This window comes from Malania oleifera, chromosome 3 (assembly GCF_029873635.1).
Source record: "Malania oleifera isolate guangnan ecotype guangnan chromosome 3, ASM2987363v1, whole genome shotgun sequence".
In the NCBI taxonomy this organism is placed as follows: domain Eukaryota; kingdom Viridiplantae; phylum Streptophyta; class Magnoliopsida; order Santalales; family Ximeniaceae; genus Malania; species Malania oleifera.
In genome coordinates, this window is record NC_080419.1 from 92,558,753 (window position 1) to 92,630,841 (window position 72,089).

Genomic DNA, 72,089 nt, shown 5'->3' on the forward strand with positions numbered 1-72,089 from the left:
TGCAACCCTCCAACACTTCATCCCTAGCTGCCTACACCGATGCCAACTGGGTAGGGTGTCCCGATGACAGAAAGTCAACTGGAGGTTACTGTGTCTTCTACGATGGCAACCTAGTTTCATGGAGCTCAAAGAAGCAATCCACCATTGCCAGATCCAGCACAGAGGCTAAGTACAAAGCCCTGGCTCATGCCACTCGTGAACTACTGTGGTTACAATCCCTTCCATCTGAATTGGGTGTTTTCATGTCCAAATCTCCAACTCTTTTTTGTGATAACTTGGGAGCAACTTACTTGTCTATGAATCCGGTTATGCATTCTCGAACTAAACATGTTGATGTTGACTATCACTTTGTTCGTTATCGAATTCAAGTAGGAACTCTTGGTGTCTTTTCTTTCAAGCAAGCATCAACTCACAAATATCTTCACAAAACCCTTATCTGCTTCCAGATTTGCCTCTCTCCATTCGAGCCTCACTGTTTTTCCTCACATGTTTGGCTCGCAGGGGCGTATCAGCACTACTCAACCACCCTCAGTTCAGGAATAATCTTCAGTTCAAACTATTTTTATCTGTTACTGATATTTTATCCTTTTCTTTATTATTTTGTTTAGTTTGTTACTTAGAATATTCTGCTCTCTTTCTCCTTCTGTATATATACACACACTGTGCTGAGTTTATCAATACAATATAGAAAAAGCAGCCTTCGGTGATTTTATCTTTTGTCCTCTATTTCTTCTTTATTTTCTTTATTTTCTTCCTTTCATCATGGCTAAGCTCTAAAGCCGCCGCTTGACTACTCCTTTGTTTGGAACAACAGTTCTTTGGGAATCAAGAGGTCGGCTATCTCTAGTCGCTGATGCCACATACCGATTACTTAACTATCAGTTTTGTCATCACCGCCTTGCCGCAGAAGCCTCCCATTATTCATCCCCTCAAATCTCGCCTCTCCTAATCACCATCATTATCAGCACCTTCGACATATTCGAGTTTAAAGTCCCATGCACCCTCGCCGCAAGTTCCCCTGCATCTACACTACCGAACCCCTCAATTCCATCGCCTAGAACTAGCCCAAAACCCATTAGTCCTCCCTCGCAAACTATGGCCAACCATTCTTATGGATCCTGCGGCCAAACGTTGTGATAAGGGGGATGCCGATGCTGCCTTAGAACATCCCAAAGGAGATGAAGGATAACGGCTGATAGTGAAGTGGTGTGCAAAAGAAGGTGAGTTGGCACCTGCCAATGGGGGCATTATTGACACATAAAGGGATGGAACTTGCTGTTGGAGAGCTTGGGGTGGGGTGTCGCTGTTGTTGTTGTCGGTGCACAGCAAATAGCAGATTAACAGCATGTATGTCTGTGAGCGAGCATCCTTGATTTTTGAAGGGCAAATTTGTCTTATTAATTTTTTAAACGGTGCTAAGCATTAGTTATTGGAAGAGAGTGCGAGTATCAACAGAACCAGGGAAGCTTATAACATTTTTCAAACCTCAGGAAAGATCCTTATCTTTTTGGAAAACGTCAGGAGAGGTGAGTATCTTTTGCCTTTAATAAAAAGGCAATCGTCGCAAAGTCTCGAAGAAAGGGTCTACAATGGCGAGAGGTGATAATAATATTAATGGTTCGATGGAATCGTCATTAACTTGTTATTTTTCTAGGTGTGGTTAGTTCACCTAATTACTACTCGTTGATTGGTTTCTAAACTAATCCTAAGGTCAAGGAATTAGTTTTCTCATACTGATTTTACTAGAGCTAGGATTGGAGTATAGTTATGTGAGGAAAAGTTATTACCACCCTCTACACACTCATTCTACTAGCAATATACTAAATATTGAAATTTCAAAATAGAATGCAAAATCAAGTGTAATTTAGGAATGTATAATGAGACCTCCAAAGAAAATAATCTTATTAGATAAAACCCCAAAACTGTTATAGGTGAAGTCAGTGAAACCTTTTTACCTTTTGTTTTATCATAAGGACGTACACATGCACATGCACCTAAAACATATAATATATATATATATATATATATATATATATATATATACAAATATTAAACGTATAAAATGATCACAAATACTCTAAATTCAAGTAGAAAGGATTTTCGAAACATTCTCAAATTTTCAAAAAAAAAAAAAATTATAGAATTTTCTGAAATTTTCCAAATATTTTCCTCCAATTTTCTACGATTTTTAAGGATTTTTATCCAATTTTATGCATTTTTGGTATTTTTTTTATTTTCATTTTTTTGGTCCCTTGAGTCAAAGATGACTCAAAGTTTTTTTTTTCTGATTTTTTTTCTAATTTTTCCTGATTTTTTACTATTTTTTCCAACATTTTTTGAATTAAAAATAAATTAATATTAAACAAAAACAAACAAACAAACACAGGGCAATCTAGGGGAGTTAGACTAGTCCAATAAGTTTGAACTAGCTTTTTGACTCAATTCAGGAAAAAGGTAGAGGCAGGAGAGCGCCTAGGGCTACCACACGTCAGCCCGCAAGGTGACATGTGGCAACAACTAGGTGATTCAAATTTTTTATTTTTTATTTTTTATTATTATTTTTTGAAATTAGGAGGTGACACATGCCTAGTGACATCAACGTGACCTCACCTATCATATGGAAAAATGATATTGACCTCACCTACAGATTACTGACGTAACAGCAATCCGGCGATTCAGAGAAAATACACATAGGACAATCAAGATCACGTCATGTCGCTTCCAAATGTATGGTCATGGTAGTGTCATGTGTCACAGTCCATACGATGACACATGTCCCCTTTTTTCTATGTTGATTTTGGCTCTATTTGGGCCTTTATGAATTTTAGGGTGCTAATTAGGAACTAAGGGAATTTGAAATGAAATTGGGGCAACCTATTAATCTAGTCAAATATTAATTCAAATTTAGAGAAATTGAGAACAAGTATTACCTTCGGTATGTCCCTTTTTTCTCCTAGTTTATTGCTTCAGCCCAATCTCTTCTTCTTTAAACTCCTTACTCTGTCTTTCTCGTCTACAACTTCCTTACTACTTCTCCTTCTCTTCTTCTTAGCAAAGCCCGTCTTCCAATTTCTCTTACTTTTATCTCTCTTTTCTCAATAACAATTTTTCCTCCTCCTCCATTTATCTGAAGAACTCTATTTATAAGTTAGGGGGAGAACCACCAATAAATTTTGATTGATCAATCAATTTCAAAATAAATTGGTTTATTTTTATTTTTATTTGTTTACATATTCACCCATTACTAGCCCCTTTTTATGTGTACGAGTCACTTTGAAGCTATTTTTTTTTATTTTTTTCATGCATATTTTTTTATTTTATATTATCTATTATTATTTTTTGATTTTTTTATTGTACTAATGAAGAAAAAAAATATAATGTTTTGCTATATAAAATCCTAGACAAAATGAGATGTCCGTAACAATTATCCATTGTTGCTCCTTTTGAGCATAGTAAAGGCCATGGTGGTTTAGAAAGGGCTACTTTCAAGATTAAAGCTTTGATTTTTTTTTATTTTTTTTTTTTAAGAGGACAAGGATTAATAAAAAGACAATTATCCATTATTGCTCCTATTGAGCATAGTAAAGGTCATGGTGATTTAGGAAGGGCTACATTCAAGGTTGAAATGAAACCTACCAACTAAGTTGTGATGATTCCGACCTACCCATTACGTCTTGACAACAAAATAGACTAAGACTTGACAAAAAAAACACACACACACACTTTCTTGAGATTTCACAAAAATTCTATAGACCTCATTTGACATTTGATTTTTAAGACACTTGCACCCCTCAAAAGATTTATATATATATATATGGGGAGCCCTTTTAGCAAATCTCATAAGAGATCTATGGAATCTTTAAAATATTAGGAGAAGTTCTTGAAATTTTTGAAATCTAAAAAAAGAATAAGTGTATTTTAGTCAAACTTCATGAGAGATCTATATCTTTTGTTCTAACAAAATTTAAGTAAGAAAATTTACGAGCAAACTTATTTAAGCAAAGCAATCAAAACAAAGCTAAAACAGAAAAAAAAAAACAAAAACAAAACAAAAACAAAAACAAAAACAGAAAAAAAAACAAGACAAAACAAAAAAAAAACAAACAAAAAAACAAAACAAAAAACAAAACAAAACAAAAAAAAAACAAAACAAATATACTTTCCCTCACTTATTTATTGGAATAAAGGAAAATGGAAAGAAAAAACACATTAACAGGGTAGAGTTTAATTTGGTGAGTTAGAATAAAGAAAAGTGGCAAATCCTTCTTATTCCTTTATTTGGAAGGATTTGCTTTGAGAAGGAGAGGAAAAGAGAAAAAAAAATCCCTTTCCTTCCCTAATTTTTTACAGAGAAAAAAAAAAAAAAAACTTTTCACTCACTTTAACCTTTCGCCTTTTCTTCCTTCCTATTTCCTTCACGCCAATCAAAATACAAAATAGTTAAGAAAAGGATCAAGGAAAATAGGATTGCAAATGAATCAAATTGCTCACAAGTAGTTTGAAAGCTCGACTCAATAAGATCTCGTTCAGACTTGTTCATTATATAAATGAATGATTTTTAAGCCCAATTTTGTGTTGTGTAAAATCGAATGCACAGTGCAACAACACAAGCATATAACGCAGCACTGAACGGTGAAAATAGAACAACACAATCACGCAAATTATATGAAAGTAATAACAAAAGACACAAAGGATTACGTGGTTTGGCAATGTCTACATCCACGGGAGCAATTGGCAGTATTTTCTTGCTATCTTGTGTCAAAGACACCAACAACCATACAAATACATCATAAACAACGTATAAATAAAGTTCCCGAAGGCTTCCCCTCCAAACCCCAACCAACTTAGCATCCCTATTCAAAATTTGAAAATCTACGTTGAGTTTCCGAACCAAACCGTCAACAATTTGTAGACATACTGTCGATGATTTCAAACAAATAGCGAAATCTCTCTGAAACTAGGCCAAATTGTCGATGGTTAGAGGGTAACCGTTGACAGTTTCCCCTGCTAACGCCAACATCTTGATTTCTACCATGTTTTCTCTTTGTACATGCCTTCCGCTCAGTATATAAGCCCTATATCACAACATTTTGCATTTATAAAATGAACCGAGTTTGAACACAAATTAAATTGTCGTTTCGAAGCGAATAAATTATAGGTTTGATTTAAACTCATTTAGGCTTGAATTATAATCATTTATAGGCTAGTTTAATAAGGTTAAAAAGTGGGCTTGGCATATTGTAGTAAGTTTAAAAGTAGACATTGTTTGTTCATAGGAATATTTAGCTTAAACTCCATAACCTAAATCTAATGACAAACCTAATGTTCAAGGGTAATAAGCTAGCTTAGCGAGGCAAAAAAAACTTTAAGACAATATTGGTAAGAGTCTTTTTCACCTTTTTGCCCAACAAAACCTCTCATCTTTTAAAATGAGAGGTTCCAAAAGAATCAAACTATTAGTGAGCAGCTCAACTCGGTAAGAGCTCATAAAGCTCATTCATCTGCATAATAAATAAGTTTGAGTAAGTATATTAAAGTTTTATCTGAGTTTGGATCAAATTCAAACTCAATTAAAAATCTAATGAATAAGTTTGAGCATTACAAAGCTCAAAAGCTCAGCTTGGCTCAGCTCGTCTTGTTTGTGGCCCTAAATGAAAGCACCTAAAGGTGATACATCGTATGACCTAATAAAGTCATATACTAAAAACAATAGATGAGACAAAAGGGCCTAAAAGCAATTCTCCTAAAGCCCTCGTGCTTTGAATCTCTCTCTAACTCGCACCGCACACTAGAAAGCTCCTTAGACTTGAATAGTGAATAAAATGCTAGTCCACCATAAAAACTTGCAATTAAACTAGGTGATATTTAGACTCTAAGATTATGTTTAGTACACGGAATAATCATTCTTAAGAACAAAATGAAATACAAAAATATAAAAACCAAGAATAAACTAATAATTATTTCTTGAATATCCTTTATTACTCCATCAAAATATGTAATAGAAAAAGAATAAACATTCACATGATAAAATTTGAAAATAATTATTTATTTTTTATTTTTTATTATTTATTCATAAAAAAATCACATTACTAGTTGCTTTATGGTAACAATATGTATTTTTTATAATCCATCAAATTATTCTACTGTAATTATTCTATTTCCAAAAATAAATATTTAACAAATCAAAGATAACTTGAAGGTTTTTGGTCATATTGAGTCTCTAACCATATTAAAATTTAAATGAAGCAATTCAATTAACATAGTATTTATCAACATAGCTTTAGATTTGTATAGATCTAAAAAAAATTAATAAAATTTATATTATATTTTATTTAAATTCACAAAGCCATATTCATCCCCACAACCGCATGGTACAAAGTTTGAGCTTGGTTGTTTGTTTCCCTTTCCCCCTAACTAGCCAGTCTGCTTCAATGGGTCGGGAAGTCCTTAATGGCGCAAGAAATACTTCCTTCTCTACTTTCCTCACTAGTAAAAAAGCTACGCTCGGAATTTTTGTCAGAGCAAGCCCTTTGAATTCATCCAAAGACTTTTAAATCGGAGGATGAAAATTTATCGTTCATCTTGATAATTTAGTAGGAAAATTATAAATAAAAAATTAAATTTAGAAATTAAGGCCGTCAAGATCACTTTGCCCGTATCATTTAAACAAATCTATCAGTGCATAAAGAGTAGGTTGGTTACCTGGGCCTGCTCTATACTCCTGCTTGTATTCTACCAAAACGTGATGTGCATAATGAATATCTAATGCATTTATTTCATGGAAAAGTACCTAACCATAAAGAGAGAGAGAGAGAGAGAGAGAGAGACAAAAAATAGCATCCAATTGAATGCATATGGTGATATGTTGAATGCATGCAACTGTTGGGTTTACCGATCGACTAATTAATGAAATAAACAAGCACACACAAAAAAATATTGACACTGGAGTTATGTGATTCAGCCAAATTTCGGCCTACGTCCACGGGAGAGAGAAATTACTATATGTACTAAGAAAAATACAAAGGTGGAGGAGGATACAATAACCACTCAACTCTTACAACTCTCTTTGCCGACTCACAACACACACTAATTTACAAAAGAATTTCTGGTGTTCCCTCTGCCTTGCCTTGTGTTGTGTTGTCTTCTCTCTTATTTTTTTTTCATCTCACACACTCACACACACACACACACATACACACACATATATATATAGGGAAGGGGAGGATCAAAAATCAAAGTTGGTAGGCTGCCTAATTTTGTCATTCTGGACAGCCGGTGCCGACAAGGTTGAAACGGAGTAGCCACCGGTGTAGCAAAGATTGACGGAGGAGCAGCCAGCACCGAAAATGTTGAAGGAGCAGCAGCCGGCTACTCTTGACTGGGTATGGATCCATCAATTCTCCCCCTCCATACCCATAGAAGGAGAATAATATGTCAATCTTCAATTGACGTCCATCCCAGCTATATCTCTACATAGCTAGAGCTTCTCATAAGTCACCACCTTTGTCAACATGTCTGTTGGATTCTCTTTCGTATGAATTTTGACTAACTTCAACAGTTGTTGTTTCATCACTTCGAGTATCCAATGATAGCGAATGTCAATATGTTTTGCCCGGGAATGGTACATTGAATTCTTGCTCAAGTCCAGAGCACTCTAACTATCACAATGTACCTTGTATTCTTCCTATTTGACCCCTAACTTTTGAAGAAACCGCTTTAACCACAACATCTCCTTCCCAGCTTCCACTATGGCCATATATTCTACTTTTATTGTAGATAGGGCAACACACTTTTGCAATTTTGACTGTCATGATACAGCTCCCCCTGCAAAGGTGAATAAAAAACCTGATGTGGACTTTTTCCCGTCAAGATCACCAGCCATGTCTGCATTAGTGTAACCCTCCAAGGTTGGTTCAATTTCCCAAAAACATAAGCATAGTCCCGATGTACCTTTCAAGTACCTGAGAATCCATTTCACAGCTTCACAATGGTCTTTCACTGGATTGAAAAGAAACCTGCTCACAACGCCTACAGCGTGGGCAATGTCTAGTCTCGTATACACCATTGCGTACATCAAGCTTCCAACTGCTAACGAGTATGGAATTGTTGACATTTCTTCCCTTGATGAGTGAGACAACTTCTTGCTTAGCTTGAAATAATTAGCCAGTGGAGTACTGATTGGCTTAGCACTTGTTGAACTTTTTGATCACCCGTTCAACATATTTCTTTTATGATAACCATAATTTTCTGGCTTTCTATCACGACTGATCCTCATGCCTAGGATCAGCTGAGTTGGGCCTAAGTCCTTCATTTCAAACGACTTAAACAACTCCATCTTTAACTTGTTGATCTTGCTTGCATCCGGACCAATGATCAACATGTCATCAACATAGAGCAGTAGTATGACAAAACTACCATCAGGGAATATCTGAACATATGCACATTGATTTGCTGCAGTCCTCTTGTATCTATGACTCACCATGAAAGAGACAAATTTTTTATACCATTGTCTCAGTACTTTCTTAAGGCCATAAAAACTTTTCTTCAACCTGCAGACTAGGTGTTCCTTCCCTAGAACTTCAAACCCTTCTGGTTGCTCCATGTAGATTTCTTCTTCCAAGTCTCCATGTAGGAAAGCTGTCTTCACATCCATTTGTTCAAGCTCTAGATTTAACTTGGCTACCAATCCAAGTATGACTCAAATTGTTGTCATTTTCACTACTAACCAAAATATCTCATCAAAGTCAATGTCTTTCTTCTGTTCAAAACCTTTGACAACCAACCTGGCTTTATGCGTCACTATCTATCTACTACCATCTTTCTTCAACTTGAACACTCATTTGTTCCTCAGTGCTCTCTTCCCTTTGGGAAGTTTTACCAGCTCATACGTTTGATTCTTATGTAAAGAATTCATCTCTGCTTTCATAGCTTCCACCCATTTGGTTTGGTTTTGTCAGTATGAGACTTGACCTCTTGGAAACTTTCTGGCTCCCCCTCATCAGTGAGTAAAAGATATTCTAATTCTAGATATCTTCTCGAGGGAATCAAAACACGACCTCTTCCAGATCTTCCGAGCTCAACATCTTCTGGAGGAGGAGATGCTTCATCATTTGACTGATGTGATGATTTTGCAATTTCTAGTGAAGGAAGTTGTTGCTAACCCTACTCAACACCGTCTACATTTGTTTCCAGAGGATCATCCTGCAGCTCTCCATAATTTGTGAGAGAATATGATGGTGCAAGATCCGACAGAATTTCTAGAGCACTGGAACTAGGTTGCTTAGACTTTGTTTGTGGTTCAAAGTCCTCAAAGACCTGGTTTTCATGGAAACCACATCTCTCGATCTGATAACCTACTTCCTCTCTGGATCCCATAATTTGTAGCTGAATTCATCATCTCCATACCCAATGAAGATGCATGGAATGGACCTCACGTCGAGCTTTTGTCTTTACTCATTAGATATATATGCAAAAGCTTTGCACCCAAACACTCTTAGATGAGTGTAAGAAACTTTTCTTCTAGTTGATACTTTCTCTAGAATTCCAAAATTAAGTGGTGCTGATGGTGATCTATTGATAAGGTAACATGCGGCACGAACAGCTTCCCCTCAGAATGGCTTAAGTAATTTAGTCATACCGAGCATACTTCTAACTCTCTCTATAATGGTCTAATTCATCCTTTTAGCTACATCATTATGTTGTGGGGTACGTGGGACCTTCCTTTCATGTCTAATACTACGTTCAGCACAGTATGCTATAAACTCGTTGAAAGTATACTTGCCTCCATTGTCTGTCCGGAGGCACTTCAATTTCTTCCCTGTTTGCCTCTCCACCATAGCATAAAATTCCTTTAAATATTTAAGTACCTGGTCCTTTGTTTTTAGAAAATATACCCACACTTTCCTTGAAATGTCATCAGTAAAGGTAACAAAATACCTATTGCTGCCGATTGATTCTACTTTTATGGGTCCGCATATGTCAAAGTGTACCAAACTCAATGGTTTTGACCTTCTCTTCATGGAGGAACTAAATGAAACCATGTGTTGCTTCCCAAATAAGCAATGATCACATTGGTTCAAGGTAATACCTTTTGTCATTTTGATAAATATCTTCTTCGCCAATGTAAAAAGTCATTTCTCACCCATATGTCCGAGTCTCTTGTGCCATAAGTTTGGTGATGCTTCATCTTCCACTGCATTGATGGCATCAGTACAAATCTTCATTTATGTCTTGTACAGTGCAGCAAATACGTCCTCGTGTTATTGTCAATGCACATTTCGACAATTTCCAAGCGTCTTTCTCAAAGTAGCTTTCATAACCCTGTTTATCGAGAGCTGCCCCACAAATAAGATTGAGCCGAAGGTCTGGGCATGTCAAACGTCCTTCAGTGTTATCGTGTAACTAATATTGATCATGATCTGCACGTCTCCAATTCCCACGATTTGAGAAGAATTGGTGCTCCCCATCTTTACTATACCAAAGTCTCCAAATTTATACACCATGAAGAACTCTTTGTGGGGAGTGGCATGGTAGGAGGCTGCTGTGTCTACCACCTATTTAGTGTTGTGGTTCCCAATATGACAACATGTATCTTCATCAATCGAAAATACCAATATATCTTGGGTTAAGGTGACCAAGCTCTCACCTTCATCCTTTTTTTGTTGCTGGCTACTTTGACCATGATCCAGCCAAAATTTTCGACAATCTTTCTTCACGTGACCTTCAATGCCACAATAGTAATAAGAGATTTTTCCTCTCTGCCAATTTCTTCCATCACTGGATCTACCACGATCATGGGACCTTCCTTTAGATTTGTTTTTACCTCTGCCTCTGCCTCTGGTACTAGTACCTCCTTGAGGTCGGCCTCTGATTTAGCAACAAAGGCTTATGATTGATCTACACCCGTCTCTTTCTCCTAACCTTCTCGTTGAATAAGGCATCTTTTACCATCATCATGGTAAGTTTTGTATAAGGATCTGAATTTCTGAGAGTGATAACTAATGTCTCCCAGCTGTCTGGTAAGGAGTTAAGGAGCAGTTATGCTTCTGCTTCATCGCCAAGATCCATCTTTACAGATGAAAGCTGATTCACTAGGTTTTGGAACTCACTAGTGTGTTCAGCTACAGAGGTCCCGCTCTTTAATTTTAGATTAACAAGTCGTCTCATTAACATGGCTTTGTTGCAAGCAGTCTTGGTCTGGTACATGTTTTTCAGCTTCTCCCAAAGTTTATAAGCATCAATCTCTTGTGCAACATGATAATATACCTTATGGTCAATTCATTGTCTGATTTGACCAATGGTCTTCTTATTTATTTTTCTTTAATCATCGTCTTTGACAAAATTTGGTTTCACACCTTTAAAATCCAAAAGATCTATCAGATCCTTACAATTGAGAAGATCTTGCATCCGAGACCTCCATAAAGTATAATTAGAGGTCGTGAGTTTGATCATAATACCCAAGTCTGACTTCTCCATTGATTTTAAGTAATTATTAAGCACTAACCTGCTTGTACAAAAAAAATCAGGACAAAATCTCGAAAAACCGAATGCATGGTTACGTCCGGAACAATCGATTTTGTTGGAAACTAGTCCAACCTTACAAAAATGGACTCAAAATTGACTTGGTTCAGCCCAAAAACAAATCTAGACTGGTCTAGTTCAACTTAATGGAACATTCCCCTAGCTGATGGAACATTCTAACGCCGTTTGCTAGCTTGGCGAGTGGGGCTCGCAATGACGTGGCAGAGTGGGACTTGTAGCTGAGGTGGTAAAGTGGGGCCCGTAGCTAAGGTGGCAGAGTGGGGCCTATGGTGACGTGGCGCATAAGGTCTACTAATGACGTGAAAAGTGGGACTCGCTTTGATGACGTGTCTGGGGGGCCACGCCGATGTGGCACTCTCCTTCTTCACTGCAAATCAGATTTGCAAATTCTGCAAATTTTTAAGAAACAAAGTATAATTTGCAATATTGTGGTGGCCCATGTGACTTCGTTCGGAGTCGATTTTTGACGTCGTTTTCACACTGCGATCGTATTGACAAGAGTTACACGATGGTTTGATCAATTTGAAGTTTCAAGCTACTCGAAAAATCTATCCAAGAGCCACAGATGTCTTCTTTCGTCGGGAAAATTTGCCGAAAACGCTCAACAATGCTCTAATACCACTTTGTTGGGTTTAAAGGTCAACTAATTAATAAAATAAACAAGCACACAGAAAAATATTGACACCGGAGTTGCGTGGCTCGGCCAAATTCCAGCATGCGTCCATGGAAGGGAAAAATTACTATATGTACGAGGAAAAACACAGAGAAGGAGGAGGATACAATAATTACTCAACTCTCACTCAACTCTTACAACTCTCTCTGCCGACTCACAACACACTAATTTACAAAAGAATTTTCGATGTTCCCTCTACCTTGCCTTATGTTATGTTGTCTTCTCTCGTCTTTTTTTTTTTTTTTTTTCATCTCACACATGTACATATAGGGAAGGGGAGGATCAAAAATCAAAGTTGATAGGCTGCCTAATTTTGACATTTTGGATAGCCGATGCCGACAAGGTTGAAACGGAGCAACCACCGATGCAGCAAAGATTGACGGAGGAGCAGCCGGCGTCGAAAATGTTGGAGGAGCAACAGCCAGCTACTCTTGACTGGGTATGGATCCATCAGCAACGGCTCCAAAATTTTGGTAAACTTGTACCTGTACCATTTAAATTTTACACCATGTGGCTTGCAAAAACAAATCTAGATAGGAATGGAATCAAAGTGAAAATTCAATTTTGCAAGAATAAAATAGAATGAGAACTACAAAATTAACATTGAAATGGAATGGTAATTATGTACAAAATTTATTTTATAGAATAAAGTTGTAATAATGAAATTATATTTATATTAACGCTGTATTTAAGAACTTGAATTTTAAGTCTTGAATATGAATTTAGATAAATTTAAATAAAATTTTATATAATTTTATATTATATTCAAATTTAATCCGTCTCCCAAATACAAAATAAATTTATAATAATGTCGTTACACACAAAATTAGTTAACCGAAATCGTTAATTATAAAACTAAAACCCTACCAGGTTATTAAACCTAATAATTCTTCTTACACATTAAAACCATGAATAATACTCTACAAAATTACTATTGTGCCCTCACAAATGGAATTTTATCTTGGAAAGAGAGATTACCCAATAAGTTTTATATTGATAACATAAAATCAATTCAATTTGTTATTATTGAAGAAAAATAAGCGTCAAACCTTCTGCATGAATACCTTCTTAAGATTACACAAAATCTAGCGTGAGTCAAAGTGAGGATGAGAAGAATTTGCTAAGTAACATTTGGATGCATGGATTTGGTTAGATTTGAAATTATAAATACATGAATCTATATTCAAATTCCCAATTCTAGATCCGTGATTTGATTAAACTGCATATAAAGGAAACGAAATTACAGAGCAAATCCAAGTCTATAGTTGGAATCAACTTGAGGACATTACTAATGGCAAAATGAGGGTTATGAAGTTCACTTACTACTCATGTCTTGGAGCCGAAGTCTCATGTTCTATGCCATTCCATAAAAGCACATAAATGAAATACAACACATAATAAATTGGCATGGCCCAATATACTCAATAACCTGTAAACTTGCTCAGGTATAATCTGTACTTTAGCTACCCCACCCAAGAAAACCACAATCAACCATGTCTTCAACAACACTGGTGGAAAGAGGCCTAATAATTCTACAACTAACAGAGAGGAGGGCCCAACATTTCAATTCATGATCCAAATCTCAATTTGAAAACTATGGCCCCAGCACACATGGAGTTTCTAAGGTTGGAATCATCATTAGTCTAACCAAATAATAATAAGTTGGATAGATATAAGTTCAATTTCTATTGTTGATATTATTTTTCTTAAGCACTATAAGATTAAAAATAAAAAAAGAAATCATTTTTATCAAAATTTCTAAGACCATTCCCACTATCAATGGCAATATGAGTAAATAACCATCAATGGAAAATATTATTCATGATCCTCAAAGCACTCCTTGAAGCAAAGTCATCCATTCTTTCTCATGAAAAACCAATTCCTATAGCTTAGAGAAAATTGCACGGTCCATTGCAAGTAGCAACATAGTCTGATAATGCCCCCAACCTAAGGCAGTTTTAAATTTTGACCATGCAAATCATCAAGTTGAAACACTGTTTCACGGTTCTTAACTTAGATACTCAATGAAAACAATGCTATGTGGGCAAATGAAATTTCATATTATCATCGAAGGTGGAACAAACCAAATAGGCAGTCTCTCATGAATAAAACAATACATTCACTGGAACACTAAATAAGCCAATCAGGGAAAAACTGAACAGAATTCACTACGACAATGGGGGAGAGAGAGAGAGAGAGAGAGAAAGAACCTTTATGCACTGTAGAACTTTCAGGTGCAATGCTCGAAATTGGGAACTCTGAAATAAGAGCTAATTCTTTATAAACAACACATCTGGAGGTATCATTTGCTAGCAATTGTTTTTGTCTATTATGGAACCAACTTAGAACAAAATAAGACAGGATAATTATACTTTCCAATAATAACAATTACAGAAGAGTTCACATATAATCAACACAATCATGTTTAGATGATAAAATGAGAACGAAAAAACATGTTCCCAGCTTATTGCAGGTTTTCCATCATGACTAATTGAGCAACTGCAAATACAGGGCAAGGGAAAGAAAATTTTGTGCTTGGCCAAACCCACTTATATTGAGAAAAAGTAGGTATACGAGTCCTAAGGACATGGCATTACACATTCAAGGCCAAGATATGAATTTTACTTGAAACTGGCAGCAACTTTTGGTAAAACTCCTGATCCAGTGATATTTCTCCAACTTGCTCAAATAGGTTCCATTTTCAAAATCTGTTGAGGAACACGGAGCCATCCGAAACAAATAAATTCTGTAATATATAAATGAAATGACAGGTTCAATTTAGAATCAAAATTAACTCAACAAAGACTTCTAACAAGTATTTGGGATCAACAACCTAACGAAAAAATTTGAGCTCATATTCCACAACACAGCAATAAGAAACAAGGATAATGCTAATTAGCCATGAATGCATTTGAAAATTTTCTGGAAATGATATGAAGCCAATAAACATCATCAACCAAAGTGCAACTCAATGCACAAAGCTTTGTTTTTCTTGCTTGGAGTAAATTATTAAATTAAACCTATGCTATCACCACCACCAACATAACATATTACTGAGAAAAATCAACTCAGTGCTCCCAAAATCGATAAAATATGTTTTCAGTATTATCAAATAATAGACAAATAACTAAAATCTAACACCATAATCTATTTTGTTTCTTCTTTGTAAACAAGAAATATTTCAGGTAAAGGCACTCCAAGTGAAATATTTTGATCAGACATTTCAACACTTTGCGGCTTCATGTAGGAGACTATGTTTGCCATAAAGGCAGATGAGCTGATTGCAGTAATAGAGGGACCAGGTCGGGGTCGGGAGAGGCCAACCCAAGCAAAAATATTAGGTTGTAATAAAAGTAGGGCTATCAAAATGTTATATGAACTTGTATGAAGAAAAGGAGATCAAAGCTAACTTACTTCCAATTGAGAGGGTGGAGAGGAGATGACAAGTTAAGCGGCAGCTGCAATGGAGTTGCGGGTGCAAGGACGAAGCAAGGATACGTGTGGAGGTCTGCCAAGGTCTCACGTGGCGGAGTGAACAAGCTTAGCTCGTGACACGGAGGAATGGGAATTGATTAATTTCATCGGGACATCGGTAGGTGTAAGGGCAAGGAGTTGAAGGAGCAAGCTGGGTTAGACTCAAATCCACATGGATTTGGATTTGTAAAATCCAGCCCTGGCCTGGATTTAATTTTGTGGATTTAGGCCCTAAAGAATTTTATTTGGAATCCAAATCCAAACTCAAGATGTGCTTCCAAATAATGGATTGGGAATTGGAGCATTCAAATCCAAATCCAAGCCTCCAAATCCAGGGATCCAAACAGACCCTTTGAATTCTACCAAAATTGAGCTTTAATTTCCAAGATAGCAATTAATCTCACAAAGGGATAATTCAATAAATATACTATTTAAAAAATGAAATGTAACAAAAGGTCAGCCTCCCAAAACATAACTAGCAACAAACCAGTATCTTAAAGTAAAGATGAGAACTTGTATTATTAAATAAATATATATAGTTATTTAAGATTAATAAACCAAACACAATTTTAGAAACACTAGATTAGATCATGCGACAAATGAGACCCTGCAAAGACAAAAGAAAAAATAATAAAACAGTGAATATGTAATAAGCTAAGCGTTGGCCTTACAAGACTTAATATCCTATTTGGATGCTAACAAACAAGTAGAACTTAACATATTTGGTTAAGTGTTGTTATTTTCAGGACTAAATGAAGAATGCAAGGATAAAGAGTTCATGAGAGCTTGTACTTCAGAGAAGGATAATTATATCAAACTTGAGGCATGGATTCAAGAATAAAAAGCCAAAACTCAACATGGAAAGCTCAAAGTTCAAATGAAGCTCAAACTTCAAATGCTATATCTTGAAAGCTCACAAGGATCAAGGAACATGAAAGCCTTATATAAATGCAAGTGATCCAAAATTGAAAGCTTAGAAAGTCTGGGAGATCAGAAGTTCAACAAAGTAGACCTTCGATCCCTATCCTCTATAGAATATAAGAAAGATATATATATTTCTGAATTAGAGGATAAAATAAGAAAATTATCTCTAGAATTAGAGAAATCACAAAAGAAGGTTGATAACAAGAAAGACATTGAAATAAGTGATCTCAAAAATCAAATTGAAGATAAAGAAAAGATCATCTATAACTTTACAAAAGGAAAAGCAAACTTTGACAAGATGATAGGCTCACAAAGGATGACTCTAAACAAAGAAGGCATTGGTTTTAATGGAATTAAAAATAAAAGGAAAAAGAATCTTTATATGAGTTATTTTTCAAAAGAATCCAAAGACTATGCTACCACATCTAGTAATGCCTACACTAATACAATATGCTATCAATGTAAGAAAAAGAGACACATCAAGTTTGAATGTCCATTCAAGAGAAAGAATGTGAAAACGAAACAAATATGGAGAATTAAGGAAACATCTCTTGTGAAACCTACAGGACCAAAAAAGGTATGGGTACCTAGATAAAAAGCATTGAAAAACTCGTAGTGTTTATTGAAATACATAAATAATTAAATAACATTGTTGGCCAAAATCATAAAAAGATTCATACAAACTCACGATAAAGAGTTTTTGAAAGAAAAGGTCATATGAAAGCAAAAATCAAGCATATTACAAGTGAATTAAGAGAGAAGAGAATAGTTGTTCAGGGCAGACGACGTCTTCTCTTCTCTAAATCAACTCCTCTTCACTCTCTTCCAAGTTCTTTCTCTCCTAAACTTCTCCCAACGATCATTCATCATAACCCTAATCCATACACATCTAGGGTTTCTGAACTTCAACTAGTTTAAAATGGTTCGTACCAAAACCGTAGGAAGAAAAGAAAAATTCTTCAAAGCCTGCAAGCAACGATGACATAGAAAAATGGCTGGTTTCATTGCATGTGAAAGCATTATATCAAAATCACATTTTGGCAATCAATCCAATGTTCTGCAAGGTACTAGATGTCACTTTCTTTGAAGAAAATTTTCCTGAAATTCTCGAAATGTTCAAAACTAAGGATGGGATTAGTTCATTCTTCACCAAGTGAAGGGGTATTACCCAGATCAGATTAAGATTTTTTATTCAAACTTGGTAAAGAAAGAAGTTGGAATTGCAACTGAAATCTATGGCCAGAAAATAACACTTACCCCACACTCTTTACGAAAAATTCTTCACATCAAGCATGGAGATTTTGAGCGTACTCCAGTAAAAAAAGCAGTGGACTATGGAGCAAGGAGTTTCACTACAAGAATTTCTACCTCTTGTGATGAACGATGCACCTGTTTATTTTGGACATCCTCCACCATATAAACAGCTCAATCTTCAAGCACAAATCCTACATAAGATCATTGCATACAATATAATTCCGAGGTCTAGATCCTTTGATCATGTGTCGTTCTTCGATTGTTTCATAATGTGGTGCTTACTAAAAGGGAAGAAATTAGACTTATCCAACATTATACTGAAATGGATGGTTATGAAGCTCGAATCTCCTAGAATTGGGCTTCTGTATAGCGGCATTCTTTCCTTAATCTTTGCTCATTTTCAAGTCCTCACTCCATCTTCAAAAATAGTAAAGCGAACCCATTACCATGTCTTCTCAACTACTACACTGAAACAAATGGGTTACAAAAAGTATACCGAGGGTTGGATGTTTCGGGGCAATAGACCGGCAAGACCTGCATAAGAAGAAATGATTCCAGCTCCTGAAGAAGCTGATATGCCACCTTGGTTTGTTCCGTTTTATCAGAATTATACCAATTTCAGTTCTGAGATGAGAGAAAATTTTGCTTCTCTTCAAGATAAAATCGCAAACATTGATGAAAAATACACTTCACTAGACCAACACATTGCCAAAATAGAACACCATGTCACACAAAATAAAGAGAGCAATGAAAAAGATGATGAAGAAAAAGCTGCAAGTGAAGAAGCTGAAGATGAAGGAGAAGATGAAGAAGAAGTTGAAGAAGATGGGGAAGATGCAGGAGATGATGAAGAAGCAACTGAAGAAGAAGAAGACTCGTAGCAATCCAAAGGAAAAGGAATTGCTGAAAATAGTGACATTAATTCTGATACATAAACTTTTGATGTTGTTTTTGCTACTTTGTATGCTACACATGCTCAAAATCTGGATGTATTTTGTTTTTTATTGATGTGAAAAGGGGGAGTATGTGTGAACAAAGTCTATGAGTTTTTGTATGTATTTGTTTCTAGTTCTGAAGCTCTGAACCTATGTAATGTTTTGTTAACAGTTTGATTTACTATAAGTTCTAATGTTAATGTTAAATTTGAAACTTTGAATCTTCTAAACTTATGACTTAAAAGAAATTATTGAGTATGTTGATTGACAGGGGAAGTGTTATGACTTATCACGTGTATAGGCTCATTTCCCTATTAATTAATTGATACCATGAATCGTATCTTAAATTGGATAATAACAAAGGAAGAAAAAGTTGTTAGTAAAGATATGCCTATTAATACACACTACCCATGCTATATTGAAAAATAAATTGAGGTGTACACATGTTTGATGATATACTCATTTGAACTTGATCATCATTTTTTTTTTTTTTCTTTTTGATCGATGTCAAAAGGGGCAGAAGTGTTTAGCAAAAATTGAGTTACAAAAATTGAGCTTGAACATAATATATAAATCAAAAGGATGAGAAGTATTTGAAATTGTTTCATAAACTTGAAACTTGAATGTTGTTAAAATGATGCTTATTGAAAGGGGGAGTCTTATTTAAGGCTTCACTCCAATTTTTTCTTCTTGTTTGTTATCATCAAAAATGGGGAGATTGTTGGCCTTACAAGGCTTAATATCCTATTTTGATGCTAACAAACAAGTAGAACTTAACATATTTGGTTAAGTGTTGTTATTTTCAGGGCTAAATGAAGAATGCAAGGATAAAGAGTTCATGAGAGCTTGTACTTCAGAGAAAGGTAATTATATCAAGCTTGAGGCATGGATTCAAGAATAAAAAGCCAAAACTCAACATGGAAAGCACAAAGTTCAAATGAAGCTCAAACTTCAAATGTTATATCTTGAAAGCTCACAAGGGTCAAGGAACATGAAAGCCTTATATAAATACAAGTGATCCAAAATTGAAAGCTCAGAGAAGTCTGGGAGATCAAAAGTTTAGCAAAGAAGATCAAGAGACCTTAAATCCAAGAAACTGTCAAAACAACTTAGGTCCAAGTCTTTGTAAGTACTACTAAGTTTATTCAAATATGAAGTTTTCATTTTGAAGCTCTTTAGGCAAAGAGACTTAGAGACCTTAATATAAAACTTGGAACAAATATTTCAAAGTCAAACAAGTTCATATTCCAAGATTAATTGAGCAAAGAAGAGAGAATTTAAAAATATGTTTGAAATGCAAAAATGTTAGTCGACAGACGACTGTCTGTTTATGGACAAACGACTGGCCAATTTAGAGTAGTATAACTCAAGACAGAAGCCTAACAGACAACTGTCAAGGTTCTGACAGACGACTGCCAGTGCCAAGTGAGAAGTCTGCGAGTGTTCTTCCAGACGACTAACCACTCTCTGTGTATATTGAAAATTTTGATTTGTTCATGGACAGACGAATGTTACCATATGGAAAGACGACTGCCACCCTACTGAGTTGTAATTATAACTACATTATTCTGGTAACAGACGACTGTCAATCAAGGGACAGACGACTGCCACCTCTCTGCCTATGTTTTTATAGTTATAACATAAGGACAGACGACTGCCAGGACTTCACAGTCGTCTGGCTCGAGGCAAGTTTCAATTTTCCAACAGATATAATTTTTGAAATTCAAATTATTGGAAGCTTAAATAATTTTATTATTTGGAAACAACTCTAAGTATTCTTGGGGAACAAGCAAGGAGGTTTTCTACATCTATAAATACCTTAAGATACATTGTTTTTAAAAAAAATAACAAGAGAGACACCAAGAAATCAAAATCTGTAAATATACTCTCTCAAGTCTTCTGAAATTCTGAAAGTTCTTCAAAGCTCACATCATTCACGAAATCAACCTGAAGTCTTGCTGATCTTCTCACCAATCTTGTACTTAAATTGCTAATTCTTTCATCTATTGAAAGAACTCTACGGTGAAACAATTCTAGGGCTTCAATTCTGAATTTCATATTCTGAATTTACTTTGAAGTATATTAGTTGTGCTGTAATTGTTGTACTAACCAACTCTTTGAGGAACAAGTTCTTTGTATACATCTATTTGATTTTTATCTTGTAGATTGACGAATCCAACGATTGTTTGGATTGTTGACTAAGCAAGGGGATATTACTTAGAAAGGCAGGCTCTAACTTAGTTAAGGAGTGACCAAGCGAGGGTACATCATTTGGAGAAGCGAGCTCTAGCCTAATTAAGGAGTGACCGGATGAGGGAATATCGTTTGGAGAAGGCAGGCTCTAGCCTTAACCAAGGAGTGTTGTAAAGATATTATTCCGCCCGTTAAAGGAATAGGTTTAGTAATCCTTTGGTGGTTTGCCAAAGGCGAGAACGTAGGCTAGATATAAGCCGAACCTCGTAAAAATTCCGGTCTCACTCTCTCTTTCCCTTACTCTTTATTATCAGTACATATTTAAATTGCGTGGATAGTTTAAATTAAAAATCATATATACTACGTAAATTTGGAAATCAAACAAACTTAAAGTTCAATTTTGATTTGGGTTGCGGAAATCGAAAAGGGAGTACGTTGGTTAAACAATTCTTTGCGGAAACCATATGAGAGTACGTTACTTGGTTAAACACCCAAAAATAAATTAACTGAAAGTTTATTTGAATTCTAAATATTTGGAAAGAGTGATTGAATTTTATATTGAACATCATATTGAAGAAGCAAATTCACGGCAGGGCTACAAATTGATATCAGCAAGTATAAAATTATCATTCACAACAAGGTTTGGTTCAAATTCTTACATTATTCAAAGTGTTGTAGATCTCATTCTTGGTTTGGCTGTTTTTTACTTTCAAATTATGGTTGATTGGTTTGGATAGTGTGGTTGAAGATGGAATGTTTAATTAGTTAATTGTTTAAAAGAATCTCAGTTATTGTGTAATTGATAAATTAAACAAACAAGTTAAAGAATTGGTTAAAGAATTAAAAAAAGGTTAAGAATTCTCAAAAGGAATTAAAAGAAAGTTTTAAATTCCAATTCAACCCCCCCCCCCCTTCTCTCGGGAAGCTATTCCTAATTTCACTAAGAACTAGATATTTGGAACTTCAAGCATCACATGATTGAGTAAAGCATTTGAAACACAAGAAATATTATAGTTTGTGCCCTCAAAGATCGTGTGCACCAAGCTTCACCAACAAAGGTAGATCAAGTATATTATCAGTAAATGTATCATTCATGAATTTAGTAATTTTTGCTCAAAATTACTGTAGAAAACTTAGAAGGCAGTCAATAATTCATGCAACAGTTCTGAAGAAAAAATAAAAAATAAATTACCATAACCTTATGTTTGGAGAGGCCTTGGATTTGGATTTGTATCGGATATGAATAAGATGTAATGTAAAATTGTATTGAAATTTGACCAAATCCACCCAAACCCAAATCCAAAGTGCTCCCAAATGTAGCATAAAGAACAATATGCAAGTCAGAAAATCAGAAAGATAAATGGAATATTCCACAATAAACATTAACGTAGGTATCTAGCGAATAAGTCAGGCTCATAGTATTTGTAATAAAGCTTTTGACTACACAAATATATTCTTAATATATATATATATACATATAATTTGGGAATTTTCAAAAAAGAAAGAAAGAATTTAATCTGGAATTTTTTTTTCAAATATAATTTTCCCCACAATGACTTTAGCAACTAGCAAGGCAAATCTAACCTGGAATCTACGTTCCTCTTAAAATGGAAGAGAAAAGGTATCCCATCCGAAGTTCTGAATGTGTGAGCATACCAAATTTTTTAACCACAAAGTCTGAACTACAATGAATGCTGCATATAATTTACAATTATATTTTTCTCTAAAGTCAAACCAGAAAGCATTCAGACAAGAATATTGGTCATGACAACAACAAAATAAAGCTACAATCACTATATTCCAAAAAAGAAAATAGGATTAGCTGACTTTGTAGTAAGATTCCTTTTTTTTTTTTTTTTAAATTTTTCTTCTTCTCAGCATTCTTGGAATTAAAGCAAACGGTTGCACAGTGTAGAAACCCAAGTGTCTTGGAGTGATTTAGGGGATATTTATGTAGAAGATTGTCTATTATTTAGAGAGATTATTTTATGAGATTGTTTCCATCTTTAGCATACCCAATTGAATTATAAGTGTAATGTATCGGCTTGTACAGATTATTATTCAAGAAATACAGAAAACCAACTCTGATTTCATGGTATCGGAGCTAGGGTTTGTATAATCCTAGTTAACGATGGCAAAAGGAGCCATCAACAGCTGAGGATCAAGCACCTCTGAAGCTCTCGATGGCGAGACTGAAGCCAACTCCACCTTGAATTCGAATGGGCTAGACAGCTCGTCCTTCCCACTCTTAGTGGAGAGACTGAATGGAAAGAATTTTCGTGAATGGGCTCAGTCAATCAAACTCGTGATTGACAGCAAAGGAAAGTTAGGCTACCTTATCGGCGAGAAGAAGAAGCCCGCCTCAACCGACGTTGCAACTTACAAAAGTGGAAGTCCGAGAACTCCATGGTGACTGCGTGGCTGGTGAACTCCATGAAACCTTCAATAGCCAAGACCTATCTGTTCCTACCGACGGCGAAGGATGTCTGGGATGCTGTCCGAGAGACATACTTAGACGTTGAAAGCTACTATCAAATCATTGAGATCAAAACTCGGCTATGGCAGATGCGGCAAGGAGGAAGAGAAGTCACAGACTACTATATGGAGATGACGAATCTCTAGCAAGAACTCGACTTGAGCATTGAGGAAGAATGGGAATGCCCTAAAGATAGTGCCCGATACAAGAAAAGACTCGAGAATGAATGAGTCTTCAAATTTCTGGTCGGACTCAACCGAGACTTGGACGAGGTGCGGAGGAGGATTCTCGGCCGACATCCTCTACCTTCAACTCGGGAAGTTTTCTCAGAGGTGAGGCAAGAGGAGAACTGTCGCAAGGTGATGTTGAAAGAGCCAATTCTGATCGGAAATAATGGACCCAAAATGTCTGCCCTCATTTCAAGAGGAACTCCTGCTGGTACAAGCCAACAAAAGCCAAAAGGAAGACCTTGGTGTGAGCACTGCCGCAAGTACTCTACCTTCAACTCGGGAAGTTTTCTCAAAGGTGAGGCAAGAGGAGAACCGTCACAAGGTGATGTTGAAAGAGCCAATTATGATCGGAAATAATGGGCCCAAAATGTCTGCCCTCATTTCAAGAGGAACTCCGGCTGGTACAAGCCAACAAACGCCAAAAGGAAGACCTTGGTGTGAGCACTGCCGCAAGTCAGGCCACTCAAAAGATAATTGTTGGGAAATACATAGGAAGCCCGTAGATTGGAAGTCGAGACAAAATCCAAAAAATCGTGGCTACCAAGCTACTATTGATAACCCAGCCGAGAAACCACTATTAGGGATTTATACTGAAATACACGCTTTATGTAATCGGTTTTAGTATTTATTAATAACTTCAGTTATTCCATTTTAATGAGAAACTTTGTGAGAAATGTTTGTCTGACATTATTTATTTAATGATTATGTATGTGTGTAACTCCGCCTGTGAAGCACTTAATGTCCTAATTTTTTCACACACAGTCGGTCCCAAGCCCGGGCTAAGGAGGAGGGTTACGTTAGGTAGCTGACAGCCAGCATAAAATTTATCAGATCACTATGATATGAATCCTTACCGAATATTTTCTGGGGCATCCCCTACTAGCGACGCGTTGCGCTTGAAACACCCGAGTGTAGCGAAAAGTGGGCGAGGGTGGGTTAGGTTGTCGCCCCAAAGCGACGCGCTATGTCGGCACCCGGGTATGGTGTCAAATATGCAAGGGTTCCTACATCATTCTGGACGTGGGCAGGTAAAGACGTTAGTTCAGGAAACTAGGATTAGATTAGCAACTTGGAATATAGGGACACTTAACAGGTAAAAGCATGGAAATTGTGGATACAATGATTAGAAGAAGAATTAATATAATTTGCCTCCAAAAAACAAAGTGGGTGGGGGAGAAAGCTAGAGAAATCGATAAATAAATATTTAAACTTTGATACACTGGAAAAGAAAAACATAAGAATGGAGTAGGCATTATTATAGACAAAAACTTAAAAGATAGCGTTGTGGATGTAACCAGAGTAAAGGATAGAATTATAAAAATCAAGATGGTATTAGGACAAGAGATAATAAATATCGTTAGTGCTTATGCTCCTCAAGTTGGCTTAGCAGAAAATCTTAAGAGACAATTTTGGGAAGATATGGATAGTATTATACAAGGCATACCAGGGACTAAGAAAATATTTATAGGAGGAGATCTGAATGGACACGTTGGAAAAGATAATAAAAATTATGAGAGGATACATATAGGATAAGGATATGGAGACAAAAATGAGTCTGGGGAGATGATCTTAGACTTTGCTATGTCATATGATTTTAGCATAATGAATACTTACTTTAAGAAAAGACAAAAACACTTAATAACCTTTAAAAGTGGACAAAATAGAAGTCAAATAAATTTTTTTTTAACTAGGAGGGTAGATCGTTTATCATGCAAGGATTGTAAAGTTATTCCAGGTGAAAGCCTAACCACACAATATAGAGTCTTAGTGTTAGATATATGTATTAAAAAATGAAAGAAAAATGATAAAATAAACTAGTGTAGGAAAACTAAATGGTGGAACCTAAAAGGAGAAAATCTAATAAAATTTAAAGATAAAATGATCAAAGATAGGGATTGGACAATAAAGGATGGGATAGATACAAATACTCTTTGGAATAGATTAACTAGCTCTATTAAAAAGATAGCAAAAGAGATTTTAGGTGAATCAAGGAGAAGATTCTCGAATAGCAAAGAGAGTTGGTGGTGGGATAAAGATGTACAAAAAATCATAAAGACAAAACGAATTTGGTATAAAACGTGCAAAAATGTAGAAACAGAGATAACTTTGAAAAATATAAGGAGGCAAGAAAAGATGCAAAAATGACCGTTTGTGAATCTAAATATAGATCATTTAAGAGTTTGTATGATAGATTAGGTATAAAAGAAGGGGAAAGAGATATATTTCAACTTGCTAAGGCTAGAGAAAGGAAGAGCAAGAACTTATGAAATGTAAAATGTATAAAAGTGAGGATGATATTGCCTTGGTTAAGGATGAAAATATTAAAGAAAGATGGCGAAGTTACTTTAGTAAGTTGTTTAATAAAAACCAAATAGAAGGCTTAAACTTAGAATTGTCAAACGAGGAAAAGACTATAAATATACGATTTATTCTCAAAATTAGAGTTAGCGAAGTTAAGTTTGCACTAAAAAAGATGAAAAATGGGAAAGCTATGGGACCAGATAACATCCCAATTGAGTTTGGAAATGCTTGGGTGATAACGGAATTATATGGTTAACAAATTTATTTAATACAATTGTAAAAACAAGAAAATATCAAATGAATGGAGGAAAAGCACTTTAATACCTATATACAAAAATAAAGGAGATATTCAAAATTGTAATAGCTATCGTGGAATTAAACTTATGCGTCATACGATGAAACTATGGGAAAGGATAGTTGAACAAAGATTAAGGTTAGAAATGAAGATCTCAGAAAATCAATTTAGTTTTGTGGCTGGGAGATCTACCATAGAAGCTATTTATCTTTTAAGAAAATTAATAGAAAAGTTTAGGGAAAAGAAGACGGACTTGCATATGATATTTATTAACCTTGAGAAAGCATATGATAGGATAACTAGGGAAGTTCTATGGTGGGCTTTAGAAAAAAAGGGTGTATGTTGTAGGTATACCGATGTCATTAAGGATATGTACGATGGAGTAATGACTAGTGTAAGGACTATAGATGGAGAAACTAGAGAACTTCCAATTACCATAGGTGTACATCAAGGATCTGCTTTGAGTCCTTATCTTTTTGCTGTAGTGATGGACCATATGATTAAGAGTATTCAAAAGGAGGTTCCATGGTGTATGTTGTTTGCAGATGATATTGTATTAATTGACGAAACTAGGGACGGAGTAGAGGCTGAGTTAGAATTATGGAGAGAAGCTTTGGAATCTAGAGGCTTTAGGATAAGTAGAAATAAAACAGAATATATGAAATGTAATTTTAGTAATGATAGGAAAAATATTGGCGACAAAGTTAAATTTAATGATGAAGAAATAAATAACACTTGTAGATTTCGATACCTTGGATCTATTATGCAAGCTGAAGGAGAAATTGAAAATGATGTAAGGCATAGAGTTAAAGTAAGTTGGGTAAAATGAAGAAGTGCTACAAGTGTGTTATGTGATCGTAGAATACCCTTAAAATTGATAGGGAAGTTTTATAGGATAGCTGTAAGACCAACTATGCTATATGGACCAAAATGTTGGGCAACAAAGAAACATAATATCCAAAAAGTAAAAGTTGCCGAGATGAGAATGATTAGATGGATGAATGGTATAACATTGAAAGATAAATTAAAGAATGAACATAATCGTGGTAAGTTAGGTGTAGCTCCTATAGAAGATAAGATAAGGGAGGGACGACTCAGATGGTATGGACACTTGCAACGTAGGCCACATAGTGCACCTATGAGGAAGAGTGACTTAATTACTGTGGGGGATAGTAGAAGGGGTAGGGGTGACCTAAAATAACTTGGGAGGAGATAGTGAGTAAGGATTTAATATCCTTAAATCTATCAAAAGAAATGGTTCATGATCGCATAAATTGGAGAAAAAAGATTCAAATAGCCGACCCCACTTAGTGGGACTAAGGCTTGGTTTTGTTGTTGTTGTTGTTGTTGTTGATTATGCATGTTTGTCTTTTATTTTATATAAAAGGTAATCTAGTGCGTAGAGTACGACTTATACACAGAAAATTAGATCATCAGTTCTTATAGAATATAAGTTTATTGTTCATAGTTTTAAATGAAATTGGACACACCATTGGTAGGACTATAGCACAAGGTTTTAATAGGTCTGTCTTGACTATTGGGAATGGTACAGTTCCAACTCCTTGTGCTAGCACATTTTGTATGTATTAAATAGGACCGTCTTGGGGTAATTATTTTTATACTGACTATATAAAACAATTAATACCTCATGGTTATTATAAGTGCTTATGCTCTTAATCTTGATATGATTATTGGACAGGTGCATATAGTGTTTATTACTTTGATTCATAGAAGAGTGAGATTCTTTATAGGTGCAAATACTCAGTGAGTTGGGTGATGACATTATGTGTATGGTGAACATTAATTATTGATGGAATCCACGTCCCGGTATTGAGATTGATGATACCCCCTTGAGGAAGCTTATAAGTTTTGATTGTGTCAAACCCTGCAGGTGGATTTTGAATCCAGCACATCAAATATGTCAAGTGGAAGGTCTCAGGGAATTAATATGTCAATTAATTAAATTGTCAGTAATTTAATTTAATAGACGGGTATCTGTAATCTTTATGTGGGGAGATAAATAAGCATTTAATAATAGGAGCTCGAAATTTAATTTTGAATATGACAGGGAGTGCAATTATAATTCTTTAGTGGTATGAATTATAATTAATGAATAATTCGAGTTGGATTAGGAATTCATAATCACGTGGGAAGCCCTAATCATATTTGTCCAGAGGTTCCTAGTGTAGCCTATATACACATGTGCTTCATTTAGCAGCTAAGGGGAGACGAAAAAACTCTCACAGAGGCAAACGTTTTTGTGAGATAAGAAAACCTTAGCAGCCGCTTACGAGCCCACTCTCTCAGGAGCAAGGCATGTTCAAGGAATACAATAGAAGATTCCTTGTTGTCTTCAAGAGCTTGTTTCGTACTTGCAGATTCGGGATCAAACCAGACAGAACTCGCAAGTATAATCCTAATCAAGTAATTAGGGATTGCATGATCTGATTTTTTTTTTTTTTTTTTTTGTTATCCTTATGCACTACAACCGGATCTTAGGGCTATTCCGCAAGTCCCTTCAACCACAAGGTGAGAAAAATATTAATTCCACTTCAAGTGGCGCATTCAATCCAGAACAGTTGAAGCAACTCTATAAAATGTTCTCTACCATTCAAGCATCGGGTCAGTCTTTCACAAGTATTTCTTCTAGTTCTTTAGCCCACCAAGGTAATTTTTTGATAGCCTTAAATATCATCTCTCATTACAAATCACCATGGATAATTGATTTTGGTGCCTCTAATCATATGACTGATTCCTATTATCTATTCTCATCGTATTCACCTAGTGCTGGAAATTTGAAAGTTAAAATTGCATACGGATCACTCGATTCACTCTCATTTGTTGCAAGCAAAGGGAGTATTCGAATCTCTTACTCTATATTTCTAGAATCTATCCTACACATCCCTAGGTTGCCTTGCAATTTGTTATTCATTAGTCAGTTGACAAAAGATTCCAATTGCTCTGCTAAATTCGTTTCCTCTCACTGTACTTTTTAGGACCTATCATCAGGGAAGACAATTGACAGTGCTAAGGAGTGTGAGGGACTCTACTACTTTGAGGAGGCGAATATGAGTGAACAATGTCAAACTGCTATTTGTGATTCTGCATATGTTTCTAAGGATAGTGAAATTTTGTTATGGCATTCTAGGATAGGTCATCCAAATTTTCAATACTTAAGATGTTTATTTCCTTCCATTTGTTCAAATAAGACGTCTTCTGATTTTCAGTGTGAAATTTGTAAACTTGCAAAACACCATCGTAATTCCTTTCCAAAATCCACATACAAACCATCCAGACCTTTTACTATGATTCATAGTGATTTATGGGGGTTCTCACGCTCTCTTAATCGCACTCACATGAAATGGTTTGTTACTTTTATTGATGATCACACTCGTATTTGTTGGCTTTACCTATTGAAATATAAAACTGAAGTCCGTTCTATTTTTATCAATTTTCACTCCATGATTCAAACGCAATTCCTAACTCACCTTTAAATCTTGCGTACTGATAATGGTACAGAATATTTCAATAATATCTTGGAAAATTATCTTCAAGAAAATGGAATTATCCATCAAAGTTCCTGTGTGGATACCCATCAACAAAATGGGGCTGCCGAACGCAAAAATAGGCATATTCTTGAAGTAGCTCAAGCATTGATGTTCACTACAAATATGAAAAAATATTTTTGGGGCAATGTCATTTTAACAGCTACATATCTCATTAATAGAATGCCTAGTCGGGTTCTTTCTTTTGCCACTCCTCTCCAAAAATTCCAAGAATGATTTCCCAACTCTCGGCTTAACTCTAATCTCTCCCTAAAAATTTTTGGGTGTACTGCATTTGTACATGTTCTTGCTCACAATAGAGATAAATTGGAACCTCGTGACATTAAGTGTGTTTTTATTGGTTACTCTCCTACTCAGAAAGGCTACAAATGTTATGATCCTTTCACAAAAAAATTGTTTGTTAGCCTTGATGTCACGTTCTTTGAAACCAGTCCTTACTTCCAAAAGCCCTCTCTTCAGGGAGAGAATTGGAGTGAAGATCGGTTCTTTGATTTCTCTGTTGATGAATTTGTGCCATACACTGAGTCTGACAACACCACTACACCATTCCCTAATCTGTCATGTACAAAAGACCACTTAAATTCAAGGGGAGATGCACAAAAACAAAATAACAAAGAGATATTTGTTTACTCAAGGAAGCCAAAATCAAAGAACGAGGAGAATATCATACCTGAGGCACCAAGAGAGTTGGAACCAGTGATAGCTCCGAGCAACCATGAGTCCATGCCCAATCCCGATCAACTAATTAATCCAAATGGCCATGAACTTCCTTCTGATAAGTCTGCACTTGATGACATCAATTTACCCATTGCTCTCAGGAAACAAACTAGGACATGTACTCTCTATCCCTTGTCAAAATACATGTCTTATAAAACTGTGTCCACAGGGTGTCGTGCTTTTACCTCTAACCTCGATAAGATAAAAATTCCAAAGAATCCAGGAAGCCTTGGAGATTCCTGAATGGAGGGAAGTCATCATGGAGGAAATGCGAGCCCTGGAAAAGAATGGAACTTGGGATGTTATGAATTTTTCGAGAAGGAAGAAGCCAATAGGCTGCAAATGGGTCTTCACGGCGAAATATAGAGCCGATGGGACATTTTAACGGTATAAAGCCCGTCTTGTTGCAAAAGGGTTTACACAGACCTATGGCATTGACTATACGGAGACATTTGAACCGGTGGCAAAATTGAATACAGTTCGGGTTCTCCTGTCCTTGACAGCCAACTTGGATTGGCCACTTCAACAACTCGACATTAAGAATGCATTTCTAAATGACGAATTAGAAGAAGAAGTTTACATGACGATACCGCCAGGTTTCAGTAAGAAAGGTGAAGAAAATAGAGTAAATAAACTCAAGAAGTCCCTGTATGGACTCAAGCAATCTCCTAAAGCATGGTTCGACAGATTTGCGAAGGTGATAAAAAACCAAGGATATCGACAAGGGCAGTCATATCACACTATGTTTTTCCAACAGTTTGAAAGTGGGAAGAAAACAATTCTGATTGTGTATGTTGATGATATAATCCTAACTGGAGATGATACAATGGAGATGGAACGATTGAAAAAAGTCCTAGCTACTGAGTTTGAAGTTAAAGACCTGTGACGAATGCGGTACTTCTTGGGAATGGAAGTTGCTAGATCAAAAAAGGGTATCAGTGTCTCTCAGCGAAAGTATATCCTTGATCTCCTAACTGAAACTGGCATGCTTGGATGCAAACCTAGTGAAACCCCCATTGAAGCAATAAAGAGAGTTGAAAACTGCGGAATATCGGTTGAAAAGGAGAGGTATCAAAGATTGATTAGTAAACGAATCTATCTATCACATACCAGACCCAACATCGCATTTGCAGTAAGTGTGGTAAGCCAACACATGCATTCACCAAAGAAGACTCACCTAGAGGCTGTGTACAAGATTCTCAGGTATCTCAAGGGTTCTCCGGGCAAAAGGACTCTTCTTCAAGAAGTGTGAAAGCAAGGAAGTAGAAGTTTTCACAGATGCTGATTGGGCAGGATCAGCAGAAGATAGAAGGTCTATCACCTGATATTGCACCTTTGTATGGGGAAATTTGGTGACTTGGAGGAGTAAAAAACAAAATGTAATGGCTCGAAGTAGTGCTGAAGCTGAGTCCAGGGCAGTTGCACAAGGGATCTGTGAAAAACTATGGTTACGGAAACTTTTGGAAGAACTACAAATCACAGTGAAATTCCCTATCAAACTCAAATGTGATAACAAAGCAGCCATCAGTATCTCTCTCAATCTAGTTCAACAAAACGGGACTAAGCATGTAGAAGTGGACCGACGCTTTATCAAAGAAAAGGTTGAAGAAGAAACCATTTGTATGACTTATGTTTCTACCAAAGAACAAATAGCAAACATCTTTACCAAAGGTTTAGCCCGACAGAGTTTTGATGATTTCATCTGCAAGTTGGATATGATCAATATCTATGATCCAACTTCGGGGTGGAGTGTAGAAATCCCGAGTGTCTTGGAGTGATTTAGGGGATATTTATGTAGAAGATTGTCTATTATTAAGAGAGATTATTTTAGGAGATTATTTCCATCTTTAGCATACCCAATTGTATAATAAGTGTAATGTATCGGCTTGTACAGACATTCAAGAAATATAGAAAACCTATTCTGATTTCACACAGAACTCAAGGTACAGCAATCCATTTGCATGGAACAAGTTGGAAACTCTCTCAGAATGTTGGTGATAAGCTTTAAATGAAAAATTAAGGATACATAAATTGAAAGTAAATCAATTCATACCCCTAGACATAATATAACATGCAAAAGCAGAAAAATCAATAATCAGATTAAGACATTAAAAAAAAATTAGGAGATAAAAAATAATAAGAGATTGGCTGAGAAGAAGGATAAAATAATGAAAGCATGGAACATCTAGTTCTACGACATGAGCACAGGACTTTTTTTTTCCTCAAGAGAGAGGGAGCAGACAGAGAGATGTGCTCAAGCTGAATTTAAAATCACAAGTGAATGCAACAAAACTAAATATTAGTATTCTTCAAAGAGTACAAGTAACAAAAATATTTAGAGAATTGGTTGGATTGTGGTCATAGGATGGAAGAAAAAGAAAAAAAAAAATCATTGGGAAAAAATAACCAGAAATTTTTTGGGGAACTGGTTCATTTTCATGTATAATATGAAACATTTTCATGCACAGTATGATGCATTTTCATGTTTTATTTTACGGAGGCATCATTTTCGTGTATAATACAATGCATGTCTGGCTGTATGTACTATGTCAACTGAAAGGAAGGCATTTTGAGTGATTCATTTGTGGGAAACAGTACTAAAAGATGCTAGTTCGGAGAGAGGTTTTAGCACTAGAATTTCAATACCTGACATAGAAACCTGCTTTGGTTTTGTTTTCATAGTTACAACTGTGTGCTGCTAATCTTTTATACGGAGAACTCCTTACAAAGTGATAATATGTTATATAGAACACTCCTTACAAATGATATTGATAATATTCAAACTTTTTCTTCATCACTTAAAACATCAGGTCAGGTCAATGTGGGCTACTTACTTGATTACAAAAGGGAGAATAATGTAATAAACCACAGCACATTAGCAATTTAGGGGAAGGTTAATGGGGCCTATCACTGAAACCTGGACAATGGAGGGGGTAAATGGTAAGCCGTGTACTACCAAAGCACTAGTTAAATATGGAGCTGGATTTTTGTCGAAAACCCACTACACAGAAATTTAGGGGTCGTTTGGAATCACTGTTAAAATTATGAAAATGAACACCAAAAACAAAAAATAAAAGCTAGATACAAAAACTAAAAACCGAAAACCAGCAACTTGGTTAATATTTCTAAAATTAAAACAAATTAAAAACTTGATTCAACAAATGCTCATTTTTTTCCTTGAATCAGATAACAATTTAGAAATATGATTAAAATAATAAAATTACAAAGTAATACAAATTAAAATATTATAATAAAATTAAAATTATTATAATTATTTTACTAAATTATTACATTTCAAAATTCACTTCACAATAACAATCGAAGTGTACATGACAATTGAAAAAATAGTAAAAATATTTTGTAAGTGGCTTTTTTTTTAATATTTTTTTAAAATTTAATGGACATTTTTATTTCAATTATATCTTAAATTCATATGATCATTTTATTTTAATTAAAATGTATAAAATGAATGATTTAATCCAAAAATGTTAATTCTGGATTTTAAAATATTTCGACAACGGGTTGTCAAAACTCTTATTTTTAGCTTTTTTTCTCAAATAGTTGAAAACGACAACTGAAACAAAAAACTAGCAACTTAAACAAACAGGTCTTTATAATTTGTTTCTTCATTGTACAAAAACAAAAACTGAAGATAGGAAACAGAAACGATACCAAACAAACCCTTAATAATCATATCAGGACAAAGGTTGTGTACTACCAAAGCATCACCTTTAATATAGCTTCATGCCAGATATTATACATTTGGCTCCTCATCAAGTCAAAACAAATATCCAACAATTAAAAAAACTTATCTAACCTCCCAAAAGATCCATCCATGCAAACCTGTGCGGCCTTTAATCAAGCTTGCAAGAGATAATCTAATTCCCAAGAAATCCCTAGAACAATTTGACAGCCAACAGTACGTTTCTTTTGCTACTAGAATATATAAACCAAGATCAGAATTGAGCATTTGACTCTCTTTTGATTCTGTATTTCTCTTCTGTGATGCTGCATTTCTTAATCATCCCTTTCTACCCCAAATTCCTTGCAGTCTTCAGGGTGGTCCTTCTTCACAATGGTTATGCTTGTTCCCTAGACCTCTGATAAATCTTCACTTCCTCTACACAAGATAGGTTGTAATACATTTTTTTGAGTTGTGATCGCACATTTATTCCCACCTTCTTCAATCCAAACAATGGATTATCAAATTTGGGGTTCAGAGAAAATCACAATAATGAACACAAACTAGTGATGCTACATAGCATGTGACAAAAAGAAATAAGCGGTGCTTTGAACACAATTCACCGGCACTGTAGTATTGCAAGCAAAAAATAAAAGGCATTTTTATGTGTTGAGATTGATCTAGAAATGATTTATAATGTTCTTTCTTAATTTTTTTTCTTTCAACCATTTTTGTGTCACAGTTAAAGAATACTTTCAATTCTTTATAGTAGTGCTTTCTGCCTCCATCGCTTCTAGCATTCTATACAATAGTCTGGCAGCCCCTGTGCTTGGGCTTTTCATAACACTAATCTTGGGTGCCCCTTTTGATTACATATGCAACCAATCTGTTTAGCAAAAAGACTGAACATTCTAACTCTTCTCCTCAACAATGTCCAAGGGTTGGGGGCGTGTTAGAGCAAAATTGGCAAAGCTAAGATTAATAATAAACACAATTAATCATTTTTAAGCAAGTCAGATTATGATGCATGAATGTTACACAAGGTGCATCATAGTACTTTCTCATTGTGATAATCTTGAATGTGCTGTTTTTTCTCTAACTTGTAACTTGTTAATAAGATTCAGTTATTCTAAGCCCCCTACTTTACTCTAAATTTCCAATGTATCCAAAGCATTCTGACCTCCTGATTTCCCTTCCAAATGAGTGATTACTGTAAAAACCATTTCTGTACCAAACTGATTACCCTGCTTTTGGCTGCCACCATATTTGTAGCTTACCATCTATTTCTCTAAGAACAGTTCCTTACCCTCGAAATCAAAAAACACAAATACCCTCTAAATTAAACTGAAGAGAGTTTAAATCAGAAATCAACAATGAGTAATAGAAATCAAAGCCTAATAGCCTAAAACTAAAAACACAAATCAAAGCCTAAATCAGGAACATAAATCATAGCCTAAATGGAAAGAATTAACTAAATCAGAACACAAATGAAATAATCCAAAATCAAGGACAACACTAAATCAGAAATAGTAAGCTTTAAAAACAAACTTGAGTACGTGCCAGAGTGCTGAGATTGAGGACAAGCCAGAGATATAGGAGATTGTGTTGCATTGCAAGAGAATTGTGAACAGTTAAACAAATGGTGATTCCAACTTAGAATAAGTTGAGAGGGGAAAGCCAGCTTCAGAGCTAGGGCTGGCGGTACCTGTTGATGTGGACAGGAGATGAGAGTGTAGATAAGTAGAGCAAGGAGAAGGAAAAACTTGCACAACAAAAACAATGAGGTGGAGATAGTTACGCACCAGGAATGAACTTTCCTTCTGTTGCACCTGCAGAGAAGCACAGCTATGGAGTTTCAGGGCGAGAACTAGGGAGAGAGGAAGATGGAAAGAGGCCAAAACTGACAATGCATTGGGGCTGCAAGGGATATGATTGTGGAATAAAGCATTTGGTGGAGGAATTTTGTTGTCTTTAACCAGGGGAGTATGCATTCAAATGGTATATCACGTAACCAAAAAATGGTGCTGTTGCAGAGACAGGGAGAAAGAGAATTGTTAAAATAGCAACAAGAAGCTCTAGAAATATGGTAAGCCATACTAAAGATTTTAGTAACAGGACATAAGATAAGTGACTTCTGGCAGTTTTATCAGATATGAGCTGAAACCTATCAAGCAGAAAAAAGAGGTAAAAGCTATAGACTTCCCTAGAGATTTGGAAAAAGATACACACCTCTCCTTCAAAGATCTCTATAGACATTTGATTTTTCGGACACTTATGCGCTTTTCATTAATTTATTGTCAAATAGCCAAATAAATTTCAAAAGATTGGAATAACAGTGATTGATTTTTATGTCCCTTTTTTCCCTCGACATACATAAAATCAAATAACAGTGATTGGAAATTCGTCCTCAATTATACAGTTTGCACTTTTTTTTGGAGGAATTACCCATTTTTGGATAGAAAATGAACGACAGATACTTTTTTCCCAGTTACCACATTTTGTTTTTTTCAAAATTGGGGATGCATTTCTGGTAATTGTTTTGCTATTTTGTGTATGCCAAGGGCACAAAAGGACAATAGTCCATTTTTTGAAGGTTTATTTGGCTACTTAACAGTAAATTAACCAAGGGGATATAGGTGCCCTTGAAATCAAAAGTCCGATGAAATCCGTGGGGATTCTTGAAGTCTCAGTGCAGGTTCTATCTTTTCGCTAAACCTTAGGGAAAGTCAGTGTCTTTTTGCTAAACCTGAACAAAAGGTCATAGTCTTTTTTCAAAAGAAGAGGCAATTCCCAGCAGTAGTCTGAAATAGTATTTTGGATAGAACAAAATACAGCTTCAAAGCTGAGCATGTATTTCCCACTAAGCATGCAATATAGGCACCAGCTATAATAGAGAAAACTAGATCTAAGAAATGATTCCCACACATCAATTTGAGTGAAACCACAAATGTAGGTGTACAAACTCGATACTACAGAATAAAGAAACCACACTTGCTGAATTTTTGGAGACTGATTTTGGTTAATATGCCAGTTGTTTAGATGTCCCCCATCTCATACTTAACAATTGCTTCCAAAAGACAGCAAACTGATTTACAATCAAAAATGATAGACAATTCAATAGAATCATTACCTTTTCCAAGATTTTGCTTTCTGTTGAAATAAAAAGGGCTAGGAACTCTAGAAAAATTAGTAACGGTCTTTATCCCTTTTCCAAGATTTTGCTTTCTGTTGAAATATAAAGGGCTAGGAACTCTAGAAAAATTAATACACAGGTATTTATAGGCCTACAATGCTGAGAGCAAATAAAAAAGTATAAACCTAAATAAAACCAAATTTTAAATAGAATCAAACACTATTTTCCAAGATAATAATATTCTAGAATCAAAAAGGTAATTTAAAAACAAAAATACAATTACATCCCAACTTGCAGATTCAGAATATCTCTTGTTTTCCATGAATTTTCTCATTATGGTCAGTCCCTTCCTCGGACCCCACATATGTGGGAGCTTTATGCACCGGGCTGCCTTTTTGTTTTTTTAGTTGCTTGATAGGATAAGGTATTGTAAGATTAGACTAGCAGAATAGTACTGGATAGGACTGAATAGGATAATTATCACACTCGGTGTTTAATTTGCCATCTATAAGGTATAGGATAGGACATAGGTATTTTTTTTTTTTACTTTTAATTTTTATGCCTTTTAGCTCCCTTGGCTGACTGCCCATGTGAGGGGGACTAAGAAACCTCCTCCTAGCCATTCCGATCCCATAGCTGTATTGCACAAAACATAGGCTAAGGATGCATAAACAAGCCAAGCCCAGACCAAGAAATAGTTGCACCCTTAAGGACTTCCTTACCTCATTGTAGTGAAACTGCAAATTTGCTCCAAAAAAATGATTCTGGACAGTAAAATGGGGTTCCATCTCCACCTTCCACACATTAAAACAATATTCACAGTAGGCAGTCAGAAAATTTGATTAACATAAGTGATATAAAACATCATACCTACCAATAACTAATTCAAGTGCTTGATAAATCTGCAATTCCCCATATGCAGCATCATTTTTTGGGGGCTGCCTTGCCCTGGTACATATTTCAGTTCCTTTTTAGAAAATAAGAATATCTAAACAAAGACAATCTAGTTATTTTTAATTATTTATAATCCAATTTTTTCCCTCTCTTTCTTTGGATAAGGTAAGAGCAAATATTCATAAAAAGGCGCCAAAAAGCCTCATTTACAAGACATAAAATCATTAAAAAGTCTAAAACAGCTTGTACATTTGAAAAGTCCTCCCACTAAACAAAAATTTCAACCTTTTGATGCACACATCATTTGAACTCCTATTTGTATCCCTCCACACAACCCAACAACATTGTGAGATGAATAAAAACAATGAGCCTTTCCCTCCCTGCACTGGAATGCTGACCCCTTCCACACCCACAGTTCATCATCAATACATGTGGCTGCTGCCCAACAAATGCCAATGGTAGGGTAAGCCAAATTCCGCAAATAATTCGTCTAAATGTAATAAAGTACGATGTGCTGTACAATTGATTTTTGTTTTCTAATAGTGCGCTGTACAATTTCAACAGTATTTTTGCAGAGAGAACTCTTGTTAACAAGGATCCCCCTCTTTGGGGTTCTTCACCTCAAAACAACATCAGTCAGTGCAGAACTTCATATGGCTTTCCAGGGGAAGCTTCCCCTCCCCCCCCCCCCCCCCGGGGCGGCAACAGGAGCTCAGTTTTCAGAAAAGACTTAATATGGTCTCAATGCTGCTTGTATCTCACCCCTGTCAACAAAAACAGGGCAAGTCCTCCAACATCTGGCTTGGTTCACAGATGTTCAATACGTGACTACATTTTCTTCTTGGATTTCTTCTTAAATCCTGTGCATGTCTTGCATATGAATTTCTACAAATAATTTTCTAACCTTTTTGATTTCTTGTAGGTGCCTTTGCAGTGTTATTCCTTCCATATCCATTTATCTGTATGCAAGCATACATATCATTCAATTCATAGACATTGATGGATATCATCTTTCAACAAACTACAAAAGCTGAATACAAGAATATCAAATATAGCTTAAAAACAAGAATATTAAAGGTGGGAAGAAAATTAAGGAGTCAAATTTCTCCACGTTGCAATCTTATATATGTGAACCATTCCCAAATTTTCTAACTGGAATTGACTGAATATATTTTAAACCTAGAAAGTAGAATCAGCTTACCTCGCGATTGCTAAAAATACAAAGTCAGTTATGGAATAAATATGTTCCCATTCTAATAAATTGCAATTCAATAGTTTGAAAAAAAAGAATAAAATAACAAGATAAAATTGCAAAAATGGAAATTCAAGTAACAAATATTTGGTCTTATATAGAATTATTCTTAGTTTCAATGCCCTCCCCCAGTTTTCACTAAAAGACAAATAAGTGTTTTTTTCTTGGTTAACCTAGAACTCCAAACACCAGATGATCCCTTTGGAACCACTCTCCCCCAGTGCAGCACCAAACTGTAGGTAGAGGCTCAGACCCCAAGCATGCCCAAGTTAGTAGAGAATTAGCTCTCATGCGGAATCAAACTGAAGACCTCCTATAACAAAGAGATTTGCAGCTCGCCCATGTCCACTCAAGGCACCCCGGGGGGGGGCTGCCGGGCTGTAGTGAGTGTTCTTTTGTTTGAGAGACAAAATATAGTGGCTGATTTTGTAATGCCATTGATCCATGGAATTCTGTTAGATATGTTGAATTTTGATAATCACATTCCTGTCATGTGGAATTATCATGTTTTGTCCTTTCTGCACAACACAATTAAGTCCTAATCCCAACTACTCAGGATTTGCTACATTGACCCACTTACACATCCACCGTATCAAGGGCCAAAATTTCCACCAAAGTCTTGCCAATCATGTTCTTTCTTAATACTTCATATTCTCTGTCACCTCCCTCTTGCCCTTTCGAGAAGAATTAAGAATTGTACGACAAGGCATCCTCCTAAAACAAACAAAAGAAAGAAAAACACTGGTCATGTAATAAGGCTTTCCAATCCCCTTGCACACAAGCTGCACACCTCTAAACAACCCAAAGCGGAGCACCACAGTGAAGCCGAAAAACATAGTTGAAACTAAATCAAAAGCATTACACTTCTATTGAAGATTCAAGGGTTCCGCTCCGCCAAATACACCACCACAGCAAAAGTAGCACACCACTAGAAGAAAGGTACACACATTGCACCAAAAAAACACCAAAAAACCCAGCTCCAAATGTTCCAGGAGAAAGAGCAATGCAAGAACAAATGTGCATTGGACTCACCACTCTGGAGACAAAGTAAGCACACATCGGTACTCATCCTATTAACAAAACTTTATAGTGTCTTCTGATCTGAAGCAAATCATCAGTAATATCCTATTAAGAATCGTAGACCAAGTAAAGGCCTTGATTTTACAAAGGGAACAGAACCCTGTTTCAACCATGAGCACAATGATCAAAGAAAGGTTTACAAGGAAGTTCTCCTAAGGCATCAAAAGCCCTGCCTAACAACTGAACAAGATTGTTTCTCTCTTTCAAATTCCTTCTAAAATATAAAATTCCACGAGACACAATTGGAAAGAAGCTCTGAAGACCAGGAAGCATATAGCTGATTCAAAGTCAAGATTAGAAATGGGGAAAATACATACTTCTTCTATGACAACTGGATGCCTTTTATCACCTCTTCTAGCTAACTTAAATTATCACTTGCCAATAGAGTTGGGTATTCCAAGTAATGCAAATGTTGTGGATTTTTATAAAAATGAAATATGGAATTTTCCAAAGAGGCTTTCTCAAAACGCTGAGCAGATAAAGAGCAGTCTCTCATACACTTAAATTTCACATATGGATGACAAATGCATTTGGCTTCATACTTCTTTATGGGATTCCCCTTCACCTTAGCTTAGAACTTAATCAGACATAGAAATGAATGTCCCAAGATTTGGTCTCGAAGGACTGTCCCAAGATTCTCCTTTACTGCTTGGCAGAAGAGACACAATACTCTAGATAAGTTACACAAGTGGGGTATTGTTAACAGTTCTATATGCAGAATCTGTGGCATTTCAGCTGAAGATTGGGATCATCTTTTTTTCAACTGTGAATCCTTTGAAGTGTATATCGAATCTTATGCTAGATTCAACATTTGCAGGCAATGCTGATCTTGGACTGCAGAGGTAGGGTGGATTTCTTCATTGGGAAAGGAGAGGGAAAAAAAACTTTTTGAGACTAATCTAGGCTGCTATTGTGTACCAGATTTGGAGAACACGAAATTCTCTTTTCTTTGACCAAATTGCTTTCAATGCTAAAGCCATAGAATGCAAAGTTCTTCAGGATGTAAATCTTAGATTTGGAAGGTTGAAAAAGGGGTGTTGTTCTTGCTGTCTTTGTTTTAGTTTCTTTTTGGGCAGTCCTAACAGCTGGAGTCTGTTCCTCTGCTCTTGTAGTAATTGTTCTGTAGTATGGCTTGTGGCCTGGTGTTGTGGCTGTGTTGTGATTGTATTTGTTTAGTTTCCCATTGTTAATATATTCATCTTACCTTTTCCAGATAAAAAAAATAATCCACAACATAATACCTCTCAGAAAAGAACAGAAATGGGAGCATTGTGACAACCAGATAGACAGCATAGAGGAGGATAAGCCAAACAAAAGGGAACATTCCAAACTGCTGTTCCTTCCAGAAATAGACTCTCTCCACATAGCCAATGTGAAACCCCACCACCCAAGGAAGAAATCGATGGGGACTCTAAGAAATAAATTCCTAAGGACTCACATGACTGACAACACATAGTCACCTTAGCATCCCAACCATTCCATTGGATCCAATACTTGCTACAGATCACCATACTTACTGTGCAACATCCCTCTTACCCTTTTAGATCTTTCAAGCTTAATCCTAGCAGTTCTACAAATCAATTGTATGCATTGATCATTCTTGTCTATGCCTAAGGCATTTCAAATGAATCCCCTCTCATCTTCTCCCACCCAAGCCACATTTAATTTCTCTCCAGTGTCATTGCTTTTCTTTTTTTTTCTTTTTAAGAAAGAGTACAATAAAAACAGTCTTCGTACCAAGCCAAGGATTGGGAACTGCCAACAGAAACAAAGAAAATGCAGCAGCAGACGGAACTGCTGCTTAATCTATCACTTTTGTTTTTACATCTTGCTGTATTTTATATATAATATTTTCAGAGATGAAAGGTTCTTGGTTGTAGATAAGGGAGGCTTTCCAGATTTGGTAAACTGTAGCAGTCCATAGCAGTCTCCAAGCATCGTTCTTCCTTTCTTTTCACAGAGAAAAGATCTAGTGAAGTTCAGCATTCCATAAGAGACACTGCTTTTCCATATTGAATTTTGAGAAAGCCTCATGGTAAACTTTGTTGGAAAGTTCACAGCTTAAAAAAAAAAAAATGGTCTCTGTCCTACTCTGCATTGCTGCAAAGTCTGCAATTGGGGCTGCTAACAATTCCCTATTTTTCCAGCTTTTGAAGAGTATTGAGTCTATTTAGGATTGCTAGGATGAAGGAAAAGCATGGGATATTCTTTTTGAACTGAATTGCTGAGTGCTATTAAACTGAGTCTTTTTTTTTTTTCTTTTCTAATGAGATGCCAGGCTGAGCTGAAAGTAAAATTTTCGGAGGCTGAATGTATCCAAATGTATGTGTCTTCATTTTCAAGAATAAGAGTACAGTTTAGATTGGTTTTTATTAAAGCTCCATTGTGAGATAGCCTTCTTGGCCGGTTCCATTCCCCATTCCTGCAGGAGTCAGCAACTTTAGCATTTTCTGAAAGGCCTAGCTCCATTTGTTGGTCAATGAAGTTGGTTCAGAGAGAGGTGACAAGTCCATCAATTTGTCATGGAAGATGAAGACTTTTTCCACATTTCCAACAATAGTGGTCATTGTTTCTTACTTCGTATTTTCTTATACTATTAATCAGTCACCTTTTTAAGAAGTTAAAATAATTCACCTTACCATCATTATTTCAGCTAAACTCATTTTTAAGCATATGTTCCATTCCTGCCAACTTTCTATATCTAAGAAAATGGTGAGCCTCACAATCATATAATTAAATTCCCTTTGCAACTTGATAAGTGACTCTACAATCCAATAAGTTCCACGTTCACTTCTTCACTTCATATCTATTGTTATTCCCCTTTCCCCAGTTTCAAAATTTTCTATCTAATATCAACAAAATTTTGAGCATTGAAATATATTAAAGAACTTATTTCTCAATATTACAATCTAAGGTGCATAAAAGTGCTATGAACAATGTTAGAGGCCTCGACTTCATACAATTGTCTAAGTAATTAAATGCAAGACAATATAAACCATGTCGTGATCCAAATGTAATGCACCATTCATAATAGACACTTGCAATATATAAAGAAAACTTAAATAATAGCTGCCAAAAGAAGGTAAATAGCATGCGGTGGTAACAGGACAATCCATGAACATCTACATGCTTAAAATGTATAAAACACTGACAGAAAGCTGGTAAGTATGCAAGTACATGAATAAAGATTCAAAGAATAGATCTGTGTATGTACATGCTTAAAGAAAGATGAGAAACAGTGATCTCATCATACATATATATAATTATTAAAGGATATGGTAACTTAAAAAAGAGTTTGAATCTAAGAGGGAAAGTTTAAACTACACCTAGAGTCGTACCAACTACCTGAATTATGAACAGGTTCAACAGTCCAACTACCTGAATTATGAACAGGTCCAACATACCCACATGCATGAGAATAAGTTCAACACTCCATTGATCATCGTCATCATCTGCATTGGAGTTATTGAGAACCACTCGGCCTTTCTACGTAGAGGCTTATTAGCAGAGCGGAACACTCAAGACAAGCAATTGCAGTGCACCCAAAATTAGGCCAACCTAGGCAGCCATTCACTAGAAATCAACATCAAAATAACAAAAGCAAGATATTTAATTTTTCACAAATCATTTGAAAAAATGTAGAAGAAAATTTCAAAAGTTATCCAAACTTAAATAGGTTGGGTTTCGGAGCATGGATAGCAGGCCCTAGAAATTATTTGGATTGGGATGGAATTCAATTCAATTTTGTATTGCATTTTGTCCAAATCCACACAATCCCCAATCCAAGGTCCAAACTCCAAGTTCCCAAACACATCACAATTTTTTAGATTTTCTGATATATTGAATATATAGATAAAGTGGTCAATGTGCCAAAATCCAAAGCTAAAAACCTAATCTATTGCACACAAGGAAACTGGAATTCAATGCAATAATAACAAAATTAGGGAATTTAATATACTTGAAGATCACCCCTCCTAAACAGTTGAGCCAAGAAATAATGGTTAAAACACCCTATAGAAATTATATGATAAATCACTATTAAACAAAAAAATCATACAAATAAAATATATAATCAATGACCATTAGCTTCTCTCCAACCTACAAGTAAGAGAACCACCACCATACTGCACCGAATCAAACTATAACTATGATAGTCTTTAGAACAAGCTCCTTTTTTTCCTACACTATTTTGAAGTCTGCCAGTTTTTCTTTTTCTTTTTTTTTAAGTTGGATAACCCATGCCACCTTAACTGATTTTCTAAAAATTCCCAATTCAGTTGGGTTTGCTCTTGGCATGTCTGTGTACATAGATTACATAAATATGTATTTACGGAAACATATGATATATATTAGTCAGCCAAAAGAACATATATAATATCTCACATGTCCCTATTCTAAACAAAGAAGGAAATGTAAGCAAATAACAACTGTAGAAATTATGGATGGTTCTAAGATTTATATAATTTATTGCATACACATACATAAAAATATCATATAGCCCAGCCCACGATGTGGGACTTCATACTCAAGGCATTGTTGCGTGTAAAACTAATGAATGTAGTTGGGATGAAAAACTGAATGAAAACTTTTGGGACTAAAGGAAATTAATTACCATGGAATCCAAGTACGAAAAAGAACATAGATACCTCAAACAACTAAAACTCTGGATATATATATAACTCAAAAGAAGTAGAACAAATGGAAGTTTACAAATCTCGCTGATAAGGCTAATCCGTGCCACTAGACTCAACTCTCCTAAACCACTACTAACTTTGATTCTCATAAATTATTTCATCAAATACATGTACCTATGAATCCAACCTAACAGCTTTCATTGTAGTATCCTTTTGGAGAAAAATAGAATGCATTTAATCCACACATAGAATCGATAAATCACTTTCCCAATTGTTTGTCAAGAACTACCTAAGCAGATACCCCTTCCCCGGACCCCACATATGCTGGAGTTTTGAGTACTTGGCTGCCCTTTATAATTTTCTTTTTAGTTAAGCATGTAGCATAAGTGTCAAACATCTAACTGCTCACATGTTTCTAACAGCAACAATCACAACATTGGAACAGAGCATGCATAACAAGTAAATACCAAAAAAAATAAAATAAAAAAATGGCCATACTACATCTATTGCTTAGCAACAGCTCGATATCCTTAAAAAAAAAGATGGAATATTTAGATTCTACCTAAATTGATTGAAGCTTGACCTAGCATTAAAAATCAAAGCCTCATTAACTTCAAAAAGCATAAAACTGCAGCCATTATCAAATAGAACATTACATGTCACACAAAGTAATGGAATGTGCCGAATGAAATTTGAATAGAAATAATAAGTAAGAGAAGTTTAGTTAGAAAAAAAAAATGGTAGTCACTGCAAATGAAACAGAGAGCAGTGATTGTGTGGATGTGCGCCATTCTTGAATTGGTCAAATGCTCCCATAAAGAAATTGTGCAAAGGAATAACTAAGGTGATCCGAAGCTAGACTAATTGATTGGTAGAGCATGCCAAGCATATAACAACCTGAATCATCTGAAACATGGTTTCAGAGCATACCTTATGTCCATGGGCATTCATATAGATAACTGCATAAGATCAAAAAATACCAAATTGAGAGTCGATGTAGCCATCCCATTCCACATATTAATCTCTCCTGCCACTAAGTTCTGCAAATTTATCATTGAACTTCAACAGAGGACATTTATCAATCAAGTTTGACCCACTGTAGGCCTCTTTAAGGAAGACTGTACTCTTTGCGCCTTTATTAGTGATGTAAAATATACCATGATGCTTAATTAAGCAAAGCAATAACTTAGATGGTAAGAAATACTCCGCATGAAATGCATCCAATTGTGCAGATGTCAATCTTTTCTCCATTGTCAAACTAAGGAGTTCATGAAGCACAGCCACCGCCCGTTTCCGAGCTTTTGGATCTGCAGCCTCAAATCTCCGTGCGTTCAAGTACGGAGAAGGGAATTCCATCTTCTGCCACCTCTCAATTCCCTCAAGATAATTTTTGTTTGGCCTAAAACCAGGTGGGAAACTTAAGCGGAACGCAAAAGGACCGGAAAAGTTACCATCTTTGGAGACCTTAGGCTTAGGCCTCTTAGCATACCCATCAGATTTCAGTGTTTCTTCACATGCCATCTCCCGGGCAGTCACCGCTAGAGAAGAATCCCAATTCTCTAATTGAAGATAAGCCTTCCCATTGTCATCTTTTACGGTGAAAAATTGAGGGTACTTTGGAATCAGCGAGTCTGTGAAGCCAGGAGGCAGCCCTAATTCCGCTTGAATGAATTCTATCGTTTCAAGAGGAACTCTGCAATCCACAGACAGCATTAATAGCTTCCTCAGGTTCTTAACCAAAATGGGTTCCATCAGCTGTCGAGCATGAGCTTCTTCTTCTGCAATATTTGCAGCTCTTTCAGTAAGCATAACAGCAGGGGGTGTTCTGTGGCCACTACTCACATAGAATATTGATGGGTACTTCTCAATTACAGCCATAAGGTTCCATTTTTTAACGAACCCAACTTGCTTTTCGAGGTCCCGAAGAAGAAGACACTGCTGTTTCTGGCTTTGGACGATGGACTTCAGCTGCAGAATTAAGGAGGGCTTCTTCTGTAGGTCCATGACTCTGTCAAGAACATGGACCCTGGGGTAGATTTTCTTCTTGGGTCTTTTCCCTCCGCTTGATTTATGCATGAATGAGACCCACATGGACGGCGATTTCCTCGACGGGATTGAAGCAACCAATGCATAGATATCGGTTCCATACATAAGAGAAGATTGAAGAGATAGTTGCAGACGCAAGAAGATGGGGATTTGCAGCATTTTGTAGGAAATGAGAAGCTTCTTCTTTGGGACAAAACACAGACAGCTGAGTGCAGCTGCCCAAGCTTGAGCGAGCTGAAAAATCAAGGTTGTCCGGAACTCCTTGGGCTCGGTTCGGGCGAGCTCCACTCAATTTCCTGTTCGGACCCAAACTCGAGCTCAGGCTCACTCTTGGCCAAAAGTTTCCAAGAGTTTTTTACTAAATTAGAATTATAAAAAAATTAATGCATAAAGCAATTACAATTTAAACGTAGAAATAAATATTAAATTCACAAGAAATCTTCAAAAAATTATGATCCAATTTTAATATGTATTTTCAAAATGCATTGTGGATGTCTCCATGTCAACTATGAACCTACACCATATATCTACACTAGTTCATGTCTCATGTGATACTACGCATATGTTTGTACTTATAAAGTATATGTCACCCCATCCTCCATTCCTTTGATTTTTCCCCTAATAAATGTTTAGTTATCCATATTAGAGTTTTTTCTCGTTTTATTGTTAAAAAGAAATAAAATATAAAATAACACTCTGATTGGGAAAATTTTTCCCAAAATAATGCTCACGTAATCTCGCAACTTCATGCTACTAGATTTAAAAGCCCAGCCAATGAGAAGCTGACACGTGGCACGGTTGCAGAGAAAATCTCGCAGCATGAAGTTACGAGATTTAAAGTCTCAGACCAACAGGGTGGTGACACGTGACAATGAGCAAATCTCGCAGGTTTGTCTTGCGAGATTTACGGCTATAATTACTATCCTTTTTTACAAATTTAAATTTAAATAATAAATATTCCCTTTTAATAAATTTAATCATAACTTTCCCTTATAAATATAATTTAAAGTAAACTTAAATTTAAATTTTTAAATTTTAAATATATAATTTTTAAAAAAAGATTTACATAAAACAAATTATTGATTATAAATAAGTATTTTGTCATAAAAATTTGGATAAAATCCAAAAAAAAATTTCAAAATATGATTCTAACCCCTGAATTTACAAAAAAATACTAAAAAATTTCTTATAATTTAATTTTATTGACGAAATGAATATTTTGTTAGTTAACTATTAAATGCATGTGGAATAACAAAATTTGTCTTTAATAAAATGATATTTTAAAATGACATTAATTAATAAATAAAAAGAAATATATGATTAATATAATGATTAAAGTCAAATAAGTGGATTAGAGACCGAACAAAAATTTCGAATTGACTGCTTTGATGCTTTGGGCAAACTAATTATATAAGTATGACAAAATAATTTGTATTATTTCAAAATTTTATAAAAATATAATTGGAAAAAATAAATTTCTCAATAAGTTATAAAAATGCCTAGTAATTATAATGCTGCAAAATGTTTATTGGATGTAATATTTAAAATTAACAATTAAACAGTTTGCAAGACAAAATTAAATTTATTATTTATTATTTAAATTTAAATTTAAATTTGTAAAAAGGGAAAGTTATAATTAAATTTAAATTATAACTTTAAAAAAATTAAATTTAATTAAATTTTAAATTTATAAGGGAAAGTTATATTTTAACAATTAAACAATTGTTATATTTTAAATTTAAGTTTTATAAAATTTATAAACTTAAATTTTATATTTTAAATTATAATTAAATTTAAATAAAACACATTGTTAATTTTAACTGAGAAATGATTAAAATTATACGAAAATTATCTTAGGATACTATCATATGGGTAGGTAGATTATTCTTATTTAATTTATTATTTTGAGATAAGGTATAAAATTGTTTTATTAAAAAGTTATTTATTAAAACTTGATTACAGTTAAATATAATAAATAGTCTTAAACACCTATGACACTAGTTTCCACGCACACTTAGATGTCTAATTTGTTTTCATAATCTTGGAAAATTATACGAAAATTATCTTAAAAAACATACAAGCTATTTTTTTTTAATACACAAGTAATCTTACTTTGACTGCCGACGACACTAAATACACCGCAAAAAGTAAAATTCATTAACCAAATACCATACAAATTTTAACGATACGAATTTTACAGTAAAAGACAATTCAATTTAAGGAATTAACTTAACTAGACATGCAAATTTTAGCGATACGAATTATGTGTCATTTTTTATATTTGGCAGTATTGAATTCTTTAGAGATACGAATTATTAAATGATATATATAAAAGAATAAAAAAAATAATCAATTATATACAAATGAAATCAAAATAATCATTGATATACATACAAATAAAATGCAATTAAAATAATGCTAAACTACTCCGTGCCGCAGCGAGGTCGTCTCCGGGGTCGTGGTGGCTGCCGTCTGCGTCTACCCTCTCCCTGCTGGTCAGCATCATCAGGTGTCCTGTCCCGTCGTGCTGGATGTGGATCCTCTCCCCCAAGAGGTGCTGCATAATCATCATCAGTCATGCGGAGTGCACGCGGTGAGAAATGATACGATGTCTCGGGACAAGAACGAGGCGGCATAGGGGGTGCATCGACCTCCACCCCATCGAAAAGATCGTCCAATAAAAATGACATCGATAAGGTAGCAGCAGAGTCGGATGGGGCATCAGTCGGTCTGCTCGACGGTTTGGCAATATCAGCTGTAGTGGAAGGCACATAAGGCGCTGACGGGCCGAACAAGTACTCAATCTGTACGACTGGTGGGGAGGACATGGGAGTCCTTGGACGACTAGAGGAGGCATGTCATCCTCCTCGTGCTGGTACATCAGGTCGACCTCCTCGTTCTGGGATCCGTCGACCATCCTCGTGGACGAGGTCCAGTGCAGCACTCATCAATCGGTGGATCGCAGGATCCGACGAGATCTGGTCTGCCTCAATGACTATGTCAGCCTGCAGGAAATGAACATATATTATTAACGTATTCAAATCGGAACGTATATATCATAAAATGAGTTGTGGCATTAGTCTTCTTATGAGGCTCAAATATACAGCTGCGGTCCTGTCGACGAAGTGGCGTGTGATAGACCTATACCAAGTGAAGTATGGGTCATCAAGACACATCGGACCGTGCTCCGCCACTCCTCGTACGATGTAGTCTCGCTGATGCTCCCACGCAGTGACGAATATCGCGTGCGTACTTGACTAGTTTGTGACCCCTCGACTGCGCCCATCCATGCTGTGGAGATCTTCCCCAACAATATCTACCCCCAAAGTCATAAATGGGGGGAGAATGACCTGTCAAAACCCAAACTGTCGCATGACTCGATCGGGGAGATACCACTCAATAATATGAAAGCATATGAGTGGCACTCGAGCTACCCACAGGTCCCTCCCGTCTGCATAGGCAGGCGGCATGTCGGCTAAAATCTCTTCCGTGTAGGGCATCCATAAAAACTGCATTTAGACGAAACAAAAAGATAAACGGACTATACACAATTGAAAGAAATAAAGAATATCATGTGCTATACTTTAACTGATTTATACCTCATGCTCCCGGTGCATGTCCAACTCGAACCTGTACCAGGGCAATGTGTGAAGCGCAACCATCAATGCCCTCAAGTCGTCCCTCCATCTGTAAAAGATGAAACGTAAGTTCCCAAATGCAAAACTACTACGTATTACAAATTAGTATTCATAATAGTTATAGAGTGAATGAGAAGGGATAGATAAAATTTGTACTAACCAATATGCGAGTGGGAGATGATCAACCGTAGGACCGTCCTGACTCCTCTCAATCTGTAGGAAACCTCACCGCATAGGCGCAAATGAAGGAAATCTCTCCCAAGCCCAAACCTGGAGTAAGCGAAGGGGGCCCGCAATCTACGTCTTCGAGTGGTGCGCGGCGCGACACATCTCCCTGTACAACCACGCCAAAGTGGCGGACCCCTAACTGTACGAGTGACATGCTCTGAAGTCCTCAAGGAGTGGAAGGAACATCAGATGCGCATAACTGCCGGAAACATCAGAGAAGATCACCCCACAAATCAAACGCAACAAGTGGGCTCGTGCGTGGCATGCTATCGTCTGAAAATCTGCATGTGCCGGGAGCTCACGAAACGCATCTCCCTCGAGGAACTGCATACGAATGCGTGCACCAACCAACTCACTGTCAGGCGGAACGACACCTAACAAACGCTCGCACATAGTACGCAGGGCGAGTCGACCCTGACGGTCTGTAGGTTACTCCACTGGTCCGGCAGTGCGACCAATGACGGCTCACCCGTCAATCTGTAACCCGAACAAAACAGCTACGTCCTGTAATGTGATGGTGGCCTCGCCATGAGGTAGGTGGAACGTGTGCGTCTCAGGTCTCCATCGCTCCACCAATGCTGTGACAAGATGTCAATCAAGCTAGATATGAGCAATCCGATAAATGCCATAAAACCCCACATCGCGTATTAGCTGGACAATGCGGGGGTCTGCCTCTAACCAACGCTCCGCAAATTGCGTGCCCCCTCGACAGAACAGGGGCTCTGCATGCCCATCAGCCCACACTCGGCTGGCCCTGTAATGATCGCCCATCGTCAAGACGCTCGGATCAGACGGCCCTGGATCAATCCTATAAAATGCATCGTTGCATCAGAATAGGTATATACAAAAAAAAAAGGTGTGAAAAAGTCTTAAACTGCATACGACATCAACATGACGGTCCAGCTGCATCGGCCGAGTGGGTCCTTCTCGGACACCTTGTGCGATTATGTCCTTCTTGATGACATATACTGCACGTGCTCCTCTTCCTACCTTCCCAAGCGTCCATCTCATTGTGTATACGGGAGCTCCTTGGACGACCTTTATGTCCAGCATACGTTGGATTTGCCTGTATAGTCGGCAACGACGATACTGGCCAGTACGCCTCGTGCATAATCAGCTAAAAATCCGCAGCATATGTCGCATAATGTTCGACGGTGCTCCAACAAGGCTCAACATACCGCATGGCGTTCAGTTGTGTCTTCGCACATGCAGTGAGAAGGTGGGAGTGTGGAAAGTTCAAGGCTTGCCACTTCCCACATGAGCAGACGTGCAAATCCTGAATGCGCAGGGTTTGCACGTTGTTTCCTTTATGAGGTCCCAACTGCGCAGTCGTGATGCTAAAAGTACCTCTAGACCGCTTGAACGTCGTCACGCGATGTCCGGTCACCTTCAACTTCCTTCTTTCCATTGCAAGCAATATATAAAGAGTTAATGCATTTCCTCCTGATATTACATTACGAGCAGCCTCCTGTCGGCTGTTGAAATAATGTGCAACGCGATAAAATGTCAGTTGCACAAGGGCAGTGATTAGGAGGCTACGAGCACCCTTAAGGACGGCGTTGAAACATTCGACGAGGTTTGTCGTCATGTTCCCATACCTTCTGCCACCGTCGTGGCACTGAGTCCACATATAAGGAGCGATCTGATCAAAGAATGTCTTCGCGGGTTCCCTACCCTCATCAAAGATCTTCTCCATCCACATGTTAAACAATTTGACCTGATGCTCCCTTCCCGCTCGCTCAGCCATTCGCTTCAGATTGACACTGTGCACTTTCGTGCTGAAGTTGCTTACAACGTGTCGAAGGCAGAATCGGTGGTGCGCACGCGGTAGCTGCCAATCGGGATTGTGAGACACTGCAGCGATGATCCCTGGATGCCTATCCGATATAAGGCAAATGTCGTCCCTATCGGTAATGGAACGAAGACAACACAGAAACCAATTGCATGTGTCCAAACTTTCCTCTTGCACAATAGCGAATGCAAGGGGAAATATTTGCCTATTTGCATCTGGGCACGTCGCAATAAGAAGTTTTCCCTTGTACTTACCGTACAAGTGTGTCCCATCTATACATATCACAAGAGGACAATGGGGAAAACCCTGAATAGATGCTGCGAATGCCCAAAAGACTGATACAAATGTTACGGTCTGATCGCTGCCTGGTATAGGGTTCCACCTCCACTTGACGACAGTACCAGGATTATAAGTGCACATTGCTTCCATCCACCTAGGCAAAGTCTGATAAGACTTCTCCCAATCGCCGAATACTTGGGCAATTGCCTTCTGTTTTCCTAACCAAATCTTCTTTATATGAGATGGAATAGCCGAAACGATGATCTATGAATTCTTTTAATGTAGCGATTGAGGTCGACGCATCACCCCTTATCATATTCACAATCTCCCTAGCAATAAGGGACGACGTGATTTGGCTATGGTCTTGCGAGAGGAGTTCATTCAAGCATGTGTGCGGACCACCATATTGAGTGATTTCGAAGAATCGATGTTTCTGACGATACATCGCACGCAGTCTCCAACTGCATTCAGAGTTCTTACACCTAACAACCCATAATAGTGGGGTCGACTGCAGGACGTGGAAGTCATGGTGCGTTTGAGCGTGGTATATTCGCACAGCAGCTATCAATTGATCTTTCGACCCAAATAGCATCCCTTTACTCTGTTCTGATGATTCATCCCAACGAGTTACCCGTATAGGAAGCTCGTCACCATGGGACAAATCTGCAGCATCTACGTCAATTACACCATACATAGGAGGTTCGTCCATGAAATCTGCCGTATACGTTGCATCGTTCGATTGACGGGGGGGTGGGTAGACGTCATCGGGGAACCTGCTCGTCCCTTCACCAATTTCCTTCGCGTACGTGTCATCTTGTAAATAAACATCGTTCGTGATGTTCATCCCCACGTCTAGCTCGTTGTTCGCTATTGCGAACAACAATCCTGGTTGTTCTACTAAAACTTCTTCGCAAACACCATGATAATTCGTATGAATAGAAGTTCCTTCGTACGTCTGCGGCTCGAATGACGATCGTGGACATTCGTTCATATCCACAATAGGCATCCCACCAACATCTGCATCTTCTTCCTCCGCTTCAACCATGTGCTCAATAGACGTTCCCAGCTGCCCATCTGCGGCGACACCCATCTGAGGAATGTTTTCGACATACAGTTGCACAGTCAAATATGTCGTTCCTACGCAGTGTGCATCCAACACCATGCGCAAACCGAAATCACTAGTTACAGGAACAACCTCATAGAAGATTGTATCATGATGCCTCTTAATCGGGTATCTTGCGGTTACCCACAATGCATATTGATTTGGATCAATATGCAAGTACTTGTATATCTTCGTATGCAATTTAATTAATTTACACCTATGACCAATTCTAATAGGTTGAACTGGCGGAATACTATAACTAACACCGGTTTGTCCGGTTATAATGTTACCCCCCATGTACAACAATACTAGAACCAGAATACTGCTTGAACTTCCTGCCATCTAGATTAACGCCTGGGAAATATAAAAGACCTACACAAAACAATAATTTTATGTATAAGTGATATGCTAAGTGAATAGTAAACAAAAATTATTTTCACTACGTTCATGTGCATGCAATATTCTCTAAATGTTTCACTTGTCACTTTGAAAATATTCTTGCATGCAATTCTGACTTTTCTACGAAAAGTAGTATCGAAATTTCGGCAGCATGCCGAGTGTAATTTGAACATTTACCCATTTTTACAATGACCCTTAAACGTTTGCAGACAATATAATGATATAGTTTAAGCATGCGAGAACCTATGATATCTACCAGCATGCAATTCACATCACTGCATCAGCCATGTAGGAGACATTTAAATTCGCGCTTACAAAAAAGAAGACTTCTTAGATATAACATATAATATCTTTAAAACTTTTTTGTAAGCAAGCCTTCAATTAAATTTAATTTGAAAATTTATATGCAGATCCCAACTTGGAGGTAAGTGTTTCGAATCACTTAAAGGTAAATATTCGTTCTCAGATCACATTAAAAATTAAAATTGTCCATATGTAATGTCATGTAGCACAGTAAGACAACTAAATATATTTTTGATATAGGCTTATAGATGTACATAGATACAAACATACAAACTTGGATGTAGATTCATACAAAATCATATTTTAGATTTGTTATAAAATAAGATAATTATAAATAGCATGAAAAATCATTGAAAAATTTGAATTCATATGAACTATGGATTATCTTGCCATAACTCTTTAAATTTACATGATGAAGGTGGCAAAAATAAATGTCAATGCTTGCTTATTTTGCTTCTCCAAAGTAAAAAATTTAATTAAAAAAAAAAAGTATAAAATTCAATAAAACTACCTAAGTTTTATGAATATGATATTCCACTCCTTGAGAATTTGAAAACTACCAAATAACCCCTTAAATGGTATGAATTTATTAATAAAATGAACCTTCCACTAATTCATCTTCAGTTAACCGCTAAATATACGTGAAAAATTAATTTTACCCCCCCCCCTCTAAAGAATGATATTAAAATGACATAAATTTAAAAAATTAAATTTAAAAAATTGGTCAATATAATATCTTGAAAATCTAACTAATTTTAAAATTGAACTATCTAACCATCTAATTGCTTTGAGTCAACTAATTGACATCAATATAACAAAATAGCTCTATTATTATTTAAACATTATACATTAAAAATAAAAAATACTTACATATCATAAAAAAATACATATTAAATATAATGTCCCCAAATCATTCAAATAAAAGAAAATATCACAAAAATGTTTGTTTGACATAACTTTTAAGAAAAAAAGATTAATGACTAAACTTGTCATAAAACAAATAAATCATAGTCCAATATTTTTAGATTCAAATACTCTCAACAAACATAGAGTTTTTACCAAACCATGTTCTCCTTTATACTAAGTTATTAAGTATAATTTGAAAATTTAAAGACACTACAAACAGTATTTTTTTCTTTGATATTAATGAATATGTAAATTTAAAATATTCAAGATAAAATTTGAAGCATGAATATTCGATCAATATACTTTTTTTAATTTAAAATATTCAAGATTAAATTATTAAAAATTTACATGATATTATACATAATATGCATTATATATATATTTATAGTATATCGGTTTGGTTTGGTTAATTGTGATTATTGAATGGGCCAAATAAAAACCAAACTGATAATTGAAAAAAATTAAAATTTTGTGACCAAAATTGAACCAAAGAAATGGTTAACCAATTTTTCGATTTGGTTTGGTTTGATGTTGCGGTTCGATTTTTTATTATGAAACATAGAATCTTAAGTAATATCAATTAAGCAAATAATAAATAAATTTTCTAAACTGAAATATTCAAAACTACTCAAGTGACACAATTGAAATTAAACATTGAATTTCTAAAGATAGTAATAATAAACCTGGAAATGGAAAAAAAAATTATTTTCAAGAACTAAACAGACCCTAAGTGTATAGCAATACCAAGTTCTACAAATCATTATGCACACGGAGTATATACACATACTAACAGAGACACAAACGTTAATGAAATTATTAATTAAAAAAACTAACCTTCCTCTAGATGCAGCAACGAACCCAAATAGTTGGAACGAAAATATGATACAAAACCAACTCAAAACATAAAATAAATCTCAATAAGTTAAATAATATATTCACGTTTTTTTCTAAATAAAAAATAACATACCCCATCTTCGGCCCTTAAATAGCCTCGCCTTCGCCCGAACAGTCACCTGCCACCTCGAACGGTAACCTGCCACCTCGAACGGTCCTTTGCAAGCTCAGCTCCTCTGCGATATTGTCTTCTGAGAGAGCTTGGGAAGGATTTGAGCACACGAAGCAAATCTCGTAGGACTATCCTGCGAGATTTACCACGTGTCACCACGCGGATGGATTTCAGGCGCAAATCTCGCAGCTTAGTCCTGTGAGATTTTCGCCACGCGTCACGTTCCAATTCGATGCCTCATTAAATCTCGCAGCTCCAAGCTGCGAGATTTCATCAAGCATCGCCACACGTCACCTGCCCGCTGTTTCTCTCCTTGCCACGCGTCGAAGGCAGAGCGGCCATGAGTTTAAATCTCGCAGCATGAAGCTGCGAGATTACGTGAGCATTATTTTAGGAAAAATTTTTCCAATCAGAGTGTTATTTTATATTTTATTTCTTTTTTATAATAAAACGGGAAAAAACTCATCCATATTATCCTATAAAATGTCACATTCTCCTTCTCATTTGGGACACATTTTTTTATGCTTCCATATAAGTAGACATATAGTGAGGGTTAGAGAAGATGAGAGATAAAGTGAAAAAGGGATAAAAGGAGGATAAAAATATCTTGTATAAGGCTAGTTCCATATGTTATTATAATTCCTTTTGTGATAGTAAAGTTTTGATCTCATCCGCCCACGGAGTAGATATAGCCGAACCACGTAAAATTTTTGTCTCATTCCTATTTATTTTATATATTTTTATAACACGTTATCAACACAAGACTCTAACCAGCTGACATATTTCTTTAATTCTTATTTAATTCACGAGACTCTAGCCGACTAATATATTTTTAAATATTTATACCGCCTTAATGGATAGTTTTATTTCTGTTTATGCCGCATTAATGGCCGGTTTTATTTATGTACTGCCTATAATAGTTCTCCTGAAGAGGTTATATATTTAAATCTTCCGTATATATATTTCCCAAAGATATAATCCTCCTAACGAGGCCATATATTTAAATTTCTTATTTACATATTTAAATTTTCAGAAGAGATAGTCCTCCTGAAAAGGCAATATATTTAAATTTCTCGTCTATATTTTTAACCTCACGAAGAGATGTTAAATTCGACCTCCTGAAGAAGTGAAACATTTATTTTCCATATGAAATAGTATATTTAACCTCCGAAAGAAGTGTTAAATTATTACTCAATTTAATATTTTAAATTGGAATCATACTCTTGAATAGTAATTGAGAAAAATAAAATAATATTCCTGAAAAAACATATTTAAGTACCCTAAAAAGGTGGAAATACTATTATATTAATATCTCAGGTTTATTTTAGTTTTTACATTTTATTTTCTAAATTATTTTAGTATTGCTAATTTATTCAGATGTCGAACCTAAGCAAAGTTAAATTTGTTCCCCTTGATCTCAAAGGCAACAATTATTTATCATGGATTCTTGATGTTGATATCCATTTAAATGTAATGAACTTGGGAGATATTATTTTAGATGAAAATATTGCATCCATGCAGGATCGTGCAAAAGTTACGATCTTCTTCCGTCATCATTTAGATGAAGAATTAAAAACTGAATACCTCACTGTTAAAGACCCACTTATCCTATGAAAAAATTTAAAGGATAGATTTGACCACCAGAAAACTGTGATATTACCAAAAGTTCCATATGAATGGTTGCACCTGATGTTGCAAGATTTTAAAACAGTTGGTGAATATAACTTAGCCCTACATAATATTTGCTTGAAACTAAAATTATGTGGTGAAAATATTACTGATGAAGACATGGTAGAAAAAAAAAATTCTACCTTCCATCCCACTAATGTGCTATAGTAGCAGCAATATAAGGAGAGGAAATTTACTAAATTTTCTGAGCTTTTATCATGTCTTCTTGTCGCTAAGTAAAATAATGAGTTTTTGATGAAAAATCATCAAACTTGTCCAACTAGTCCGACCCCATTCCCTGAAGTGAATATGAATACATCTCGTGGTCGAGGACGAGACCACAGGCATGGTTGTGGGCATGATCATGGTCGTGGTCGAAATAATCACTAGCATCAACATGAGGCTACAATCCCCATAGGAGAGATAACCCCTAGAAGTGGGATGACCCCCAGAAACGGGTAAATGATCAAAATTAGCGACCCAAGCAACATGAAACTGAATGTTACGGATGCGGAGGAAAAGTTCATTGGTCGCGTCCCTGTCATACGCCCAGACACTTGGTAGATCTATACCAAGCATCTATAAAAGAAAATAAAAATACTAAAGAAGTTGAAACAAATTTTGCTAATAATGTTGTTCCAATAGATGTTGGACCATCCAATTCTATTTATCTTGTCGTTGCTAATTTTCTTGTAAATCCATATGAAAATAATGATGTAATATTTTAGGATATATAGTAAGTAATATTGTATTTTGATAAATTGCTACTATTATCAATTATAGTAATGAGTTTTTAAAATATTTGTTGTAGTGTGAATTATCCTAAAGTTTTGATCGATTATAAGATGCCTTTGGAAAAAGTTTGTTTAGATGACAGTGCTACAACACACACAATTCTTCGAGATAAGAAATATTCCTATTACTTAAATATATATTCAACAAATGTTAATACAATATCTAGTTCTGCAAATTTGATTGAAGGCTCCGAAAGAGCTAATATAAAGTTACCCAATGGTATCTTATTACAAATTGATGAAGTTTTATATTCTAACAGATTCAGTAGAAATCTGTTAAATTTTAAAGATTTAAGACTTAATGGATATCACATTGAAACTACAAATGAAGGCAGTAAAGAATTCTTTGATATTACTTCTATTGTTTCTGGGAAGAAACAAATTTTAGAAAAGCTATCAACTTTATCTTCTAGATTATATCATAAAAAGATTAATGCAATTGAATCATATAATGTCTTGCACCAGAAGTGCAATGACCCAAAATTATTTACACTTATGATCGTCTTGGACATCCTGGAGATGTAAAGATGCAAAGAGTCATTAAGAATTCACATGGTCACCCCCTAAAGAACCAGAAGATTCTTTTATCAAATGATTTCATATGTACTGCTTGTTCTCAAGGGAAATTAATTGTCAAACCATCTATTTCAAAAGTAAGTCTTGAATCATCCAGTTTCTTACAATGAATTCATGGTGATATATGTGGACCAATACATCCACCATCTGGACCATTTAGATATTTTATGGTCTTAATTTATGCATCTACTAGATGGTCACATGTTTCTCTACTTTCTACTTGTAATATTGCATTTGCTGGACTTATTTCTTAACTGATTAGATTATGAGCTCATTTTCCCGATTATCCAATTAAATCAATTCGTTTGGATAATGCTAGTGAATTTACATCCCAAACTTTTGATAACTATTGTATTAATTTTGGTGCAATCCCAAGAGGAGGAGTGAATTGGTATGTAAAAAATTTTATCCCCTAGGTCAATCCACTAACAACAGTATTACACAAGCTTAAGGTCAATCTAGTGCATATAAAATAAATCAACGTAAATATACAGCGGAATTTAAACTGCAATAGAAATTTAACTAAACATGCATAATAAAGCAGTAATGGAGACGACACCTGAAATGTTATCGAGGTTCGGCAAACTGCCTATGTCCCCACTTTGGCTAATAAGCACAAGGATTACAACTATAAGCTCACTTAACGGGTGGAGTGACACCTAAACAATCAAATCAATTAGCACAGGACTGACCTCAACCTTTACAACCAGGTCAAATTAACATAGGGCTGACCTCAAACTTTAACAACCAATCCTTACTAGGCTAGATTATTGCCCTCTCAGGCCACGCTTGGAATACAATAGATTTCTCAATAAAATTTGCGTACAACAAATATGTTTCTCAACTAAACAAATTATATACCAATATAATCAATACACCACCAAATGATATGATAAGATAAGCTCAATGTGGTCTTAGTATCTACTCTCAAAGTTTTATGCAAATAATGCAATTAGTATGTAAGAGTGTAAGTGATAGGATATTTGTGTCAAAAATAATATTCTCAATCACAATGTATCACCAAAGATCACAAGTATACTTCAAATATCTTAACAAAAGTTTTTTTGTCAAAATAAACCACAATAGATATTTAAAAATGATTTGTAAAAATTATTTAATCTTTGTGTCAAGATGATGATATCAAACAAAATGATATAGCAACAAAGATTTTTCAGCACTCTAGCAAATATCTCAAAATGTATTTCTCAAAGACAAGCACAAGAGATATTCTTGAAAATAATGTATAAAATATTTTTAACAATCAAAATCCAATATGAACTCCTTGAGTATTATAATGACAATGCAAAACTCAAAAGCCCAATGAAGTATTCCTAAGGAAGACTTATTAACAAAGTCTCCTAGGGAAACTTAAAGCTTTGCTCTCTAATAAAATCCTTTCAATCAACATGAACAAGAGAGAGCTTAAGCCTATGAGAAGAACACTCTAGCACACTTACAAAAAGATTTAAGCAATAAAAGTGAGTAAAAATGAGTGTAGGAGGCCTAAAAATGGAAGTAGGAGTTTTTGAATTTCAGAGGATTTTTGCTAATTAAGATTGCTAATCATTGACTAATTTTTGCAAATGAGGGGGTATTTATAGAATTCCCCAAAATTATAACAGTTTAGGACATATTAGTCATTTTAGGAAAAGTTTAAGTGAGGTTAGTAAAAATAAAAATATTTTTTAACCTCGGTAAAATTGGCCAACCCGAGAGCACTGGTTGACCAAACTTAAGGTTTGGTTGACCAAGTCGCTGGGTTCGGTTAACCGGAAGAAATTTGAACTAGAAGGTTGGTCGACTGGACATGAAGGGTTCAAGGGAGATTTTCCAAATACGAGTGATTCGGTCGACCAGGTCTTTTTGAACTACAAGGTTCGATCGACCGGGTGGTTGGCATTTCCCACGTGGGGGTTTGGTCGACCGGGTAGTTGTGTAACGCCCCGAACCCTTAAACGCGGGTCTGACGCGTTATACCTGGTAAAATCTTGATAAATCATAATCTATAACATATAAAGCGGAAAACATAATCACAATCTCCATATAACAATACACCATAACATCGTAATACCAGAGTTTATTACTTCCTATCTAAATTTCACAATATCTATCCAACACCTGCATTTTCATAATTACATATATCTCCAAAACATTTTAGTATGTTCACAAACATTCTTTTCTCCACAGACTTAAAACATAAAGACATAAAACATAAATATTTAGATTCCCCAAAATTAACATAGAAATATACCCTTTTCCTTTTTCTATTTCCCAATAATACTATAAAAACCTCGAGCTCTCAAAGCTCGATCTCGAGAAAATCCTGAAAAAAAAATAAATTCATATTCGGATGAGACACATCTCAGTAAGGGAATAAACAATATATTAAAACAATGTGTGACCAACATGAATTTATACATATCATTTTATAATATTTGCAAATCATTAACATAATACTGAAAGTCATTTTTTGAACCTAACAATCACATGCAAAGGTTTACCCACGAGATTACCCAAGGATAGGGGTGATTATCCGCTCATACAAGTAGCACCCCTCTGCTCTGATACTTAGGTAACCCGAAGGTCACTACTCAAGCATACTAGAGCACTCACCTTACTCAGTAAGCCCTCAAGTGTTAACTTGATCTCGTACTCACACATTTAACAAAAGTTTACCGGTAAAGGCCCTAAGGATAGGGAAATTTACCTGCCCATACAAGTAGGTTCCCTCTACCCTAGTGCGTTATGCAGCTACTGCCACATCTGAAGCTACTAGTGCACTCACCTTACTCAGCAAGCCCTCAGACGAAGAGTATGCTTCGTCCAATCGTAACATGTTTTACATACATAGATACTTCTAATATCATAATACATCATTCTTTCTATCGTTATTCAATCATTCACATTCTTTCATGTTCATAACTTAACATTTTCTTGTGTTTCACTTTAAGTGACTTTTTTCCATTTGTATCATTCACATTTCACATTTCATTTCATTGCATTGTCATTCCATGTTATTTCATTTCATAACATTTTCATTTCATTCCTTTGTGCTACAACCGCTCTTTAGCCGTCATCAGTTAGTCCACATAGAAATGCGCTAGAATCTGCTACAGTTAGTCCATATAAAAATGTGTTAGAATCTGCTAACCCGGCTTTCAGCTGTCGTACCTTTACATGGTTGCATTTAACATACACAAACAACATTGTCCATATCATATTTTATTCTCATTGTTTTACTTACTTAGCCTGCATCTCATACATTTAACATATAATTTGTACAGATTCTCATGCCACACAATTTAGTAGTAAAATTTATACATATTTCTCATAAAATAAGTCAACCCACATTTAACATTTATATGCTCAAAATATATTTCATTTCTATTTAATTCATCAGAAAATTCTTTTCACTTTCATTCGTTCACTTTCATATATACATAACTATATCGACAATCCTACGCCCAAAAAACATAAATTTCATGGCTGACATTTTAAACCCACATAAAAACATATATGCATAAATAACACATAGTCATTTTTAATTCATGAAAAACCTGATTTAATATATAAATTTTCCCCTTACCTGATTTCTTGAACTATGCCGACAAGGACTCCAAAAAAAATACCTGCGGCGCTCACCCGGACCCTGAATAAAAAATTCTAGTTCCATGTAATTAATCCTGAATAAAATATTATTTTAATATTTCCTAAACCCATAAATTTTAAATAAATAAATATACCCTTAAATATAGTCAAATTACCAAATTTCCCAAATCTCACTCTCACTTTGGAGTGGGGCCTATAAAATCCCAATTGAAAATTTATCTACGTCAAAATGACAGCAATCGCGACTAAGACCACGTGGTGGTACCCGATCGTCGATTTAACAGCAGATTTAAAGCAAAATTGAGAAAATGAGGAAAAGTTACCTTTCCCCAAGAGCAGTGCCTAAACCATTCCCACGACAAATCTGCTCCAGTAAAATGTCGGTAGCGAAACTAAAAATCCAGCGGCACCTTTCGTTTTCCGATCCAATGCAAACCCGTCAAGAAATTGAGAGAATGAGAGAGATGGAGACGGAGGTGGAGTGCGCTGCACGCAGGAAGTGAGAGACAGAAAAATGGAGAGGTGTGAATCAGGCAGTGAGTGGTAAGATTAGACATTGAATTGGATTTCAAATTGAAATCCAATTCACTTAATTCTACCTTTATATTATTTTATATTATATATATATACTTATTACTCTAATTATATATATATATATATATATACCATATCCTTATATATATATATATATATATACATACCCATTATATAATTTACTTAATTAATTTATTTAAATAACATTTAATTAATTTATTAATTCAATCAAATAATATTCAATTAATTAACTAATTAATAATTAGTCTAATTTCATTTTATTTCATATATATATATTTATTTTAATTTTTTCTCCATACTATTCCTGTTATCTTTTCATTTATTATTATTATTTTTTAATTATTTTAATCATTTTAATTTTTCGGGTCTTTACAAGTTAGCTCATATTTTTTGTCGGTCGACCGAGGAGTCAAATCGTTGACCCGGTGGGAGTTCGGTCGACCAAGCTATACGAACTTGGCAAGGTTCGATCGACCGTACTGTGGTTAAACTATTGACCTTTGACTGATTTGGTCGACTGAATGTTCTTATACATTTTGGTTCAGTCAACCAAACATGCATTTTTAATGCATTTCGGTTCTAATCTCCTTATACATTAATCCTATTCATATAAGCACATTATTTTATGCATGCATGTGGGTCCTAAGGTCATTATAGGTCTTTTTGAGCTTACCTATCATATCATGCATGTAATGCATTTGATTATTACAGGCCAGTTCCTATTTACTATTACAGACCCAAATAAAGGATTGAATTACAATACAACATAAAATACTTTTCAGGGTCTTCAGGTCTTCACTTCATGTGCCATCAACTTGATTTGCAAAATATATACACCTCCACACAAATTAGATAGCCATCAAATACTTGAGTATTTGTCATTATCAAAACCGGGGGTGACCTATGGTAACGACCCGAAGAATAATGATATTTAAATAATAAAGAGGAAGGAAAATGGAAACAGTAACAGTCGTCGACAACATTGCATTTTGGAGGTGATAATTCCAAGAAATTTCCTAGGCCTCGTCAACGAACACAGGGGTTTCGTCAACGAGGGTTCTTCAGGACCTCATCGACGAGAAGATACCGAGAAAGGATTTTTGGAAAGTCTGAAATTCATCGACGAGGGTGCTGATTTGTCGATGAACTTTCTACAGGACTCGTCGATGAGGTGACATGGCTCGTTAATGAATCCCGCAGTATAAATAGTGCAAAACTTCTGATTAATTCAGAAATCCAGCGCCGCTCTCTCTTCTACGACCCTTCTTCTATCTCTCTTCGATTTTGGTCCCGTTAGCCGTCAGATCAACGATCTGAGGCCACCACGACGCTCCTGGTAGAGTTCTCTTCAAGTATACTGGGGCAGATCGTCGGTGGGATCGAGTCGAATTTCTTCCCAAAATCAAGGTAAGGTCTTTTAGTCAATTTTTGATCTTCTGGCAGCTGTAGGAAATGATGTAGGCAAAGAAATATTGATATTCTGGTCTGAAAAATGTTGTTTTTAGGGTATTGAGTAGAGAGCCTTGCGGGTGTAGGACCCACTACAGTAAGGGATTTTTAGTAAAATACAGGTAAGAGAAATATGCTATGTTAGGTAGTTCTAAAATGATTTCTAATATGAAATGTATATTTTTACCAGTTTATTATTCACAGCAGGACATTATACAGATTATTAATTATGAATATTATGTATTAAATCGCTGTGTGGCTTGAGAATATAAATATAGTACAGAAGCATGTTTTACAGTAATTTTAGGGTATGTTTTACAAAATATACAGCCAGTGGATATGTTTTATAGTAATTACAGAATACCATGATTATATAGTTTTCAGTACCATAATTATACAGTTTCCAGTACCATGACTTACAGATTACAGTTCAGTTCAGAAATACAGTTGACACAGTTACAATTTATTTTAGTGTCATGGTTATTACAGTTATTTCAGAATCATGGTAATTCAGATAGTTGTATATAGAAATATATTATATAGTATCAGACCCTATTAGACCATTACAGTTTACAGAGCACGGTATCGTAGTTACAGATATTCAGTTCTGAGTGTAACCACCTATTCAGATAATACGTGATAGTAGGTCGATCACGCCCAAACGTGGACAGGCTCCCCATCAGATATAAGTTGAGGAGTGGGCGATCTGACTGAGGGAGTATAGTGATTTACCATGGTCGGTCAGGCAGGGTAGATCTCGCCTACGGGCCACACAACCTTGTCATGAGGAGTTAAATCATGACACACAGTTATCCACAGGGAAGTTTTTCAGTTATCATTATGTATATACAGATTTACAGAGACAGAGAATATACTTATGTACATTAAAAGTATTTTGAATAGTAACCTAAAATACTGATATGTTAAGCAACATGAAAATGGTGGTGGTTTCTATTAATTATGTTGTAATTACAGATTCAATTATACATGATTATATAGTAACATATTTTCATAGTATTGAAACTCATTTGCCACACACTACTAATAATATATTTCGTCTTACTGAGCATTGGATTATCCCATTACTTTAACATTTTTTTTTCAAGTGATCTAGATAGGCGAGCAGATTAGGCTCGCAGAAGGAGGGACCTCAGTTTTTCCCTGATAGTAGAGTGAGTATTTTTGGGAGTATTTTTATATAACCCTAGCCAATTAAGGGTATTTTGGGAAACAGTCATATATGTATATTTTGATAAACATGTTAGCACTCTGGTATTGTATATAATTACATATGGTTATGTTTATTTGATTTCTGCTTCTCACTACTTAGGTTGATGATTGGGTTTAATCCAGTGTGGTATCAGAACATTATAAATATTATAGTATTAAAGAAAAAACCCAGTTAAATAGTAGGTTGTTATACCTATGAGGTCAACATATTGCATGTCACTTGGAATAGATGTTGAACATTCCGTTGCTCATACTCATACACAAAATGGTTTAACTGAATCTTTTATTAAGATACTTCAACTCATTGCTAAACCTATAATTATGAGAACTAAATTGCCTTTATCTGTCTGGGGACATGCTATTCTTCATGCTGCATGTTTAATTCGTATAAGACCAACTGCTTACAATAATCTTTCACCTATGCAATTAGTTTCTATGCAACAACTTGATATTTCTTATTTAAGAACTTTTGGTTGTGCAGTATATGTTCCTCTTACCCCTCCTCAAAGAACTAAAATGGGTCATTAACGTAAGCTTGGTATCTATGTTGGTTTTGATTCCCCTTCTATTATTAGATATCTTGAAACCCATATATCTTGAACCTTTAACAGGTGATTTGTTTAAAGCACGGTTTCAAGATATCTAATAATAGAAGGAGAATCAAAACCAACATAGGTATCAAGCTTACGTTGAGGACCCATTTTAGTTTTTTGAGGAGGGGCAATAGGAACATATCATGCACAACCAAAAGTTCTTAAATAATTAATATCAGGTTGTTGTCTAAAAATAATTGAATGGGTGAAAGATTATCGTAAGTAGTTGGCTTTATATTAACTAAACATGCAGCATAAAGAATAGCATTTCCCCAGACATATAAAGGCAATTTAGTTCTCATAATCATTGGTCTAACAATGAGTTGAAGTCTCTTAATAAAAGATTCAGCTAAACCATTTTGTGTATGGGTATGAGCAACAGGATGTTCAGCATCTATTCCAAGTGACATGCAATAGTTATCAAAAGTTTGGAATGTAAATTCACCAGCATTATCCAAACGAATTGATTTAATTGGATAATCAGGAAAATGAGCTCGTAATCTAATCAGTTGAGAAAGAAGTCTAGAAAATGCAATATTACGAGTAGAAAGTAAAGAAACATGTGACCATCTAGTAGATGCATCAATTAAGACCATAAAATATCTAAATGGTCTAGATGGTGGATGTATTGGTCCACATATATCACTATGAATTCTTTGTAAGAAACTGGGTGATTCAAGACTTACTTTTGAAATAGATGGTTTGACAATTAATTTCCCTTGAGAATGAGTAGTACACATGAAATCATTTGATAAAAGAATCTTCTGGTTCTTTAATGGATGACCATGTGAATTTTCAATGATTCTTCGCATCATTACATCTCTAGGATGTCCAAAACAATAATGCTAAAGTATAAATAATTTTGAGTCATTGTACTTCTGGTGCAAGACATTATATGATTCAATTGTTTTAATCTTTGTATAATATAATGCAGAAGATAAAGTTGACAGCTTTTCTAAAATTTCGATCTCATCTTCATTTATTTTCTATTTATTTTTTGTATTTTTATAATAATGACTGAATTTTAGTCTGTATTTTTAAAATGTATACTAACTCTACTCCATTAAGTGGGCGGAAGGGAAGGAGAGAGGGATGGTGTTGTGAGGTAGCAATGAGAGAGAGGGGGTCTGTAAGGTGGGGTGTGGGTTAGCTGGAGCATGCATATTATATTATAATATTTTATATAATATAATATTCATATAAACTTTAAAATTAATATTATAATATTATTAAATATATATATAATAATATACTTTAATATAAAAACATACTACATAGTATAATAATATTATTCTTACTATAATAATTAAATATAAGTCAAATTATTAGATAGTATGAGGTTAATTTGTAATAATTTTTAAATTTTAATAATTAAACTTAAATTATAAATTAAATTATTTTATGTTGATGTTTCAAAACTTTTGGTAAAATTAGTGTCATGTGTCTATAAAAATAATAAATTTAAAAAAGAGGCTACTTTTTAAAAAATTACATGATTAAGTATGGCCCAAAAACTATAAGAAATAAATATCCATGGTGGAATATTCCTGTTTTTTAGTTAAAAATAAATTAATTTTGAAAATATAAATATTGATATTGACTTTGTAATGTACTTTATTCTTTAGTATAAAAATACTTTTTTATTATAAAACTTAAAAGAATTGAATAGTTAGGTAGTTCTTTTATTATTTTATCTTTTGCATCAAGCAAAATTTAAATTTTGGTAACATGTGCTTAAAAACCTTTTAAAGATGTAATTTAAAAAAAAATTAAATTTAAAAATTATAAACTATTAAAATGATACTAGTTATTTAATGCATCCTTCTTTATACTTCAACATCATACAACTCAATGAGTTATAAATTTATTTTAAAATTGAATAATATAGTACATAGTATATATTACATTATTGTTGTTCGCGGATGCCAACGGAAGCTCGCATACATTCATGAATTAGGAAACAAACAACCAATGCAATCACTTAATGATAAGCAATAAGAAAGAAACAATCACTCAGTAATGAGAAGAACGAAAGCAATGATCAAAAGACAGAAGATTTACGTGGTTTGCCAATTTGGCTACGTCTATAGGAGTAGTAACTCTGATTCTCACTATCAATTGTTGGCCTAATAAGGCTTAATCTCAGTTTTGATGATAACAAACAAAGGAATCTAATTGTGCGTTCAAGTGAAGTTTCAGGTTCTATATCTTACATGCAAAATGATAGCAACATGGATCTTATTTAAAGCTTAAAAGCCATGAAGAATAAAAGCTAAATGAAGATTGACTCAATCTTGGATGAAGTAAAAGTTTCAAGACATGAGGACTTAATTTTTCATTTGATGTGTATTGTATTAAAAGTCACATGTAAGTACTTCTTAATGTTAAGATTGTGTATGAAGCTCATAGGATAAAATTGGACTTAAAAAACTTATTTCAAAAACTCAGAAATAATCTTTTCAAAGTCAAAATATTATTTTAAAAGGAATACAAAAGAGTTTTGAAGTAAAGAACTTTGAATTTCATAAGAATCTGAACAAAATGTTCTGCCAACAGTGAATTCAGGTGACCGGACGATGAGTTCACTCGACTGAAGCTGTACAGCAGTTGATAAAAGCCAAGATAATGTTGGTTCGGGTGACCAAACAAAATCTTCAGGTGATCGAACATGTTCGGGCGACCAAAAGGTTACTGCCTGTTTGAAATTCCTATGTTTTAATAAGTTCGGGCGATCAACCTAATAGTTTTGGTGACTGAAGTTTCGCAACTAAGTTTTAAACGATGCGATTTCTTACCGTTTTGAGAATACATTGTTTCCAAACTTTGGGAAAATAGTTAGATTTCAAAACCTAGCAATTTAAGGGTAACCCTAATCACATTAGGGCATCCAAAAGCACAAAAATCATATTGATTTCATCTTCTAAAGCTTCTGTGCACTGTTCTTCACTACTGAAAATAAAACCCTAGTTTTTTATCTTCGTTTTCATATTTCTCACTCCAAAAAACCTAGAAATCTCCTGAACTTCATTCCATCTTATTATTGAGAGTATACTTGTGTTTTATATTGTACAAAATCTGCTATTTTGAGAAAGTATTATACTCGTACAAAAATATGTTGTGTATTGATTTTGAACTTTCTATTCAGGGATAGAATCGAATAAGAAAAAAGGCGTTCTTGCTTGAGAGGTGTCTCTACCTACTGAAAAGAGAGAGGGAACTCCACCTATTGAATGGAGAGAGTAACGGAAATCCTCACAGCGGGTTGCTTGAGGCAAGGACGTAGGCAAACCCTCGAACCTTGTAAAAAATCTTGGTGTTCTTCTTTCCCTTAATCTCTTTACTTTCTTGTACTTATAAATTGATTATTATCTTATGTGAATAAATTAAAATTGAGTTGGGAATTGTATGAATATTGAGGTTGACTTGTGGATATTGTGAATCATTTAAGTTTCCATTGTAAATCAAACCTTGCTGAAATTGTGAATTCAGATTTGAGTTAATTGGCTGAGATAATTTAATATTGATTGATATTGATTGGTTGTTTAAATACAAGAGGAATATTTAATTGGTTAAATATCTTGTTACCAATATTGATTTGCTTGGAATATAATGTACCTTGTGATTTGATATTATATTTAGGATTGTTCATTGTTATAGTCGTTCCTTGGTTAGTTTTTCATTGGTGATTGAAATAAAATGGGGACGTGATGTAAGAACCCGACCCGTGATATATGGAGTAAATAAATAAGAAAATGGTAAAATAGTAAATTGAGTAGGCTTCGTCGACGAAGGCCCTTCTGTTGTTTAGCGACGAAATGCAGAGGCTCGTCGACGAGGAGAAGCCGAGAGGTTTTGGAAAATCCGGAAATCTCACGCTCGTCAACGAGGCCACCGCTACGTCGATGAACTCTTTTTGTTGACTGATCGACGAAGACACCTCCTCAATGAGGTTGACCGAGTCAAAGGTGCTATAAATATCATTTTGGGTTGCTTAGAGGCTAAGATATCAAAATGCTCTCTCTCTCTCTCTCTCTCTCTCTCTCTCTCTAGAACTCGAAGCCACTCTCTCTCTCTCTCTAGATTTCTTCACCGTTCATTGTTAGAATCGACGATCTGACGTTATTATGAGGATCAGGGAATGATTCTTTTCACAATTTGTGGAACGGATCTTCGTTTCGAGGATTTTCGGGTTTTGACCCAAAATTGAGGTAAGACTCGGTTTTCATTTCTATTTCAGTAGATATGTGGAGAATGGAATTGTAAGTATGTACTGTACTGTGATTTATAGGTTTTGGGAACTTGGTTTGCCGTTTAGGAGCCGTAGAGTTCGTGTTTTGGTTTTTGGGTTAAGGTAAGGGGTTTCTGTTTATATTAGTTATTTTTGAAATTGGAATCAGTGAAACTGTTGTTTACGATTATATATATATATATATATATATATATATATATGATTTGACTACTTATTTGGGAAAATCTAACGGGTAAAATTACGGAGTTTTTTGAGTTACAGTTTTGGGAAAAAAAGGGTTTGGGTTGCATCTCTAGTTTCGTGGGAAAACCGTATGTATATTGTTGAGTATATTGTATGGAGATGGTCGTACCTTGACTTGTCTTTAAACTATTTTCTTAAAATCGTAATTTATGTATTTACCAAATAAGAGT

General features: G+C 35.4%; 1 protein-coding gene across 19 annotated transcripts; it reads right to left on the bottom strand.

Moving 5' to 3' along the window:
- Nucleotides 1–14,556: 14,556 nt before the first annotated feature.
- On the bottom strand, nt 14,557–47,525 carry LOC131152161 (protein WHAT'S THIS FACTOR 1 homolog, chloroplastic). Of its 19 annotated transcripts, XR_009135863.1 has the most exons (6): nt 46,185–47,515; nt 43,999–44,178; nt 39,193–39,247; nt 38,269–38,342; nt 38,117–38,188; nt 14,557–14,922 (listed from the first exon to the last, which is right to left on the bottom strand). XR_009135863.1 is itself a non-coding variant. In XM_058103861.1 (2 exons), the coding sequence occupies exon 1, from the start codon at nt 47,457–47,459 to the stop codon at nt 46,272–46,274; it is 1,188 nt and encodes a 395-aa protein (XP_057959844.1). In that variant the 5' UTR covers nt 47,460–47,515; the 3' UTR covers nt 14,557–14,960; nt 46,235–46,271. The 19 variants fall into 19 exon arrangements, 1 of the variants encoding a protein (XP_057959844.1); XR_009135873.1 differs by lacking the exon at nt 38,269–38,342 and having other exon boundaries at nt 43,999–47,515; XR_009135871.1 differs by lacking the exons at nt 14,557–14,922; nt 38,117–38,188; nt 38,269–38,342 and adding an exon at nt 38,440–38,723.
- Between the last annotated feature and the right edge of the window lie 24,564 nt (nt 47,526–72,089).

Bases quoted from the DNA above. Each gene is read 5' to 3' on its own strand.
- LOC131152161 (XM_058103861.1), bottom strand. From the start codon at position 47,459: ATGCTGCAAATCCCCATCTTCTTGCGTCTGCAACTATCTCTTCAATCT.